Source organism: Balaenoptera physalus (assembly GCF_965194825.1).
Source record: "Balaenoptera physalus genome assembly, chromosome: 4".
Lineage (NCBI taxonomy): Eukaryota > Metazoa > Chordata > Mammalia > Artiodactyla > Balaenopteridae > Balaenoptera > Balaenoptera physalus.
In genome coordinates, this window is record NC_138891.1 from 63,524,056 (window position 1) to 63,594,187 (window position 70,132).

Consider the following 70,132-nt stretch of genomic DNA (forward strand, 5'->3'; position numbering starts at 1 on the left):
CGGACCAGGGCTTGAACCCGTGTTCCCTGCATTGGCAGGCGGATTCTTAACCACTGCGCCACCAGGGAAGCCCCAGAATGTTCTTTTAAAATCATAAACCAGATCACGTTGCCATGCCCCTGTTTAAGAATACTTCATTTGTCCCTCATTTCCCTTGAAATAAAATCCAAACTCTTTCCTGTGGCCTACGAGATGCATTGTGTAGAAAGATGTCACCCCAGAGGGTGGGCCCAGGACCAAATGATAGGAGTTGCAGAGCTTGAACTTTGACCCAAGGAAGGGAGGCATTTTCTAATAATCAAAGCTGTTCAGGTTGTTTTCCCAATAAGGGGTAAGGTCCTGCTGTGGAGTGCAGAGCTGCTCCTGAGAAGATCTCTGTGCGAGGTTGCCTGGGGGCTGGAGCGGGTAATCTCCTGCTGCCTTCACGCACCAGAATTCTTTATCTCTAGGAATAAGAAATGTGAGAAGGAAATTCCCTCTTTATTGGTGGTAGCAAGATAAATAGAATCTGAACATAGGCAGTAGCTGTTTAGGAAGTGTTAGCCTCTGGTTCGTCTGGAACACTTCCTCCAGGGAAGAGTGCAGTAGTTGACGGGCAGCCCATTCTGTTGGTCAACACTTGAGATGTTGGGCAGGCCAAGTCTGTCTGCCTCCCCGAAACGTCCTCTTCTCGGCCCCAGTTCTTCCTCCTTGCAGAGTTCTCAGCACTCCTCCAAAAGTATGCTGGAGATGGTGCTGCGTGTTCGGGGCATAAAGATGCAAAGTGCAAACTGTGCTGTCAGGAAGCTCACAGACCAGGGGGATCTGGGCTGGCTAGCAGTTACAGGCCCTTAAGGATGATACTTGGACTGGGGAAGGGGGGTGGGTAAGTGAGGGGCAGAGCACACAGGAACTGGAGTGTGTCAGACCTCAGCCCTGCATCACCCAGGGAGCCATGTGGTTGTGGTATCTGGAGATTCCAAGGGTGGGGCCCAGGCTTGGGAGGTTTTTAAAGATCCTTGGGAGGTTCTAAGGTGAATGAGGTTGTGGACCCCTGGTTTAATTGGGAAGAGTTTCATCTTTGAGACACTTGGATTAGAATCCTGGTGTTGCGTCTTGACAGCTGTGCCTGTGGCATCTACCTCTGTGGTCCTGGGAATGATCAGGAGGAGGAACAGGAAGGAGGGAGGGAGAGAGAAGGAGACAAGGAGAGATTTCTTGAGCAGTATACCTGGCCAGAGAACACCAGGCTGGGGACAGGTGTCTTTGCAAACGGCCACATCACACAGGCCCGGCTGCACCCCAGGCCACGCAATCCTGTTGTCATTTCTGGAGCACCTGCTGCCAGGTTTATTGCAGAAGGAGCCAAGATGGTGCCTTCATGTAGGAAACACAGTAAATCCTTCCAAAACATTGTGGAAGGATTTTCACCGCCACCCTATTAGGTGGGTACCAGGAGTACCTCCATTACAGAGAAAGAAATGGGTGCACTGGGTTAAGTAGCGTGTCTAAGGCACCTGAAGTTAAATACTGGACTGAATTAGAATGCAGACCTGTCTCAGGCAAAACCCGGAATGAGTCTGCCTTACTCACCATCCAGCTTAAGAAATAAAATATTACAGACACAGTCGAAGCCTCTGTATTCCCCTCCTGAACCCCTTACCTCTGTCCCCTACACCCACTCTCCTGAATTTGGTGTTTATCATTTTCATGCATCTTTATATACCTTTACCATACATGTCAGTGTATGGTAAAGGTATATAAAGACAGTGTCATAGCAATGAAATCCTCTTGCAGTTGGGTGTTTTTCTCTCAAAATTGTTCTTGACATTTATCCATGTTGATACATATATCTCTAATTAATGTTTTATCATCACTTAAAATTTTTTATTTATGTATTTTTGAAAATTGAGATATAATTGACATATAACATTGTATGTTTCAGGTGTACAACATAATGATTTGATATATGTACATATTGTGAAATGATCACCACAATTAAGTCTAAGTAACATCTGTCACCACACATAATTACAAATTTTTTTCTTGTGATGAAAACTTTTAATACCTACTCTTTTAGCAACTTTCAAATATATAATTCAGTGTTGTTAGCTATAGTCATCAGGCTGTACATTACCTCCCCAGGACTTACCTGATAACTGGAAGTTTGTGCCTTTTGACCGCCTTCACCCATTTGCCCACCCCTCACCTCCCGCCTCTGGCAACCACCAGTCTGCTTTCTGTATCTAAGAATTCATTTTTTTTTAAAAAAGAGTTCCCATATAAGTGAGATCACACGGTATTTGTCTTTCTCTGTCTGACTTATTTCGCTTAGCATAACGTCTTCATGGTCCATCCATGTTGTCGCAAATGGCAGGATTTCCTTCTTTGTGGCTGAGTAATATTCCACTGTATATATTTATCACATTGTCTTTATCCGTTCATCTGTCAGTGGACACTTAGGTTGCTTCCATGTCTTGGGTATTGTAAATAGTGCTGCCCTGAACGTGGGGGGTGCAGGTGTCTTTTTGAGATTTGTGATTTCGTTTCCTTTGGATAAGTACCCAGAATGACATGATTTGCTGGGTCATATGATAGCTCTAATTTTAGTTTTTTGAGGACTCTCCATACCGTTTTCCATAGTGGCTGCACTAATTTACGTTCCCACCAGCAGTGCCCGAGGGTTCCCTTTTTCTCTACACCCTCACCTGCATTTTTGTTATCTCTTTTTGATAATAGCCATTCTAACAGATGTGAAGTAATAATTTCATTATGATGTTGATTTGCATTTCCCTGATGATTAGTGATGCTGAACACCTTTTTAAAAAAATTAATTAATTAATTTATATTTTGGTTGCATTGGGTCTTTGTTGCTGTGCCCGGGCTTTCTCTAGTTGCAGCGAGAGGGACTTACACTTCGTTGTGGTGCGCGGGCTTCTCATTGCGGTGGCTTCTCTTATTGCGGAGCACGGGCTCTAGGCACGCAGGCTTCAGTAGTTGTGGCATGCAGGCTCAGTAGTCGTGGAACACGGGCTTAGTTACTCCACGGCATGTGGGATCTTCCCAGACCAGGGCTTGAACCCATGTCCCCTGCATTGGTAGGCGGATTCTTAACCACTGCACCACCAGGGAAGTCCCGAACACCTTCTCTTTTTCTTTTTTTTAAAGGTACAGGCATACCTCGTTTTATTGAGCTTCACTTTATTGCACCTTGTACATAGTGCATTAATAGTTTTTTTTTATCGAGGGCTTCCCTGGTGGTGCTGTGGTTAAGAATCCGCCTGCCAGTGCAGGGGACACGGGTTCGAGCCCTGGTCCGGGAAGATACCACATGCCATGGAGCAACTAAGCCCGTGCGCCACAACTACTGAGCCTGCACTCTAGAGCCTGTGAGCCACAACTACTGAGCCTGAGTGCCACAACTACTGAAGCCCGTGCGCCTAGAGCCTGTGCTCTGCAACAAGAGAAGCCACTGCAATAAGAAGCCCGTGCACTACAACTAAGAGCAGTCCCCGCTCGCTGCAACTAGAGAAAGCCCGCGCGCAGCAGTGAAGACCCAACACAGCCAAAAATAAAATTAAAAAAAAATTGTTTTTATTGAGGTATATTTGATATACAATGTTATATATGTTTCAGGTGTACAACATAGTAATTCACAATTTTTAAAGGTTATACTCCATTTATCATTATTATAAAATATTGACTATATTCCCTGTGCTGTACAATATATCTTTGTAGCTTATTTATTTTATACATAGTAGTTTATACTTCTTAATCCCCTACTCCTAATGTGATCCTCCCCCTTTCCCTCTCCCCAGTGGTAACCACTGGTTTGTTCTCTTTATCTGTAAGTCTGTTTCTTTTTTGTTATCTTCACTAGTTTATTTTTTAGATTCCACATATAGGTGAGATCATACAGCATTTGTCTTTCTCTGTCTGACTTACTTCAATTAGCATATTACCCTCCAAGTCTATCCACGTTGTTGCAAATGGCTGTACACTTTTTCATATGCCTGTTGGCCATCTGTATGTCTGCTTTGGAAAAATGTCTGTTCAGATCCTCTGCCCATTTTTCAATTGTTTTTATCATCACTTTTTTTTTAAACGTCTTTATTGGAATATAATTGCTTTACAATGTTGTGTTAGTTTCTGCTGTATAACAAAGTGAATCAGCTATACATATACATATATCCCCATATCCCCTCCCTCTTGTGTCTCCCTCCCACCCTCCCTATCCCACCCCTCTAGGTGGTCACAAAGCACCGAGCTGATCTCCCTGTGCTGTGCAGCTGCTTCCCACTAGCTATCTGTTTTACATTTGGTAGTGTATATATGTCAATGCTACTCTTTCAATTCGTCCCAGCTTACCCTTCCCCCTCCCTGTGTCCTCAAGTCTATTCTCTACCTCTGCGTCTTTATTCCTGTCCTGCCCCTAGGTTCATTAGAACCTTTTTTTTTTAGATTCCATATATATGTGTTAGCATATGGTATTTGTTTTCCTCTTTCTGACTTACTTCACTCTGTATGACAGACTCTAGGTCTATCCACCTCACTACAAATAACTCAATTTCGTTTCCTTTTATGGCTGAGTAATGTTCCATTGTATATATGTGCCACATCTTCTTTATCCATTCATCTGTCAATGGACACTTAGGTTGCTTCCATGTCCTGGCTATTGTAAATAGTGCTGCAATGAACATTGGGGTGCATGTGTCTTTTTGAATTATGGTTTTCTCTGGGTATATGCCCAGTAGTGGGATGGCTGGGTCATATGGTAATTCTATTTTTAGTTTTTTAAGGAACTTCCATACTGTTCTCCAAAGTGGCTGTATCAATTTACATTCCCACCAACAGAGCAAGAGGGTTCCCTTTTCTCCACACCCTCTCCAGCATTTGTTGTTTGTAGATTTCCTGATGATGCCCATTCTAACTGGTGTGAGGTGATACCTCATTGTAGTTTTGATTTGCATTTCTCTAATAATTAGTGATGTTGAGTATCCTTTCATGTGTTTGTTGGCAATCTGTATATCTTCTTTGGAGAAATGTCTGTTTAGGTCTTCTGCCCATTTTTGGATTGGGTTGTTTGTTTTTTTGATATTGAGCCGCATGAGCTGCTTGTATATTTTGGAGTATCATCACTTTTTAAAAGCCATGATTCTGTTGAGGGACCCTTAGGTTGCTGTCAATTTTCTGCTATTATAGACAGTGCTGCCACAGACATTTTTGTGTGGGTGTCCTTGTACACACACATGAGAGTTTCCAAGGGTGGGTGTACATCCAGGAGTGGAGTTACTGGGCTCAGGGCATTGTGCTCTTCAAATTCCTGTGTAGTCTACATGCCAGCTGTGTGCCCTTTGCCCTATGCCCTCACCCACACTTGGTGGAGCCAGATTTCACATGTACAAGCCTACCTTCCTATTCTGTGCTGAATAGCTTTTTGTGATGAAAACAACAGAAGAATAGTTACACAGGGAATGCATCTAGACCATGTTCTTGGCTGTTAAGTCCTCAGCAAAGTCTGGATGGAGATCGCTAAGGCAAGCTGTGCCGTTATTAATTCAGAAAGAACATCTTGCTAAGAAACATGGAGTGAGAGATGTGGAGCGTGCTGGGAACTTGGACGGGCCTGTCGGCCATCTCCGCCAGCAATCTGCTTCAAGGCACCATCCTTTTGTCTTGACCTTGGTTTGAGGGAATAAATAGGGAGCCCAGAGTTCTGGGTTTGCCTGGGGTGATCGCAGTTCATGCCAGTTGTCCCAGAGAAATTATTAATAGCACCTCCTTTGACTCTTCAAAGTGATTAGGTTGGAAAGATAAATTATATGGTCACTGTAGCTATAAGAGTGACAATTCAGATCAGCTTCCTATCCAAAGTATTCGGATTTCTGATACTCTGCTGCGGTCAATGTAGAGATGATTGAGGGCCCAAGAGCCCAGGTGTTGAGAATCCACTGTTGCTGCAAAAGCAAGATTTAAGATGGAGGTAGGAGCCCTCGGAAACTTTCAGAGAGGGAGCTGACCACAGCCCAGAAGCCCTTCCCCTGAGAAGGTCTGGTGCTCTCAATGAGGAGGCCTGGCCGTGCTTCTTGGTCCCTGCCCATGGCCAGCTCCAGGGGCAGGTGGTGCCGGGCAGCCTGGCGGGTGCCCCCCCACCCCAGTCTCCTCAAGATCAGAATCCGTTCCAAGCCACGAGACAGTGCTCCCTGCCAGCCTTTTCACAAAAACAGTTCCTGGATGTGCTGCGTGAGTTGTGGCCAAGCTCTTGTGACAACACCTCCTGGAATTACAAAGAGATCTTTTGTGAACAGCCGGCTCCAGCTAACAGCTTGTGGATGGCTGGACTCCCTCTGGCGCTTTCTTTTCTAGACAGCCCCCTCACTCCCGTCCATTCAGTTCAAGACAATCTGGGATCCTAGATGGATAATTGGGCCATTTGATCAACCTGAAGAGGTAGGTCAGGGCAGCCTTCCAGCATTAAAACTTCCGGAGGAAATGACAGGTCACAATGGGAGATCTGTGGTGGGAGACAGCTCAGGGCACCGGCATTCAGGGCTTCCCTTCCAGCACTGGGCCACCTCCCAGGTAAAGGCCACCAGCTCAGCAGTGTGCTCATAGGACAAAGGCTTATCCTTAGAAATAAATCCACATGGGATTTCCAACTGAGCAGCCTCAGCGGCCGAGCCTCTTACTTTAAAGAGTAGACCCACTGAGGATGACGCCTACCAGTGGCGGTCCAAGATGCCTCTGGGGGTCCCCACCTCCGCAAAGTCTTTACTGAGCTGCCCTCACCCCGACCTAGGCCCAGATAATAGTGAACCCTCTTGCTTTTGTGCCTCCCCCGTGATCCATGATGAGTGTCTGTGTGTGTGTACACACACGTGCACATTCCTGTCACAGTACACTTATCCCCCCAAGGACAGTGACAGTATCTCATTTATTTCTGTATTCCCCTTTGTGCACTAGGTGCTGAATACAAGTTTGTTAGATGAAGAAATGAGTCAATCCTTCACCGAAAGGGGGTTAATCCTGGAAGCTGATTGGATAGAGGAACTCAAAGGATATTGTCAAATCTCTTTTTGCTTTCTTCATTTCTTGTCTCTCTCATTTTCTGTTATGCAAACAGAATGTTTCCATGTTTGGGGAGGATGGTCACCAGCAAGCCCTAAATCACAGCATTTCAGCTTTGGGAAAGGAAGGCAGCTCCATGGTCTTCCCCTAGTTCCTTGACCACCCCTGAGGCCATGGGGCAGGGTCGTCTGACTGGAGAGCCCACTAGAATCATGTGATTGCAGTGGGGAAGAAGCAGTTCCCCAAAGTGGGGGTAGGTGAGGTGATCCCGAAGAGACAGAGATAACGGACATCTAGAGCAACAGCATTGAGGCTTGAGGAATTCCTAGGAAGAGAGATTCAGAGTTGGAGGACCGTTCTTGTAGGAGGAATGACTCTTGCACCTCTAATAACCAGAGCCAAGGAGCGTAGGCCCAGCCACGTTTTACAAGGACCATCCGCTCTGCAAGAACAGCGAGTTGTTATATGTGCAGGCTCTGGACATCAGTCAACAGTAAGCAGGTGTTTATTGAGGGCCTGCTTCATACCACCCACCGTGCAGGCCTGGTGGGGGTGGGAGTGGTCAGTGGTCAGCAAACAGGACACATCCCTGCCCTCCCGTGGCTCGCCCTCTACTGGACGCCCATGTCCACTGAATGGCCTCCACTGAGCCTCCCCTCCCAGCAGGCTTTGGCTCCAGGACGACGGGGGTGGGGTCATCCTCCCAACCGCTAACATTCTTGGAAATGGACTTGACAGGCACAGCTCCATTTCACTCTGGCAACAGTGCTATGATGCAGATTTTAGGATTTAGAGTCAGGAACAGGCCCTAAGGTAAGCAAAGAAAGAGAGAGGGAGAGAGGAGGTAGGGGTGTGGGGAGAGGGGTGGGGGGAGAGAGAGAGAGAGAGGGAGTTCACAGAACTGAGGGAAACCATGAACAGCCAGGTTTGGGGCGGGCTGGGACGGGGCCAGGGCTGGCCGTGGCTCTGTGTGCACTCCGTCTAGCGGGCACTGCCCTACTGGCTCAGCATCATCTACCTTCAGTCCCTGCGGCTTCTCTCAAGAGCCCAGTTCCCAGGGCAAGGCTCTGACTGGCCTGACCTGGGCCAGTGCCCAGCTCTGGGATCAGATTCTGTGATTGGCAACCCTGTCATGGGGAGTTGAGGAAAGGTTTGTCATCCAAAGGAAGGGTGAGAAGGAGAGAAGTGTATTGGGGGCGGACAAAAACAGCAGCTGTGTACCACCTAGATGCTGTTATTATCTCCATTTTCCAGATGAGGAAACTGAGGCTTAGAGAGGTTAAATGGCTTGATCAAGGTCACACTGACAGTGAGTGACAGGACTTAAACCTAACCTGCTTGACTGCAGAGCCCATAGTCTTATCCTCTATACCAGGGAAGGGGGACTGCGGGGGTACCTCACTTGACCACAAATAGTAATTTAACAGAATAACATAGTGGTTAAGAGTTTGCAGACCAGTTAGAAGGTAATTGCAATCAAACAGGCAGGAGAGGAAGAACTAACTTATACCAAGGCAGGAGCTAAGACGGACAGGAGGACATGAATGACTGCAGAGCAGGAAAAGGAATGTAAAGTAGCTAAAACCTGTCATGGGTGATAACAAATGGGATGTAGGACAGAAAGAAGGAGTCGGTGCAGACACTCAGGTTTCCCATGAGGGCACCTGGTGGATGGGACTGTCTTTCCTGGAGGAGCAGAACCCAGAGGAGGAGGTGGTGGGATTGGGGGTAGAAGGGAGATGAGGATAATTTGGGACGTGTTGGATTTGAGGAGCCTGAAGGACACCCAGATGGAGATGTCCAGGAGCCAGTGGAGAGGTGGGGTCTGGAGCATGGGGAAGAGCCGCAGGCATAGCTGGTGGCCCCGAGGGCACTGTGTAGCACGAGACTCACAAAGGCCTGAGGAGCAGAAAAGCAAGCCCGGGGATCACAGCATCTAAGGCGTTGTTCAGAATACTTTCCAGGGCCTGGATTTCGTGAGAAAACATCAGGGAAGCGATCTCATTCATTACTGCGCAGCACTGTGGTTCTTTCTGCCTCTTCCTGCCCTGCCCCCTCTCCCCACCTTGCCTCACCCGGCCTGTAAGTCAGTCTTAACGTTTCAGTGTCTGCAGCGTTTCCTGAGCATAGCCTGGCCTGGCCTCTGGAGCGAGCTTTATGACACCTCAGCACTTACTACGTTGTAATAACTTAATCAGGTCAGTAAATATTTTCCCTGCTAGACCTGAGGTTCCATGAAGGCAGGAACCATGCCTGTCTTACTTATTGTTGTATCCCTGTAGGAGGTGGAGAAACTCCCCTCCCTTTTCCAGGGATGCTGATTTACTTGGTCAGTTTCCAAGGCACAGATAGGGACAGGGCCACAGGGTACTAAAACTCACCCACATTCCTGTGACTCTTCTTCCCCTTCCTTTACCTGTGCTCCTGAATCTGCGACAGCCTGGGCTCTCTTGGGAGCTGGCCTCTTCTCCTCTTCTGTCTCTCCACACGAGTACAGGGCACTTGGGAGGGCTCCTCTTCTAGGCCAGTGCCCCTGGTAAGGCCCTGGTCTGGGCTGTGAGGCTGAGAAGGTGCCCCACCGGCTCAAAGAGACACCCGCTTTGGGGCCGTCATGCACTCACCCAGCTAATAATAAAGAGGCACGTTGGTGTCTCACTTATTTTTATCCTCACTGCCTTGGGAACTTTGTGGAAAGGGGGGTGATGGGAGGGCAAGACTTGGCCATCTACTAGACCACTTACCTCATTTAATCAGTTGAAAGAAGGAAAGAAGGAAGGCAGACATGCACAGACCAGTGCTGGCTTCTGCCCTCCAGTCACAGCTGTTTTATGACGATCTGTCCCTGGGAGGACCTGTCTTAGAGCTTCGAATACAATGCAAACCCTGGGCTGTGCTCTCGTGGGCACAATCCACACACGTTGTGCCAGACGATGGTGACGTTACCACAGTCCCGGGCTTCATCCTGATGCATTTTGAAAGGCTCCTGCCCGTCTGCCAGCAAGTAGCAGTGTAAACCTCCAGAACGGAGCAGGAGTCCAAAGGTCTGAAGGGCCTATTAGGTAGTCAGCATTTTCTTGGCCCACGAGTAGCCTCCAGATCTGATAAAAGTCTCTCAAACTGCCTGCATGCTACATGTCACAGCAACTCTACAAGCTGGTATCATGTCTTCCCCTTATTCTACAACGTTTGTTCAAAGAAACTCTGTCATTTAGCAGAGCGCCCAGCGCTAGCAATAATAATAATTAACATTAACTAATAATAGTAAATGGCGCTACCATTTATATTGATGACCTACTGTGTGCTGGGTACTCCATTCAGGCTTTTACATGTTTCTCCCATTTAATGTTCCCAACTGTCCTATGAGGTTGGTGTCATTATTTTAGAAATATGGAAATGGAGATTCGGAGAGATGAAGCGACTTGCGCAGGTCACAAAGCTGATGAGAGGTGTGGTCAGGTTTGTAACCCAGGTCTGATGGACTCCAAAGCCCTTGTTCTTTCGCCGTGCTCTTCTCCCTTCAGCTGGGAGCAGGAGGTGTGGTGGGGATTCTGAGAGTAGCAGCAGGGACCCAGACAGGCCTGACAAAATGCATTCCCAGAAGGAAAAAGCTGTTAGGTCTGACCCCAGAATGGTAGCTTCGGCAAACAGGGAGAAGAAAATGCCTCACCTGTTCCTCTGCTTGTGGAACTCTGGGGCAGATCAAGTACCATTTCCGGCTGGGCTGGGAAAGAAGCCTGGGGTGAAATTGGTTAGAGCCAGTATCAGGGAAGATGCTGGAGAGCAGGGATAAGCGGGGAGAAAGGACTGGACATTCCAATGACCCCTCCCCACCTGGGGCAGGTACAAAGGACCTGCACTGCTCAGGAACCCGAGGCAGGGCCTGGCAAAGGTCTGAGCTCTGCAGAGGAAAGGAGAGCCCCCAGGGGGTCCCATTGAGAGAGGTCCTGAGTGGGCCTCTCTAGGGATCCTTCCACATCAGGTGGAGGTTTGGGAGGAGGAAGGGAAATGCAAGACTGAAAGGCATTATTTTAAAAAACAAATGTGACTGATTGACTTCTCTGCTTGAAACCTTAAAACCTATCAGGGGCTTCCTATCTCCCTTGGGCTGAACTCCAAACTCCTTCACATGGCTGGTGAAGTCCTCTGCAATGTGGCCACTGACCCCACCCCCAAAACATACTTTATGATCTGGTGTTTCTCCCTACCTTCCCCCAACATTAGACCCATCTGGGGGGCTTTTAAAACACATCAGTGCCAGACCCTGCCCCCAGCCGGGGATCCCTGGGAGTGGGTAGCCTTCATTTCTAAAAACTGCCCAGGTGACTCCAATGTGTCTAAGTTGAGAACCCCTGCTGCTCAGACTTTTCCCTGTGTCACCCTCTCCTGGCCAACTCCTCTTATGCTCCGGGCCTCAGCCCTGTCTCAGCTCCATGTCTGCCTCCTTGGGAAGCCTTCCCGGACCCCGTCACGGTACTCTCCTTGACAAGGTGGACTGAGTGCCCATCTGTGCCTGGGCCCCATGCCGTCCTGGGCTTGTCCTGTGAATTCTTGACACACGCCCTCCTCCTCTGACCATGACCTCCCTGATCACCGTTGTTCCCCCGCACCTGGCACACAGTAACTGTTCAATAAATGGCTGAAATGATAAATATCAAGTTAAAATCTGTCTCCCTAAAAGTCACCCTTAGTCCCTGATATTTCTTCCTTCCTAATTAAACATGAAAGGCCCAGTCTTTTCTGTGTTTGAAACTTTCCCCAAATGTCTATGGGTATTGGTCTTTAATTAGCGCTTCTGGATCCCTCTGGGTCCTTGCTATCCTCCTGAGCGGGGAGCTGGCTCTCTGTTCCTGCAAACATTTCCCTAAATAGCTCCTAGAAAAGGAAGTGCAGCTTCTCCACCAGAAAAGACAGTTTGCAAACAAGAGCTCTGCACAGGCAGGTTCAGAGGCAGCTGAGGTGTCCCCCTCTCTGGGAGACATTTAGAGCACCTCCACTTAAGGTCACAGAGAGGTGTAGTCAACACGTCTATTTCCTCCTCCGCCCTTTCTCAAGGGAAGCCAGAACTGAGCTCTTGTCAGGGAGGTTACCGGCTGCAGAATAGTTTCAAGAGAGTGGAGGGGATGATCCAGGTTGGATCAGAAGAAGATGAGGGCCAGAAGCTGCCAACAGGGCATCAATTGGCTTTGGAACAGCTGAGAACCTCGCCCTGGTCCAAACACCCCGAGGCAATTTTCCAATTTCCGAAAGCAACTGCGGAGGAAGAGGCCGGCACGTTTCTCACCTCCTTGAATGGGCAGCTCAGAAGTGGAGGAAGGAGCCAGGAATCCACGGGGCATCCTTCTCCGGCCAACTGTCCAGGGCCTGGAGGGAAGCCAGGCCGCCCTCCTCCTGGAGTTTGGGAATGTGCCCAAGAATAAGGAAGCTGCGGCCCCGGCTCCCATCCGGGAGAGGAGGTGCTGACGGCAGCGAGTGCCCGGCCTGGTGGGGATCAGGGGAGAGGGATGGCCGCTGCCAAAGCACTGGGTGTGGACAACTAGGCTTTGTTAGATTTCTGGCTCCGTTGACTTTTCTTCTCTGAGCTCAGTTTCCTCATCTGAAAATGAGGGTTTTGTTGGGCCAGGTGTCAAAGGTCCTTTCTAGGCTTGCCTTCTGGGGCTGATGAGAAAACGGAGGAAGCAGAGAGAGAGAAAAGTGCAGGAGTGATTGTGACTCAACTGAGCATCCTGTCTGAGGGGATTTGGCATGTCTACACGTGATGTCAGTTCTTGACAGGAGGCCCCGCCCATAGGGGTGGAAAGTCTCCCCTACCTCTTGCATGAGACATCAGATGAGGAAACTGAAGCCCAAGGAACTTTAAAAGACTCACGCAAGGTCACACGGTAGCCAGCAGAGGGCCTTTGTCCACTACAGTGGTGGCAGGTAGGTGGAACTTCTATGCCAACTCGGAGATTGACAAGGGCTGTCTGCAGCATCACGTTGAGGAAAGAGCCCATAATTGATGAACAACGTCTGCCATAGGCTTGGGAAGAGGACGTGGCAGCAGGAATCACACATATTTGCTGTACTTACTGATTCATTTAGTAAATTGCTTCTTCATGCAGGGCAGTGGTCCTTACACTGCAGATTTAGTGGGAAATAAGACAAGCCCTCGTTCTCAGGAAGCTAACGTTTTAGAAGGGGAGACAGACGATGCACGTGTAAACAAATGGCTAACTAATATAATCTCAACTAGTGCTAAGTAGTATAAGGAAAATAAAATAGTGCAATGGGATAGACAGTGATGGTGTGGGGGAGGAGGGAGGAGATCAAAGTGCTCAGGGAGGTGACATTTCAGCGGAGACCTAAATTCTGAGAGGCAGCTCTGTAAGAGCTGGAAGAAGAGATCCAGACAGAGGGAACAGCCAGTGCCAAGGTCCTGAGGTGGTGCCTCCAAGGGACAGAGAAAGACCAGAACTGAGGCTGCTTAGACGGCAATGGAGAGGGTCAGTGGAGGAGGTGGGAGTGGTGAAGCCAGCCGTCTGCTCCATGAGCCCATCTGGATGCTGACAGGCCTCCCGATCCTAGCCAGTCCAAAATGACACCCTCAGTCCCTATTTCCCCTCTCCCCCAACCAAATTGCCCCTCCCCAAGTTTTTACTTCTCTTCCCATAAATGACCAGCCACCCCATTGTTCATACTACTGTGCTATGACCCCAGACCTGTCACCATCACATCTTGCCTGTGCCCTCCTCACTGGTCTCCCTGCCTCCACCCTAGTTCTTAACTGAAGCCCAAAGAGCACTCATCCCTCCATCACTTACTGCCTCAAAGCCCTCTTCTCCCAGTTTTGCCTGTCTTGCCACTGTCCCCAAACCACAAACCCAGGGACACATATTTATTATCTTTTTCAAAGAGAATCTGGAGTTGGTCACAGCCACAGGAGTATTAAGCCCCAATTCAATTCACACACATTCTTCTAATTATCCCTAAACTGATCGTGTTTCAAGATTGGTTCTGGGGTCTGAGTGTTAATTGTTGTAAGGCACCTGCATTTATTAGGCACCTGCAGTGCTCCTGGCCCTTTGGCCAGAGCATCATAATAGCTCTGCAAGGGAGGTATGATTATTGTCCCACCTTCATTCCTGTGGATACTTGGACTCAGAAAGGTTCAGCTTCTTATCATAAGTTCCCCAGCTGGTAAATGACTGAGCTAGGATTTGGACTCAGGTCCCTCTGATGCCAAAGCCCAAGGTCTTGCTTCTATATTCAGGTTCCTCCTAGAAACAAATGGACAAAGAATGATGGGCACAGAGAGAGGCATCTTGACCTCAGTCTGGATGTTTTTCCTTCATTCCAAATCAAAGGTTGAAGCCCACTCCCTGGGTTCCTTGGTACCTTGTCAGTCTGGAAAGACAAGAGGGTTAGGACCTTCTGCCCACGTAGCCCTGGAGGGATGGAGGTGCCCCACCTCTCCTTATCTGGCCTGGTTTTCAGTTCCTATCCCTCCACCTGCCCTCCTTTCACGTCTGTTCTGTTGCCAGGTGGTCAACTTCCTGCCCCAGGCTGCTGTAGCCAGTACTCAGGTGCCCTCCAGCCTGTCGGCCTCTTGATCAGGAACCATTCCCGTGGGAACCATGGTGCCAACATCCGGTGAGGACGGGCCCTCTGTTACCTGCTGGCCCGGCTGCCTCTGCTATCAGGCCTAAGAACAAAGGAGACTGTGCCTGCTGCCAGACAGGCTGTGTTTGTCCAGGGCGAGGCCTACCCTGGCACAGATGCTGGGCAAACAGGAGTGTCGGCCTCACGGATCTGCCTTACAACAAGCAGGGCTTCAGCTGGGAGGTGTTGCTGCTGCCAGGCCACCTGCCGAAATATTACCCTGCCTTACTGCAACCAGCGCCCCAGGGCAGAGGGGGCTCTAGGGCAAGCTGTCTTATCTCTTGAGCCTCAGGCTTTCTAGCTCTACAATGGGGAGTTGCACAAGATGATCTCCAAGATCCCTTTTGTGGTCTAGAACCTTGAATGATGTTGCTGGGAGTCTCTAGGGCTTAAGAAGAGATCGAAGGCAGAAGTTCCCAGGGTGGGGTGGGGTGTGTGGAATCTGGGAATCTCATGGCATCCTCCTCCCCCCACCCTCACCCCAGCCCCAGGTACCCATGCATACCTCTGGCCAGGAGGATTGAGCTCTCTAGAGCAATGTCTTTGAGCAAGGGACCCATGACCTCATTTACACTAATGGAGCTTTTAGCACCATATCTAGGGTACTTCATGGTCAGAGGATTAAGAGTGACCATCTTGCTTCCAAGGCCACCTAGAATCTGATCTCTCACACTCTCTGTCCTCAGAAATTTTAGGGTAGCTGGGGAAGGTTCAGAGGGACCATGGAGGGCTGTTTCTCCAGTTAGGACAGTAAGAGGCTGCATGGTGATAGTGTCTCTTGGACTTCAGTGTGCATCAGAATCACCTGGAATGCTTATTTGAAATGCAGAATCCTGGGCCCCATACCCCAGAGATTCTGAGTCCCAACATCCAAGATGGGTGGGTGGCTCAGAATTCTGAGTTTTTAACAAGCACCTAGGTGATCCTCAGGTCTCTGATGAAGTAGAATGAGTGAGTCTAAAAGCTATACAATCCTTGATTCAAATCCCACCCTGCCACTTATGAGCACTGTGACTTGGAGCAAGTCACTAAGCCTTTCTAGGTGTCAGTTTTGTTTGTAAAATGAGGCTATAATAACTTCTACTTCTTAATAAACAAGACTTTTTTTCAGAGTGTTTATTGCACTTTGCAGATGTTTGTTGAGCAAATGGGATACAAGTCCATTTGCCCAATCCAGAAACCTGGGAGTTCTTCTTGATGTCTCTATCTACCCCATACCTCTCAACCACCCAATCACAAATCCCGTGAACTCTACCTCCTAAAATATCTTTTTTTAACAAATAAATTTATTTATTTTTGGCTGCATAGGGTCTTTGTTACTGCACACAGGCTTCCTCTAGTTGCAGTGAGTGGGGGCTACTGTTTGTTGCAGTGCACGGGCTTCTCATTGGGGTGGCTTCTCTTGTTGCAAAGCACGGGCTCTAGGCACGCGGGCTTCAGTAGTTGTGGCTCATGGGCTCAGTAGTTGTGGCTCACGGGCTCTAGAGCGCAGGCTCAGTAGTTGTGGCGCACAGGCTTAGTTGCTCCGCAGCATGTAGGATCTTCCTGAACCAGGGCTCGAACCTGTGTCCCCTGCATTGGTAGGCGGATTCTTAACAACTGCGCCACCAGGGAAGCCCTCCTAAAATATCTTAGACCTGCCCACTTCTCTCCATCCCCACAGCCACCACCCTAGTCTAAGCCGCCATCTTCCTCTGCCTGACCACTGCACAGCTTCCTCTCTGATCTCCCTGTTTCCACCCTTTCCTCCTCCCATTCTTCTTTCCCAGAGAAGCCATGTTAATCTGATAAAGTAATGGCTCTGCTTCAAACCCTAGCTCTCAGGGAGGCCTTTTTTTTTTATTAAATTTTTATTGGAGTATAGTTGATTTAGATTGATGTGTTAGTTTCTGCTGTACAGCAAAGTGAATCTGTTATACATATACACATATCCACTCTTTTTAAGATTCTTTTCCTATGTAGGCAATTACAGAGTATTGAGTAGAGTTCCCTATGCTATACAGTAGTAGGTCCTTATTATCTATTTCATATATAGTAGTGTGCATATGTCAATCCCAACCTTTCACCCCCGCCCAGGAAGGCCTTATGAATCTAAAAAAAAATTCCTCTGGTCCCCCACACCGATTTCCAAGCTTCCTTTTGGCCTCCCTCAGTCTCCAACTCTACACTTAAGTTATTCTGAACTTCTTTCGGCTTCCTCCAATAAATATGTTTCTCTTGCCCCTGGGACTTCACACAAAGAGTGTTTGCTCTGCCTGAAACTGCCCCCGCCAAACACACCTCCTTCACCTACTACTCATCTTTCACATTTCAGCTTGAATGTCATTTCCTCAGGGCCAGACATAGCCGTCCCTCTCACATGTGCTCCAGCAGCTCTGTCCTTCCTCCATAATAATAAGTTACACTCTGCTGTGATAACTTCATACCTGCTTCCATCGCTGAACTAGCTCCTAGAGAACACAAACCTCTGTCTTATCCATTGCTGTATCGCCAGAAGTTGCTAGAGTCTTTGGCTCAAAGAATGATGAAATACACAGCTGAATGAATGAATGAATAAATAAACAAGCGAGAAGGCCCTCGTTGCAGGATGTGTCGCGGAGGACGCCCACCTGGTATTGCCTAAGGCGAGTTTAGTGTCAGGACGTGCCTGGAAACACAGCCACATGGCGGCGGCCCCGGGCACGTACAGACCACACGGGGGCGCCCCCGGCTCGTTGTACGTGGATGGCACCTCGCCGGACTCAGGTTCGGTTACTAATCGCCAATGGGCGACAGGAGGCGGGCTTCTCCCTCAGACGGACAGTATCGCTCCGCCCAATCTGATTCATCTTTTCTTTGGCCCTGCCCACCCCAGGCCTCAGAGAATGAGGGTGGGCGTGATGGAGCCGCCGCCAACTGAACTCCGGCAGAGTGCTCTCGAGGCCGAACCAGCGCGCCTGGCGGTCTGTGAGTGGGCGGAGGGTGGCTAGGGGCGGGGCCTCAGAGATGACAGGCAGGAGGCCGGCCCCACCCCTCTCGCCCAGAGCGGCCGCGCCAGCGCTGGGGACAGCAGAAGTGAGTACGTGAGCGGCGCAGCAAGAACCCAGCTCGGACCCCGGACGGCGCGCGCACCCGGAGTCCCCGATCCGAGTCGGGCCCGCAGCAGACCTCTGGATTACTGTGCACACCGAACTACCACCACTTGCGCACTCCCTCCCCGGCCCGCCTCCCCGAGTCCACTGGTTCCGAGCTCTCCAAGCGCCCCGGATCCTCCAGGACCGGTCCGTCCAGATTCCCCTGGGACCGACCTGCCCACATCCCTCAGCATCGCCCGGCTCAGGGCGCCGCCTCGGTCCCGGAGCCGCCTGCCTGGATTGCACCCTCTCCTTGCCTGGATCTCCTGGGACCACCGTGCGCGAGCCTTCTTCGGAGCCCGCCGAGCGGACCCTCCCGCGGGTGCCCGCAGCCCCGCCGGCGCGGCCCGGCGCGGCTCGGCTCGGCTCCCGGAGCCCGCCCCGGCCATGGCCCGAGCCCGCCCGCCGCCGCCGCCGCCGCCGCCGCCGGGGCTCCTGCCGCTGCTCTCTCCGCTGCTGCTGCTGCCCCTGCTGCTGCCGTCCGGCTGCCGGGCGCTGGAAGGTGAGCGGCGTCGGGGGGCGCGTCCAAGGGTTAAGGTGTCCGGGGTTGCCCGAGCGTGGGCCAGGAAGGGTCCGCGGTGTTGGTCCGATGCGGGCTGGGCGCACTTCGGAGGAGGCTCGGTCACCCGCGCCCTTTCCGGGGGCCGGAGGATGGGGTGGGGAGGACGCCCTCGGCGCTGCCTCGGAGGCTCCAGCTACCTCTGTGGCAGGCAGTCCGCCGGTTGCGGGATCGCGGGCAGCTCGACTCGGGAGAGCGTTCCCCGAAAGTCATGGCCCGGCCGTGAGCTTCTGAGGGAGTACCCCGCACTCAGGGCAGAGGAGCGGGGCCCTGGGCACCTCCTGGAGACAAGGAAGTGTGGGCGACCCACCAGGCAAGGCGGGGGCTCTGAGGCTGATGCGGGGCTGTGGCGGGTGGAGGCGAAGCGGGACTCCCCAGGTTGAGGGTCGGCGTTGGTTCGGAACCCCTTGGAGTGATCTGTGAGAGTGTGAGTGCGTGCACCCCGCTTTGTCAGGGAATGGCTGCGGGGATGGAGAGGCGGGGGCCTGTTATTGTTTACGGTTTACGAGCGCCAACTACCCACGAGGTGCTGTGTGCACCGGCGTTGCACGCGGCTCTGCGGCACCCCCTCTGCCTTCTAGCAGGACACCCCGAGTGCTGGGGTCTCCACCGAACCCCTGAGGTTCCGGGGCTTGTCCCGGGTAGTGCCGGAGCCGGTGCCTTACGCATTAGCCGGTGGGAAGAGGCCGGGCTTCTCTCGATGGGTTCTGTGAAACCTGCGGAGACTGCTGCTCAGGAGGTTGCTCCAACTTCCAAACGACTGTGCTTGGATGGACAGCCCAAGTGTTTTTGGCCCCCGTGGGAGAGTTCACACACATCCACTTGACACAAGCCTGAGGGGACAGAGGCACTGACACTGGTTAAACAATAGACAGACAGATGCAGACGCCAACGCACAGTTCCCAAAATTTTTGAGCCATTAAATGAGGTAAGAAAAACCTTCCTTAGGTGGAGGGAAGGACACCACAGAAATTTGGGGGAAATTGGGATTATAGGCAGTACTTATATTTGGTATCTTTAACAAATCCAGTCACTTTCTTAGTTTAAGAACAAACACATGAATTCCGTGTGACTTGGTTTGTTCATATGTTCACAATCGGTAAACTTAAAGGTTGGAAGGAAAAAAGAACAGAGTTCTGAGAGAAAGGCATCCTCTAGTGCTTTCTCATTTCCTCCAGGAGAAAAAAAACATTCTTCTGAACGTCTTTTATCTCTGAGCCCATTGGTGCTGACAGACTGATTCACACGGGTGGACGCATGCAAATCCAGACAGACACACCGAGGTCGCACCCACGCTTGTGCACGCTCACCCACATGTGTGTGATAGGATCACAGGCGTGAGAAACCGGTGTGGGGATTTGTTGTTGATTGCCTCAAGGGTGTGAGCCAGGGAGCCTGCTGGAGTTCCCAGGTCTGTGTCTTAGCCCAGGAGAGGCGACACAGGCACATGCACTTACAGGACTGTGTGTGCCAGGCCCCAGAGCCCTTGTTGTGGGGTGTGGTGGGTGCTGATGCTGAGAGTGGAGTGGGGGGCGTGGTTTGGGTCAGGTGAGCAAGGGGTACCTGAAAAGGTTCACCCCTTCCTTCCTCCCTCCCTTCTTCCTCTTTCCCTTCCTTTCTTCCTCCTTTTCACCCCTCACAATCTGCTGGTCCCTCTAGACCCTAGCTGGCAGGCCCTAGCTGGGAGCTGACATCCAGGCCTCCAGGCCCAGGACCCGAGGGGCTGACCAGGAGGCAAAGGCCTGATGAGCTATAGCAGCCCAGGAAAGAGAGGACAATGGGGCCACTGCCCCTACTCTGTCCCCTCCTCCCTCAGGCTGTGAAGTGGGATCTGGGGCTATTCCCTGGCTGGGTGGGTGGTGGCTGGGAGGCCAGGCCAGTGTGGGGTGCCCCTAGGAAGGTAGCAGTGTCTCCCAAGTGTGACTTTCACGAGTTCCTTCACTTTTGCCATATATGAGAACTTAGGGTCTTCCGTTGGCGTGAGAATGAAAGGAAAAAGAGAGATGACGCCTCAGGGCGCTGACCCCAGCCCAGTGGTCTACCTAACCACACTCCTGCTTTCCCTCACTGTGAGATGGGATAGTAGTTGAACCCACCTCTCCGAGATGGGATAGTAGTTGAACCCACCTCCTAGGGCTGTTATGAAGATTGAATCCTTAATGTGTGTCAAGTGCTTAGCACAGCCATTGCTATTCAAGGATTAACTGTTATTATTATTACCCTAGGGTCTGCTCCTTGGGGAGCACCAGAAAGTGAAACTGGTGTGTACCCTTGCCCTGCTGGAGGGAGCTTAGAGGACGCAATAATGGGAGGAGGAAAAGTTGGTCTGGGGAGGAAGTTGTCCCCCCAACTCCTCCATCTCTCTCCAGCTTTGGGAGGGAGAGGATGGGATAGGAAGAGAGCTGGGTCAGGAGACAACTGTCCTTGACTCCTGCTTGTACCCCATCCCTATTCTGGAGCTCGAATGGCGGGATGGGTGGACCTGGGTGTCCTGGGCTGTGGCCAGAGGACAGGGCTGGGTGGGACACCCAGCCCTGAAGCTCCCTTCAGCCCCCCAAGCTTTATGGGTGGAGGATTTCACCCCCTTGCTCCATCCAGCCTTCCCTTTGGTTTTGCCAGGATTTGGTTTGCCCTTGGCCTTAGGGAGCCTTTAGGCTCTTGGCCTCTGAGGTCGTTATATTTAGGCCCAGGGTCCTTGAGCTGTGGGTGCTGTCCCTCATGGTCTCATTGATTAGATGCTGTCTAGCACCTGGTTGTTCTTCCTCCCTATACACTTGGGGTTCATGAAGATTCTGCATCCAAATATCTCATCAGTTTTCCATGAGGATGGAGCTAGGGTCCTTGCTTGTCCTCCTTGGTTGAAGAAACACCTCTCTTCTTGCCCTCTGATTGATTCCCACCTGCATACACACACAAACACACACACACCCACCAGAGACACACACAAATTGCCCTCGAATTTACCCTCACTCACAGGGAAACAGGGCCCACTTTGTTGCTCACTCTCCTTTCAGGTAATGTTCTCCAGTCCCCCAAGCCAAGACCATTCTCCCCTTCAGGACCATGAACGAGGGAGTGGGGTCCAGTAGGTGAGCGGACCAGGAACAGGGCGTGGGATAGGAGGGATGTCTGGACCATAGGGTCCTTATACCTCAGATAGGACGAGGAGGTCCCTGCTGGGAAGAGACCCTTTTGAGGAAAAAGAAACAGTTACCAGATGTAAGAGGGGGGGCTGGACAGCCTTCTCCCAGGCAAGCCCTGTAGCTGAGTTGCTGCTGTAGTGGAAGCAGGCCCTGGGGGGGGAGAGGCAGTGTGTGACCCATCTCTTTCTCAGAGGCAGCAGCAGTGACCACTGAGTAGGTGGCAGCTGAGAGGGGACAGCGGGCTGGGGTTTCTGTGGCTTCCTCACTTGTTCAGTGGCCTCTGGCTCACCAGCCCCCCCGCCCCGCCCGTGTTTGTCTTGAGCTGGCACCTCAGAGCTGCGACAAGGGACAGCAGCAGGGATTTGGGGGAACCAGTTTGCCCGTCACTGTCTTCCCTTTAACCAGAACTGCTGCCACCGCCACCACTGTGGCCTCAGCGGCAGCGAGCTAACCCAAAGCTACCGTGGGCAAGGCCTCTGCCACCCGCCTTACACTAATTAAACAGCATGAAGAGGCTGAATCACCAGGCCTGCATAGTTTGAAAATTGTAGCCCTGCCTGTTGTGCTGAGTCAAACTGGTTTGTCGGGATTGGGCAGCTGGGAGTGGGGGGAGGGAGACTGGATACATCTGGGCACCTGATGGGGTGGGAGAGGCCCCCTGTCCCAAAGGCTGGCCCTGGCATCGGGTCTCCTGTTGCCTCTCTGCCCCCAGACTCCTGGTCAGACCCGCTGTGGCTGGGATAGCAGGGAAGGGCTCAAAGGCTAGCTGTTCATCCGTCCTTCTGGCTGCTGGCAGGGCCACAACTGGGGTTGGGGGTATGGATGAGCTCTGAGGCATTTGGGCTCCTGTCCTGTGCTTCTTTCTCCCTTCTCCTCCCTCTCAGGTTTATTTAATTATATATCTCCATGATCTGAGGGGAAGAATGAAAAACAAAATGTGTTCTGTTCTGGGATGCTCCCCTCTCCTCCATCCCAGACTGGAGGCCCTCGGGACCATGGCAGGGGGAGGGAGAGGTGGCCCTCCAGGTCCCATGGCAGTGTCTGCTTAAGACCCCTTTCTCCCCGGGCTGACCACCCTGAGTGTGCAGGTTGGTACAAGCGTGTACACACACTGACACGCAGGGGAGGAGCAGGATGGGAGAAGACGGGACAGATCCCTTGGATTGGTTGGCAGAGGTAGGGACCCCAGGCGGAAGAGGGGGACCAACTCCGAGGTGACTAGGAGTTTTCTCCCTCTCTTTGCAGGCAGGGTTCCAGGGTGTGCCTTCTTGCCCGGACCCTGCCCCTCTGTCCTCCTGCCCCTGCACGCGCTGCTGGCCCAGCCCAGGAGCGTGACCTTTCCCACCACCTCAACGTCCTTGGTCTGGAGTTTGGGCCGGTGGGTTTCTTGCTCCTGTCTCTAGATTTTTTTGATTCTCTGGTCTCACTGGCATGCCTGTTCCCAGGGTGGGGTGCTCTGTGTGACTTGGGGCTTGGGGTTGCTGTGGGGTCTGGCAGTTCCATAAGGTTGTGTGTCCCTGGCCCTTCACTAGGGCAGGTGGCAGGCTCCCAGCACCAGGGCGGCCCGGTGAGGCCCTCAGATACAGGCTGGGTGCCCACGATGTTCTCCTCCTGCTGGGCCCCCAACTTATGTGTTGCCCAAAGCTCCTGAGGCTAAATGCCTTCATAGTGCCACCCCCTCCCCAAGGGCTTAGTGCTGGGGATGGTGCCATTGTGCTGGCAGGGAAGTGGCCTGCTGCTTGGGCAAGGGCTGTACCTGGGGAAGCTGCACCCAGCCACACCCAGAATCATCTTCACGCCCCTGCCCCACCCCTAGCCTCGTGACCTGTGACAGCTCCTGCCTGGGTCAGGGCCACAGGAAGCCGGTCTGGGGCTCGTTGCTTCCCTGAGCCTCCGGCCGAGGCTTCCCCAGTACCTTTGCTTTCTTAGCGGACAGTGCCCTCTCCCAACTCTCCCTCCACCCCACTTGAAAACTCACCTCATAGAAAGAACGTGCTTGCAGTGTGTGTGTGTGTGTGTGTGTGTGTGTGTGTGTGATGTGCATGGAGGATGCACCGCTGAGGCTTTACACAACCTCTAGATGTTGATACTTATACTGTGTCTGCATGCTCCTATGGAATGTTTTGGTGCAAATGGGCATCTGTGTGTGTGCAGCTGATGCTAGTTGTGTGTGACTGTGTAAGAACATGTCACCGTGTCTGTACAGGGAAACTGGTGTTTGTGTTTGCACTTGACTACACTCAAGACTGACTTGTGGTTGGCAATAGTGTGCAGTTGGGTGTGTAGGGAGAACGCACTGTTGAATGCACGTGCCCTCACGTATGCATATGTCTCAGGAAATCTGCACATCTGAGGGCTGTGAGAGTGAGTCTTTGCCTAAGGCAAGCCCAATCTGTGTGTAGGAAAGACTCATTGTATATGAATGTCTCAGGAAGACTGATCTGCTTGTACCATATGCATCCGTGTGTCCGTGAAAGACAGACTGTGGCTGTGTGTGAAGCCGTGTGTGTGTTTGCGGGTGGCTGTGGCTTTGTGTGTTTTTGTCCACCATACGTGTGACTTGTCGCTGTTTGGCCCCAGTGGCGGGAACGAGCCCAGCCGCTGAGAACTGGGTGATGTGTGTGCGTCTGTGTGTGCACAGGCGGGGGCCACACAGCTGCTGCCACGTGGCTGTTCCCCGCGGCCCTGTGAAACCTGAAAGGGGTGCTGCTTTCCTTCTGATCATTGAAGCCCCGGTGCCAGAACATCCCAGAAAGGCCTGGTGGCCACTTTCCTGCTTGCTTCGTGGGTTGGTGGGGTTCCCTGCGGGGCTGTATCGGGGAGCAGCCACATGGTGGGACAGAGGAGGGTGCGGGTGCAGTTGGCAGCTGGAGAGTGTGGAGATTGCTCCCTCATTCCTCTTTTGTCCTTGTCCCCTGTACCTGTGTCCTTTACCCCCGCGTGTGTGTACCTACACACACCCCCACACCCACACATGCCACACACATAGAAAAGGTGGGCTCTGTTGGGCTGGGTCTCTCCCTGCCCCACCCCCCAGACAGATGGATTCTGGGACCCCCCCCAAGTTCTTCCTGAGGCTGGGACCCAGGCACCTCAGGGTCTCCCTCTTGCTGAAGCAAAGGCCCCTCTCCTCCCCCAGAGAGCAAGCCCCTCCCCACCAGGGTGACCGAGCCCTTCCTCAGGCACACATGACTCGAAATCTAAGTCCTCTCCTCATTAATGGGAAAAATGTGCCGAGATTGAGCGATGGCCAAGGCTGAGCGATGGCCGAGGGCCGATCCCCGCCCCCTCCCTCTCTCGAGCCCCAGAAATTAAACAGAAACGAAGAGCCTACCCCACCAACCTCCCCCCGCCCCCTCCCCCCACTCCTCCTCTCCGAGCCGGCGCAGGGCTTGTTTTAAACAGCGGAGGAATCTGGCTGGAGGGGGGAGGGGCTGAATATTTGGGTTTAAACAGTTCCAGATGGGTTTGGCACTGGCTGAGCAGAAGGAAGTGAGGGAGATGGAGGAGGGAGGCAGCGCGAGGGAGCGGTGGGAGCCCTGGCCTGCTCGGCGGCGGGCGGCGGGCAGACAAGCAGGCGGACTGGCTGGGGGGAGGGGGTGCGCTTGGCTCGCCGGCTCCCAGGGACAGCGGTACTCCGGGCCGCTGGCTAGCGAAGAGGCTACTTGGCAGCCTCCCTCTCTGTCTCTGTGTCTGTCTCCTGGGGCCTCCTTGTCTCTCCATCTCGCTGTCTTTCGTAGTCCACCGCCGGCCATCCCGGCTGTCTGGTCCTAGCCAGCCGGCTCGGCACATCCCTCCAGTTCGGTGCCGCCCACCATCCGCCTGCTCCGCCCGCCTGTCTCCCTCCCTGCCTGTCTCTGGGCCCCTGCTTCTGCCCATCCCCTCTTCCCTCCCGTACCCCTCTACCCCCCTGCTAAATGTCTGTGTCTGTCTGTCTGCCAGAGGGGCCTGTCAGGCCACCGACGATGAAGCTGGGATAGCTCATCCTGCAGCCGGGCCCTCCAGGGACCAGCTGCTGCTGCAGGAAGACGAGGGAGCCTCACTCCCCAAAGTGAATTGCTGCTGCTCGCTGCTCCCTTTGCCTCACAGGAGGGCCTGGGGCCACAGCTGCCTCATCCACCATCCTAGGCTCAGACCCAGACTGCAGGAGACTGCCGAAGGCCGCATGCCTGGAGCCTGTGGGGTTTGGGTCTTTCCCTTCCTGGATACCTCCAGCCTGCCGCATTGTTGATGTAGAGGCCTTCAGAAGTTCTGGGGCGGCCCTGCCCCATTCCAGCTTGGAGTTGAGGGGAGAACTGCTGGCTGTCTTCCAGGCTATGGGAAAGGACTTGGGGCCTCTTTCCTGCTCCTAGGTCTAATGTTGGGGTCACACTGTCAGAGAGGAGAGTTTTCAAGCCAGAACCCAGATCCAGGTTCCTAGGGGAGCAAGTTTACGTCAGAAACATTAATAGGCCCCTCCTGTGGCCAAGCAAAAGGAAACAGATAAAAAAATCCAAAGCTCAGAACAGGATCAATGCTGTGACAAAGCACCTGGCCCTGGATGCATAGAGGAAGGCATCCAACCCTGACTTGGTGGTTCCGGGAAGGCTTCCTGGAGGAGGTGACATCTGACTTAAAGTATACACAGGAGTTTTCCAGGCTTTCTCTGTTCCCCCTTTACAGAGGGGCATATTGCAGTCAGAGTGCCCTGGTTAAGGGGTTAGTTGTGGAATCAGATAGACCTGAATTTGAGTCACCTTTCAACTTTTCACCTCAAGTCCTAACAGTTTTACCTTACACCCTATATATACTGTATCTGGGCGTCAGTTTTCTCATATGTAAAAGAGGTACGCCAACAGTACTTTTATCCAAGGATTGCAGGAAGAACTGAACTAGCTCTAGAGGAACTAGTCTGGGCCTTGGTGGCCCTCACCCCATCCTCAAAGAGCATTCCTGTCCTGTCCTCCAGAGGTGGTCTGTGGGAGGCTGGGTGAGAGTGGGCTCTGGCCTGTGACTGCTCTTCCCTTCCCCTGGGCCTGTGTGGAGCTGGGCCTTTTTGCTGGGAGTGGAGTCAGGGGAGGCCTGAGCAGCAGGGTCTGAAGCACACGGCCCTTTGTTCCAGGATAAAGGCCCAGCCAGCCCCTTTGTGTGGAGATTAGCAGAGCCTGTAGGTGTGTGAACTGGCCCTGGCTTCTGCCTCATTAACCCAGACCTGGGGTCAGCAGCTGACACCCACTCCCAACTGGCCCGACAAGACATCTTTGGGGCTAGACATCTCTGGGGGTGGCTGCAGGGTCTCCTCTGGGCCAGGGGAGCTGAGGGTTTGGGGAACTTGGGGGTGGGGTGGGAGTACCTGGTGGGAATCAATGTCTGGCGTCCAGGCCTTTCCTGGGCAACCTCCTCTTTCTCTTCGTCCTAAACTTGGCCCCTGACCTTTTTTCTCCTTTTGCTCCCCCAGAGACCCTCATGGATACAAAATGGGTGACGTCTGAGTTGGCATGGACATCTCATCCAGAAAGTGGGGTAAGACTTCCCCACCATTTCTCCCGAGTGTTGGTTGCCAATTAACCCCTGCAGCAGGGCTCAAGAAGGGCTGCCTCTGCCCACTGCTTGTCAGTTCCCCCTCTTGCGGCATCCCCATCCTCTTCATCTGTCACCTTCCTCCTTTGCCTGATGGTCCATTTCTGTGAGTGTTTTCATCTCTGACTCTTCAGCCTGCCTCTGTCCCCCCTCCCCCATACACACCATCTTTGTCTCATTCTCCCTCTGCCCACCACCCAGCCTGTCTTCAGCCTATTTCCCTCTCCTGCCTGACAGCCCTTTGCATGTCTGTCCTGACCATCTCCCTCCTTCCTGGGTGCTTGGGAACAAGGAAACCTTGGTTCCAGATCTCTGACTTGCTGTGTGACCCTGAGCAAGACAGTTTGCCTTTCTGGGCCTCCATTTCTTGACTGTTACATTCCTGTAGTCCTGACATCTCTAAAGTGTTCTAATTAACCTCCCTAGATGTCCTTCACAACTACACTGAGTTCTGGAACACTGGATTTGGGTGACATTACAGGCCCTTAGTCACCAGACCTGACTCTGTGACCTTGGGCAAGTCCCTGCCTTTGTGAGTCTTGACTTTCTCTCCTCTGGAGTGGGGACAACAGATGTACTGGATAGGCCAAGAAGTTCGTTTGGGTTTTTCTGTGAGATGTTATGGAAAAAGCTGAATGAACTTTTTGGCCAACCCAATACCTTATTAAGGAGCTGTGAAGGTTAAATGTGATGGTAATAGTGATAACCAATGTTTATTGAGTGCTTGCTCTATCTATATCAGGCATTGGTGCAAGCCCATTACATATATTAAACTGATTTAATTCCTCACAGCCTCATTTACTTGCAATCAGTCCCACTTTATAGACAATGAAATTGAGGCATAAAGATAATAAACATTATAGCTAATTCTCACATAGTACTTACCAAGTGCCCCATTCTAAGTGCTGTAGTCATTTAAAGTCATTTATTCCTTATACATCTTTCTTCTTACCATGTTACAGATGTGGGGGCACAGGGAGGTTAAGTGACTTACCTGTAGTCACAACACAAGCAGAGAACTGGGATTTGAACCCACGTAGTCTGTGTGTTCAACCACTACACCATGGAAGCATCTCTGTGAAGTAAATATAGCAGATCTGTGCATGTGGTAGGCACCTGGCAAATGCCGGTGCTTACTCTCTGTCTTTTTCACTTGCACAGTGGGAAGAGGTGAGCGGCTATGACGAGGCCATGAACCCCATCCGCACGTACCAGGTGTGTAATGTGCGTGAGTCAAGCCAGAACAACTGGCTTCGCACAGGGTTCATCTGGCGGCAGGACGTGCAGCGGGTCTACGTGGAGCTCAAGTTCACTGTGCGTGACTGCAACAGCATCCCCAACATCCCTGGCTCCTGCAAGGAGACCTTCAACCTCTTCTACTATGAGGCTGACAGCGACGTGGCCTCGGCCTCCTCCCCCTTCTGGATGGAGAACCCCTACGTGAAGGTGGACACCATCGCGCCCGATGAGAGCTTCTCGCGGCTCGATGCCGGCCGTGTCAACACCAAGGTGCGCAGCTTCGGGCCGCTCTCCAAGGCCGGCTTCTACTTGGCCTTCCAGGACCAGGGCGCCTGCATGTCGCTCATCTCCGTGCGTGCCTTCTACAAGAAGTGCGCATCCACCACCGCAGGCTTCGCGCTCTTCCCCGAGACCCTCACTGGGGCTGAGCCCACCTCACTGGTCATTGCCCCTGGCACCTGCATCGCCAATGCCGTGGAGGTGTCGGTACCCCTCAAGCTCTACTGCAACGGTGACGGGGAGTGGATGGTGCCTGTGGGTGCCTGCACCTGTGCCACCGGCCACGAGCCAGCTGCCAAGGAGTCCCAGTGCCGCCGTGAGTGGGGACTGGCCTGGGGAGGGTCTGGGCCACAGCTGCCCGCTGCCCCCTACCCACTGCTTCCTACCTGCCAGACAGGGAGGTTTGGCCTCAGGTCTGGGGCAGAGGGAGGAAAGGGAGGAGGGGTATCAGGTGCAGAAAACATGGTGCAAGGAGGGAGATGAGAGAAAATGAGGAGAGACACCAGGATACTAGGAGAAAAAAATGAAGCTAAAGAGAGAGGAAGGAAGACATGGAGAATCCTTGACAAGGAGGCACCTGAAGAACGTGCTCAGAGTCTCGGGAGGCCAGCAGAGACGCCTGTTTGTCCAGCACCATGTTTACGTTTCACTCTGCAAGTATTAGGTGGGGCCCAGAGCTGCAGGCACCTCGTACTTGGCCGTTTTACCTGGGGGGTCTCATCTGCATCTTGAGAAGCAGTATTTGTAGCACAGAGGTTAGGGACCCAGTCTCTGAAGTCCTGAGTCCTGACTCTGCCGCTTACCATCTGTGAGACCTTGGGCAAGTTATTTAACTCTTTGAACCCCAGTTTCCTCATGTGCAAAATGGGGGCATTAATGGTGATTCCTTCATGGAGTTGTAGTGGGGCTTAACTGAGTCAATGGATGGCAGCCCTTGGAACAGTGCCTGGGACGTGGGGAAGCACAGCACCATGTAAGTGTTAGCTGTGACTCTCAGGAGCCCTGGGATGCATGGGGGACAAGGATTGTTTTGTCCTGGTTTCATACACGAAGAGGTTAGGAGGCCTGTCTTGGGTGGCTTGCCGAGACTCATAAGACCTCACAGTGTGCTAGATTTTCCAGCTATAATACCCGTTCATGAGAGGTTCTCTCATCTGAGCCTTACCACAACTTTGTAAGGTAGATTCCAGCTATGTCTCCTGGTTAGCCAATAAGAAGGCTCAGAGAGGTTTTCCACTCTAGGCCTAATAGCTGGGAATGTGGGAGCTGGGACTGCAGCCTCATCCAGTGCTGTACCATGCAGGCCAAGGTGCTGAGGGCCTTGTCTTCTGTCCCCTCTGCCCTGTTCTCCCTCCTGTCACTTGCAACCTGAAGCTGCAAGGGGTGGGAGCTGGCTGTTAGCACAGCCCTCAGTGTAAGGGGGCTGGAGGCCCGACCTGGCTGTGAGGCCCAGTGTCGGGTGCTGTCGTGGGAAGGTGAACAGTGCCTTGCCCTGCCCCTCTCCACTTCTCTATGGGAACCTGCCCCCAGACTTCCTCCTCCTAAGTGGAGAAAGGGGTGGGGGTGATGAGCCTGACAACCTGAAGAGCGGCTAACACTTTGCAGGTCCCTAGCAGGAAATGCACGCTGGTTCCCATAGCAACCAGGCTGGCCTGGCCCCTGCCCCCTCTCCCACTGGCTCAAAAGAGCTGGGATGGAATATCACCTTAGTCGAGGGAGATTAAACCCCAGAGAAGGGCACAGACCCAACTCTGGGCATACCACACTCCGGACGACCTCCCCAAAGGCAGTTGTATATGGTCAGGATGACCATATGCTTTAGTGTGTCCAGGGTAGTCCTGGTTTATGCCTGTCATGCTAACATGATTATTACTAGTGCCCGCTTTCACTCTCAAAATAGTGCAGTTTGAATAATAAATTATATGGCCGTCGTAGATATGGGGACTCTCCAGAGCTCAGGCCCAAATAGAGGCTCTGAAGGGGTGTTCAGGCACCGAGGTCTGGGCTCCCTTTGGGGATTGGGGTTCCACTCGTGGATGCTTTGAGGCCTCTGAACTCCAGGTGACCCCAACCTTCCTGCCTGCTTTCTTTCTCTCCTTTTCTCACCCCTCCTCAGCGCCCACCCCTGCCCCAGGGCAGAAAGGAGCTGCTGCCCTGCTCCTGGTTGGGTGGGGAGAGAGGTTGGCTGTGAAACTCAGAGGCCCCACCTCCTGGCTGTTCTGGGTTGTTCTTGAGGATCTTCAGGAATAACTATCCTTGAGCTTCAGGGAGGGGTGGGGGCGTCCCAGCAGAGTAGAGGCTGCTGCCAGCCCACTAGCAGTCTCTTCCCATCCCCTTCCCTCCCCTTCCTCCTCCTCCCTCTCGTCCCTGCCTCAACAAGTCCAGGCTGTCCAGGTGATGGAGCTGACGTCTTCGTCCGTGAGGCCCCAGAGTTGGGGGTCGGGGGCGGGGCAGGGGCGGGGAGGAGTCCGCTGACGTGGGGTTTCTACGGGGCAAAAGGGCCTTTTGTAGCTGCAGCTGGACTTAGGCAGTACCAGCACGGCCCCCTCAATCTGGGAGGTGGGGGGCCGAGCCCTGTGCTTGGGAAGGGCCAGATTCCCACGGAGGTGTGGAGGGTTGGTGTCTGCAGGGTTGGAGGTGAGACGTCCATCCTCTTCTCCCCCCCAGCCTGTCCCCCTGGGAGCTATAAGGCGAAGCAGGGAGAGGGGCCCTGCCTGCCCTGCCCACCCAACAGCCGCACCACCTCGCCAGCCTCCAGCATCTGCACTTGCCACAGTAACTTCTACCGCGCAGACTCCGACTCTGCAGACAGTGCCTGTACCAGTGAGTGAACGCGCGTCCTCACACTCTCCTACTCGAGGCCTTCCCTCTGCGGGCCGGCCTGCGGGTGCCTAAACAGTCTCTATGAATAACTCCACTTTCCAGATAGGATAACTGAGGCTCAGGGGGGTTAGATGTTGTGTTCAACATGGCACAGGTAGGAAGTGACCAGCCCTGAGCCAGAATCCAGGTGAGCTGAAAGGCTTAGCACTTCCACCAACATTTAATAAGCATTTGTTAGCTCCTCGCTGGGTATCAGAAACTGGCTAGGACCCTCTAGTCCATTACTCCTTCCTCTGTCTACAACTGCTATTCTTTTGGCCCAACTCTAACCAGAGAGGGGACCTCACACCCCTGGGGCAGCCTGGTGTCCTGCTTTTTCCCTGCTTTGGCCTTTGGTGCCAGGCATTGCCAGGCGCCAGGGATGTGGAGGAAAAGATACAGTCACTGTTCTAGGAGCTTGCAACCTGGTGGGAGAAACAGATGTGAAAACAGATAATGACCATATAACGTGCTAAGTGCTGGGCTGGAGGGATGCCCAGAATTGTTACAGGAATGCAGAGGACGGGAAGAGAATGAATCAAGGAAGGTTTCCAAGAGGAGGTGACCTCTCAAGTTGAGCCTTAAAGGCCAAATAAATAGGAGTCTGCCCAGTGAAGAAGTGTAGGAAAGGTATTCCACTTATTAAAGCAGAGGCAAAGGCAAGGAGGTAGGAAGCAGCTTGGAGTGTGCAGGAACTCTGGACAAATGGTGGTCCTAGGGCCCTAGCTCACTGTCTTCTCCTTCCACCTTCCCCACAGCGGTGCCGTCTCCGCCCCGGGGTGTGATCTCCAATGTGAATGAGACCTCGCTGATCCTCGAGTGGAGTGAGCCCCGGGACCTGGGTGGCCGGGACGACCTCCTATACAATGTCATCTGCAAGAAGTGCCATGGGGGCCTTGGGACCGGGGGCACCATGACCTGCTCACGCTGTGATGACAATGTGGAGTTTGTGCCTCGGCAGTTGGGCCTGACAGAACGCCGGGTCCACATCAGCCATTTGTTGGCCCACACGCGCTACACCTTTGAGGTGCAGGCAGTCAACGGTGTCTCGGGCAAGAGCCCTTTGCCCCCCCGCTACGCGGCTGTGAATATCACCACCAACCAGGCTGGTGAGGAGGGCACACAGGAGGGTAGGGCCTGGGTCATCTTCCCCCACATAGAGCTGAGGTTGCCTGGGGCACAGACCATCGGGGGTCCCATGGGAACTGGGTCCTTGGGAAGGATGCCAGGGCCCGTGATGAGCCCCCCGCTCTTCCCCTAGCCCCGTCTGAAGTGCCAACACTACACCTGCACAGCAGCTCCGGAAGCAGTCTGACTTTGTCCTGGGCGCCCCCAGAGCGGCCCAACGGAGTCATCCTGGACTACGAGATGAAGTACTTTGAGAAGGTCAGAGCCTCAGGGGGCAGGAGGAAGCCTTGGGACAAGAAGATTACCCCAGATAGTGTCAGGGGCCCTTGGGAGCAAAGCCTTGGGCACTGAGGGGGGGTGGGCAGGGGCCGATGAGCGTCAGGACCCACTGAGACACAGCCTTCCTCCTGGTATTGCAGAGTGAGGGCATCGCCTCCACAGTGACCAGCCAGAAGAACTCCGTGCAGCTGGACGGGCTGCGGCCTGACGCCCGCTACGTGGTCCAGGTCCGCGCCCGCACTGTAGCTGGCTATGGGCAGTACAGCCACCCGGCTGAGTTTGAGACCACAAGTGAGAGAGGTACACACCCCCACGCACCTGTCCCTGCACCTGTCCCTGCCCCTGTCCACACTTTCCACCCCACCACTAACCTGTTCCTCCCGGTCTCTAGGCTCTGGTGCCCAGCAGCTCCAGGAGCAGCTCCCCCTCATTGTGGGCTCTGCCACGGCCGGGCTTGTCTTCGTGGTAGCTGTTGTGGTCATTGCTGTCGTCTGCCTCAGGTACTCCCAGGCCCAGGGGCCGACTAGAGCTTCCCTTTAGTGCCCTAGAGCCCTCTCGCCACATAGGTGAACCATCACCCACATCAAACCTAGAACCACAGCCTTCCTAGGCCCAGGCTATCCTTGTTGGAGAGGCTCTCTCCAGTCCATGCCTATGTCCTTGTCCTGCCCCCTCCCTGTCCCCTGAATCTACTGGCAGATTCCCTCAGGGACCAAGTCCACTGAGCCTCTTGCCCGGAGACCCAGTGGCAGCTATAGCCACTGACCATAGCACCAGGCAATGGGCCGTCCCCTATGGTCTCTGCCCCTCCTGTGAGCCCAAGGGTCCCCTGAAGGGAAGGAGCTGCGGACTTGTCTCATGCCTCCCCTCCACCCTGCCCCTCCAGGAAGCAGCGGCACAGCTCTGATTCGGAGTACACAGAGAAGCTGCAGCAATACGGTGAGTTTGCCTCCTCATCCCAGCCTCCCAAAGCTCCCTTGGTCCCTGCAGGGCTTGGAGACACCCCTTTCCCTGTCTGGGACTTTATTCCTTTAACTCTTACCCTGGCCGGCCCCTCCTGCTTCCAATTAAGTGCCATTTCCTGAGCCCCTACCTCACTCCCGCTAGCCCCAGAGATGAGTGAGATGTGACCCCTGTCCTCAGGGGTAGTCAGTCTTGTGAGAAAGACAACATAGGTATACACAGGAAACAATGAGAGAACAATTAAGTGTTAAGCCGGGTGTTCCTGTGACAGAGGGCAGTGAGAGTTCAGAAAAGAGGAAGGCTTCCTGGAGGATGTAGCCTTGGGCTGAGCTGAGCCAGGTGGGATAAGCAGGGTTTAGAGAGGTGGGGGAGAGCATTCCTGGCTAGAGGAGCCTCTGGAAGGTAGTGGGTGGGGTGGGGAGAGTGCCCGACGGTGGGGGCAGTGAGAAGACTGGTTTGACAGCTGCTGGGAAGCCAGGCTGGGTAGTTGCGGCCAGTCCTTGGAGGGTCGTGAAAGGCAGGCAGAGGAGTTTGGACTTGACTGCACCACCGGTAATCTGAAAGGCTCTCAAGCTGGGGAGCAATACAATGAAAGTATTGTTGTAGGAAGACAGTTATGTGGGCTAGATTGGTGAGCAAAGTCTAGAGGCAGAGAGCCCAGCTGGGAGGCTATTGCAGTAGTCTGGGTGTTGATGGCCTGGACAAGGTCGGGGGCAGTGGGAATGAGGGGAGGGACGGATCTGAAATGGGTTTTGACACGATGAGAGATGAGGGAGAAAGAAGAAGAAGAATCCTAGGTGTCTAGCCTTTATGGTTACTAGTTCTCACCAAGGGGACAGTGGTGGGGTGGGGAGGGGCAAGTTCTGGCTTCAACAGAGGAATACGGAGCAGGTTTAGCAGAGAGGCTGGGAATGTGTTCCTGTCTGGGGCAGTATCCCGGGTCTCAGAGTTCCCTCACTGTCCCCAGCCCGAGGATCTCGCCCCCTCTCACGCCCACCTTTTCTTCCTTAGTTGCTCCTGGAATGAAGGTTTATATCGACCCTTTTACCTACGAAGACCCTAATGAGGCTGTGCGGGAGTTTGCCAAGGAGATCGATGTGTCCTGCGTCAAGATCGAGGAGGTGATTGGAGCTGGTGAGTCCCCTGGGGCACGGTGGGGAGGAGAGGCTGGTGGTGACCCCGAGGGAGGGCAGAGGTGGTTGGGTACAGAAATAGCTTACTATCTGTGCTCTGTGCCCTGCAGGGGAGTTCGGGGAAGTGTGCCGGGGTCGGCTAAAACAGCCTGGGCGCCGGGAAGTGTTTGTGGCCATCAAGACGCTCAAGGTGGGCTACACAGAGAGGCAGCGGCGGGACTTCCTCAGCGAGGCCTCCATCATGGGTCAGTTTGACCATCCCAACATAATCCGGTTGGAGGGCGTGGTCACCAAAAGTCGGCCAGTCATGATCCTCACTGAGTTCATGGAGAACTGTGCCCTGGACTCCTTCCTCCGGGTAAGAGCCAGCCCCCGGCCCCTCCCCCTCTTCTTCCCCCCACCCCCCAGAGAGCTAGGTTGGGCAAACCACCCCCTCCCACAAGTCAGGCAGACCCTATTCAAGTCCAAATATTTACCGAGGTGGCATGGTGCAGGGAAAGAGCTGGGCCTTCAGAGCCAGAAAGACCAGAGTTCTCATCCTGACTCTGCCCGCCCCCTACTGCCTGTGTGACCTCAGGCTTTACTTAACCTCTCTGAGTCTCCGCTGCCTTGGTTGTAAAATGAGAATGGTAAGAGCTATGTGGGTCCTCACAGGGGTTAATTGGGTTGATATATACAGATGCCGGCCACACAGGAGGGCAGCTTCCTTACTCTCAGTGCACAGTGGACATGGTCAGAGGGGTAGATGAGGCATGGTCTTGGAGGACTTCGAGAGGGTGGGCAGGCGGGCAGGCAGGAAGGTCTTGGGTGGGCCCGGGGCCAGGCAGGAGGCAATGGGCACCCCCTTGAGCCTGCTCGTTGCCTCCAGCTCAACGACGGACAGTTCACGGTCATCCAGCTGGTGGGCATGTTGCGGGGCATTGCTGCCGGCATGAAGTACCTGTCTGAGATGAACTACGTGCACCGAGACCTGGCTGCCCGCAACATCCTTGTCAACAGCAACCTGGTCTGCAAAGTCTCAGACTTTGGCCTCTCCCGCTTCCTGGAGGATGATCCCTCTGATCCGACCTACACCAGCTCCCTGGTACACGAAGCCGCTGGGAGGGAGACTGGGGGCGGGGCCGGCCAGGCAGGGGCTCGGGGCTGGGGACGAGCCTCGAGACATAGGGTGAAGGGCGTGTGCCCCCCCAACCAGGGCGGGAAGATCCCCATTCGCTGGACCGCCCCAGAGGCCATAGCCTATCGGAAGTTCACCTCTGCTAGTGACGTCTGGAGCTATGGAATCGTCATGTGGGAGGTCATGAGCTATGGCGAGCGACCCTACTGGGACATGAGCAACCAGGATGTGAGTGGGGCCAGCCAGAGCGCTCGGGTGGGTGGGAGCTGGCTGGGGAGCAGAGTGGTGGCTCACTCCAGGGTTCCCTGCTCTTGGCTCAGGTCATCAATGCCGTGGAGCAGGATTACCGGCTGCCCCCACCCATGGACTGCCCCACAGCACTGCACCAGCTCATGCTGGACTGCTGGGTGCGGGACCGGAACCTCAGGCCCAAATTCTCCCAGATCGTCAACACCCTGGACAAGCTCATCCGCAACGCCGCCAGCCTTAAGGTCATCGCCAGTGCCCAGTCTGGGTCAGTTCCTCTGCCTCTGCCCTTGCCCTGCTCCCGAGCCAGCAGCACCACCCCTGCTTCCCCTGACATCAGGACTCATCAGGTCGCTCTCTTCTCCCCACAGCATGTCACAGCCCCTCCTGGACCGCACGGTCCCAGACTACACGACCTTCACGACAGTTGGTGACTGGCTAGATGCCATCAAGATGGGGCGGTACAAGGAGAGCTTTGTCAGTGCGGGGTTTGCATCCTTTGACCTGGTGGCCCAGATGACCGCAGAGTGAGTGTGCCTCACATTTGGAGGGGCAGGGCTGGGGGCTCTGAGCTGGGCCCAGAGTGGTGGGTAGTGGGGGAGGGACTGACTGTGCCCTTGGCCCGTCTGCAGAGACCTGCTCCGGATCGGGGTCACCTTGGCGGGCCACCAGAAGAAGATCCTCAGCAGTATCCAGGACATGCGGCTGCAGATGAACCAGACGCTGCCTGTGCAGGTCTGACACCCAACTCCCACTGGATGGGTGCCTTCCAAGGACTGTGCAGGGACTCTGACCAGCTGGCTGGACTTTTGGACTTTTGGATGCCTGGCCTTCGGCTGTGGCCCAGAAGGTGGAAGTCTGGGGAAGGCCCAAGCTGGGACTTCTCCTCCAGGCCTGTGCTCCCTCCCCAGGAAGTTTGCCCCAAACCTCTTCATATTGAAGATGGATTAGGAGAGGGGGTGATGACGCCTCCCAAGCCCCTCGGGGCCCAGGCCTTCCTGTTCTCCAGTGGGGGATCCCCACCACCTCAGACTTGGCTGTTCTTCAGTGCTGGAGGTCCTGGCACGGTCAGGTGGGGAATAAACCTGGGTTCCATAGGGCCCAGCCCTGGCAGGGGTCTGGCCCCCCAGGTAGGCAGAGAGCAGTCCCTCCCTCAGGAACTGGAGGAGGGAACTCCGGGAATGGGGTAATGTGATACCCCCATCCCGAAGCCAGCTGGCCCCTCCAGTTTGCACAGGGACTTGTTCTGGGGGCTGAGGGCCCTGCCCCACCCCCGCCCTTGGTGCTGTCATAAAAGGGCAGGCAGGGGCAGGCTGAGGAGCAGCCCCTTGCCCCCCAGAGACTGACTCTCAGAGCCAGAGGTCGGATGTGAGTGAGTGTGTGTGTGTGTGTGTGTGTGTGTGTGTGTGTGTGTGTGTGTGTGTGTGTACGCACTGGCCTGCACAGAGAGTATGGGTGAGAGCTTGGCCCTCTGCCCTGCCGTGGGGCCAGCTGGGCTGTCAGCGAAATAAAGGCAATAAGATGATTCTTTTGCCCCTTCTCATTCGACCTCCCAAGGCAGGATTCCCTGATGCCCTCAAGTTCACAGTCCCTCAGCACCAGCCCTTCAGAATTCCCAGGAGTCATTGGGAGGCCAGATCCAAGCCTCTCCAAGTACAACTTCCCTTTTATGCTTCAGCCTTGCTGCATCTAACTTCTTGGAAGTGGGGCAGTAACAGAAGAGAGCAAACTACCCCAGAGCTCCTTCCTTCTAAGGCCCAGGCCTTCCCAGGGGCTGTCGGCGCAGACACTTGAGTCTGGACGGTGTTTCACAGAGTCCTTTCACACCCATTGTCTCTGAGGGGGCTGGGGGTAGAGGCAGTTGGTCAGCTCCCAGGGTCACATGGCCCCAGACAAAGGGGATGAGAACCCACTGGGGTTCGGATCCCGAGGCCAGCTCCTTTCAGCAAGTGTCAGTGGAGAAGTGTGGCTCCTCTTTACTGAACGATTACTATGCTCCTGGCACTGGGCTAAAACGCTCCATTTATACACGGATCTTATTTAATCTCACAACAACCCAGCCAGGGAAGGAAGTATTTTTATCTCTTTTTTACAGAGGAGGAAAGGGAGAGGTTAAGTAACTTGCTCAAAGTCGCTGAGCCAGTAAGTGAGGCCCGAGGCTGGGATTCCCACCCAGAGACTGCCTGCACACTTGAAAGGTTCAGAGGATAAATAACCAGAACCAGGGAGAGGGTTAGGAAAACAGCTTCTGGAAATAAATGTCAAAGGAGAAAGGGGGTGGAGTGGGCGTGGGGCTCAGAGGCCCCTTAGATGCAGAAACACACGGGGAGGTGGGGTGGGAGGTGTGTGCAGTCACCCTCCCAGTGTCAGAAGGAGGGAACCTTGGGCAGTAAACCTTGGTGGGGCATGGAACAGGTTTCCAAAGAACCTGCCCATCCGGGTCCGGCTGGACCCGGGAGGGAGTGTGGACAAAGCCTCACAGATCTCGCACATCTTTCCAGGCAGGTCAGAGCTCTGTAGGGGACTTCTAAGAGGGGGCGGTAGCTAGCGGGAGGCGATGCTGCAGGTGTGGAGGCCGAGGCAGCTATTGAATTCAGGTGCAGGGGACCGGGCCCCGGGAGGCAGGCCAGGGCGGTGGGAATGGAGTTGGTCTAAGGCGGAGGTTGAGGGTTTCGGCCCGCCGGCTCAAAGCCTGGCGGGGAGAGGGGCAGGGGCGCGGCTGTCGCGCGGTGCCGGCTCCGGGGCCCGCTCTGGGGCTTCTCCCGCCGCGCCGCTCCTTAGTATTCCCCCCACGGAGCCCAGCAGCGCTGCAGAGGCTGCCCGGGGGAGGGGCGGCCCCGAGGGGGTGGGGTGGGGGAGAGGGGAGGCGGGAGGCGCGGGGAGGACCCGGGGATCGGGGTCGGGTGGGACGGAGCTCCTCCACCAAGCCCTCCTTTCTTCCCTGGTTGGGGACTCTGCCGAGGGCGGGGGCTCGAGGGGACGATGCGGAGCCCCGAGGCCGCCTTGGGCCCAGGCGCCGCCGCTGTCAACGGCGCGAGGTGTGGCGGGCGGCCAGGGGAGGGGACGCGGTGCTGAGTGGCGTCCTGCACACCCTGCGCCGCATTCCCGGGCTGAGGGCTCAGATAAAGGGGAGGGGGTGTTCCAAGCTCCTGCTCAAGTGTCCACTTCCTACTCCCGAAGCTGCGGGATGGGGGAGGGCCTGTGGCCCGCGTCTCCTGGAGTGACCCCCTAACCTATTCCTTCACTCTAATCGTTTTAGCGGGAGTCTGGGCTGGGGGCTCCGCACGAAGAGGTAAGGCATCGCCGCCTACTGGGTAGGCAGAGGGAGCGGGACAGTTGGGCGCTGAGCGCCGGGGAGCTAGGGGTGGGGGGTTGGGAGCCGCACAATGAAGGGACACTTGGTGTGTGCACTCCAGGCTGAAGATTTCAAGGGGCGTCTGGAACTCAGCAATCCGGGGTGCATAAGGTATTCTGCTGGATGTGCCCTGTGCAGCACAGGACACATACCTCCCTTCACGTGTGATCAGATCTGTACTCCCCTGCATGCACACTATGTCCCCAAGTCACCTCCCTTACCCAGGTTCTCACGTCCTGTTACAAGATCCTCCCTGGCCCCATCTCCCAACCCACACACCATAAGAGCTTCCCACGACTGAAAAGAGGTGGGGGAAGGGATGCTGAGAAGGAAGGACAAAAGCCATCCCCCTTCCTGGAAGGCTCCTCCCCCCCAGTGCATTCCCACCTGGGCCGCCTAACCCTGCTAACCTGTGTCTGTCTTACTGGGGGCTGGGATGAGTCTTCAGACCCAGGAGCAGTGGGGGTAAAGAGGGATGGGGCGTGGTTAGGGCATAGGAAGAATGAGGGTACTCAGGAGGGGTCTGGCTTTCCGGTGGGCAGGTGAGGAACGAGAGGTAGTGAGGTCTTCATCTGGTTAGTCTTCGTTAATTAATTACACATTCCTGGGGGCAGAAAATTAGATCTCCCAAGTTAGTGCTTAAAAAGGGAAGCCAGGGGCTTCCCTGGTGGCGCAGTGGTTGAGAATCTGCCTGCTAATGCAGGGGACACGGGTTCAAGCCCTGGTCTGGGAGGATCCCACATGCCGCGGAGCAACTAGGCCCGTGAGCCACAACTACTGAGCCTGCGTGTCTGGAGCCTGTGCTCTGCAACAAGAGAGGCCACGATAGTGAGAGGCCCGCGTACCGCCATGAAGAGTGGCCCCCGCTTGCCACAACTAGAGAAAGCCCTCGCACAGAAACGAAGACCCAACACAGCCAGAAATAAATAAATAATTTAATTAATTAATTAAAAAAAAATTATGTCCACAAAATACCAGCAAAAAAGTAAAAATTCAAGCCATGGAGAAACACATTAAAAAATTAAAAAAAATTTAAAAAAAGGGAAGCCAGTGGGATGGGGGGTGGGGGGAAGTGCTAGGCCTGGGGTTCCGGCAGCTTCCCCTCACCTCCCTGATCCCATCTGCCACAGAGAGGGAGTTGCAGCCCCAAATGACACATTTCGTGCCTCTCTCTGTGCCTGAACACAGAGAGTAGGGATAGGTAGAGAGAGTAAGCTGCTCTAGACTGTGCTCAGCCCCTGATGGTATCCCCCTCCTCCAGGATGGCCCCAGGGAGAGGTCCCTGGACAGCAGCTCTTAGATCTAAGTCTGGGTGGCCAGACCCTGGATTAGAACCTGGAGATGTGTGGTGACTGGGGTAGTGCAGTGGGAATGGCTGCAGATTTAGAGTATAGGCAGACCTGGGGTCAAAGCCCAGCTTCCTAGTCTTTGACCTTGGGCAGGTTGACCTCTCTGTGCCTGGATGTCCCCATCTATAAAAAGGTGTAGTAATCATTTCTACCTCACGAGATTGTTGCAAACATTAAATCAGTTAATACATGTAAAGTGTGTGCTAGGATCATAGTAAGTACTCAGAAATGTCAGCTACTATATTTATTAGTATGATGTTTGAATAAAATATAAGAACAGGGGCTTCCCTGGTGGCGCAGTGGTTGAGAATCTGCCTGCCAATGCAGGGGACACGGGTTCGAGCCCTGGTCTGGGAAGATCCCACATGCCGTGGAGCAACTAAGCCCGTGCGCCACAATTACTGAGCCTGCGCGTCTGAAGCCTATGCTCTGCAACGGGAGAGGCCGCGATAGTGAGAGGCCCGCGCACCGCGATGAAGAGTGGCCCCCACTTGCCACAACTAGAGAAAGCCCTCGCACAGAAACGAAGACCCAACACAGCCATAAATAAATAAATAAATGATTAATTAAAAAAAAAAATATATATATATAAGGACAGATAGGAAAATGCTGAATAGTGCTTGGTGCGTAGCAGGGGGGAAACCAAGGCACGGGGGGAAATCCACCAACCCCGTTTCAGCCACGGGGATGCTGGACATTATGCTGCAGGCTTAGCCCAGGCGCTGGCCCACTTCCTGGGATAGGGGTGCTGGGGCCTGGGTTGTTTGACGGCAGTGAGGGTGACGAAGCTCATTAAGGGTTAGAGAATGCAGCAAGTTGCCAAAGAACCGAGGGACCGTGGTTTCTGCATTTCTCCCCTTAGTGCACTGATCCTGGGTCTGTTTGGGGGTGGGGGAGGGGATTCCTTCCCTCCAATATTCATTCATTTTTCAAATATTTACTGGATATTTACTATGTGTCGGGCATTGTGCTGGGCACTAGGATATTGTGATGAACAAGAGCAAAGACAGATGCTGCTTCAAAGAGCTTAGTCTAATAGGGACATAGATGCTCTTCAAATAATCATGCAAAGAAATGTATATAATTACAAGGCAAAGTAAATGTTATGGGTGCAGGATCAAATCACAGCTTTAGTGACCTGAGCCAGTCTAGGACAAGGCCAGGGGTCCTCTAACCAGTTATCTGATGCCCAGCAGAGGAAGCTGGAACCCCCATTACTATCCAGGTCCCTTTATTTAGCCTTTTGGTATCTGACCCTGAGTATATCTTCCCTCCCTCTCTTTTTCCCTCCCTCCCTCCCTCCATTTATTCAACATACCTTCATTGAGCTCTTCCATATGCCAGTCCGAGTGTATGGAGCTGAGGGTGTGGGGATGAACCGGTTACAGCTCCCACTTCCTCAAGGTACACACAGCTCAGAGGGGGACACTGATAGATAAATCAACTAATACAATGTGGTGAGGTAAGTGCTACAGCTAGGTAAGCACCAGGGGCTGGAAGGAAGGGACCTGGGCTGGGAATTCCATCAAAGAAGGTTGCCACAGAAGGTGACTTGAATTAAGCCTTGGAGGCTGTTTGTAGTTAGCAAGAGGGGAGAAGGGAGAAGTATATGCAAAGGTCCTGTGCCAGGTAAGAGCAGGGCAGTCCAGGGGCACACAGGACATTCCAGCTCAGGATGAGGAAGGAACAGGATCATGGACAAATGACATTGACCAAGACTTCCCCTTTCCCATAATTCATCCCCAGCTGGGCCTTCCACTTCTCACAGCCCAGAAGACTAGTCTTGGGTACCTGGTCCCGGCAGTTCTACAACTCTACTTGGGCACCCTCTCCATTGCTACTTCTGTAGCCCTCTGCTCTACCTGTTCCCTGCTGCAAGGCACATTTGTCTACAAGCGTTTCTGAGAACCTGATGCCTTCTATCCCCATTCTACAGAAGAGCTCAGAGAGATGACATGGCTTGGCTGAGGTCACAGAGCCAGTCAATGGCAAAGCCAAGATCTGAATCAGACCTAACCTATCCACGATTCTGTGTTCTTCCCACTACAGGATAGCTTGGAAAGGAGCCTAAGGGAACCTAGAAGTGTTTCACCTGGGCCGCTTCAGAGTGACACTCTCCCCCCCAGGAGGGGGCTCTGCACACATGGGCAAGGGCTGCCTCAGCTTTCCTTCTTCAGAGAAGGGAGGGGAGAGAGAGGAGGAGAGCTGGGCCCCCAGGTGCTGAAGGCCCTCATCAGGAGTACAGTCCAGGAATGGTACAGGGTTCCACCTTGGGGGAGGGGGCTGTCTGACAGGCAAGCAGCTCTGTCCCTCCACTTTGCCTCTCTGCCCCTCTCTGTTTCTCATTAATTATTCCTGTCTCATGGAGCAGGAATGAAAACAGACTTGGGCTCTGGCTGGAGGCCTGCTGTGACATCAGCCCAGAGGTGGCTGCCCTGACCCTGACTATTGGGGGCTGGGGAAGACCCCCTTCCCCGCTTTGTCATGGCCTGATAGGGAGAAGGAGAAAGGCAGGAGACAACTCTCCCTGAACCCAGCTTCCTTCCCTGGGCGTTGAACTTGGGGCACGAGTGAGAGGTGGCATTTGCCTGAGGGGACCAGGAAGGGAGTATCTGCAGGAATGTGGGGGACACTGGAGCCTGCTTTCTCCAGACACCCTGCCACTCCTTCCCCTCAGCCACCCCCAGCACTGCTCCCAGGCATTGTTCTTCCCCCATCCTCTCCACTTACTTTTGAAGCCACCTTTGAACTCTTCCCTTGTACTACCTTCCTCCCATCCTCACCTCCCTTGACCTCTCTGAGCCTCAGATTCACAGTTAAGCTTCTTCTGGGACTTGGTACCTGGCCAGCCAGACTCTTCCTGACTCCAACCTCTTGGCTTTCACACCCAGATGCTGACCTCTCACCTCCAGTGACCTCCTCTTTCATTTCTAATTGGTCTCCATTTAGTGCAGCACATTGGGCTACACTGCAATCCTGGTTATCACTTAGCCATCTCCTCCAGATTGCAAGTCTGATACGCCAGGCTCCCACCACTTCCTCCTGTTTGCATAGTTTCAAAACCTCTTGTCCCCAAACCCCTTTTTCTCCTCCCCTGGGGGCCTTCTGAGGTGCACTACTCTCCCTGCCCAACCTGGACTATTCCCACTCCCAAACATTCCCACCATGATCTCTCCGAGCAATCCTTTTCTTGTTTTGCTAATTTTCAATAAAATTCCCTCTGCAGCAGCTGTGCAGACTTTTCTACACTACTCAGAGCCCCCCGCTTGCACCTTCTTCCATTCTCACCTCCTATTTTACTAAAAGAATGCATCCTCTCAACAAACACTTACTGAGACTTCCTCTTTGCCAGGCATGGAGCCTCAGGCAATGTAGATTAGTGAGCTGCTCTCAAGAAGCCTCCAGTCCAGTGGAGGAGAAAGACAAGTGACAGGGTGACATAGGAATATTCCAGGTGTCACTGATGGATTTTGAAGAGGAGAGTGACATCATGAGCACACTGTTTTGGGAAGTGGAGCGAGGCAGGTGTGGGATGGATTGGAGGACACTGAGATAGAGGTAGGTAGGCAGGGGAGGAGGCCACAGTCTAGGTGAAGGGTAATAAGGTCCTGGATGGAGATGGGGTGAGGAAGAGGTGCTGTAGAGATGGTGAGGAGAAGACAGGGTGTGAGGGATCTTGCAAAGGTAAGTAGCAACATGCTTAATGACTGATTGGATGTGGGAGGGGAAATGTAGTAGATGTCTGGGCCTGGGTGATTCTGAGGACTGGGCAATTGGGTGTCCTTTGGCACCATTTATGGATTCAGGAGGGCAGGAAGAACAGGATGTGTGAAGGAGAACGGTGGGCTCAGTTTGAAGCTTTCAAGAAGAGATGCCCTGTAAGCCATTGAACATACCGATCTGGAGCTCAGGAGTGAGGTCTGAGCTGGAGTATCAGGCACAGCATGGAGTCCAGGGATGAAGTTCAGATAGTGGGTAGGATTGCCCAAGAGAGTTTATAGAGAAGAGAAGAGGCTGAGGTGGGTATGTGGGGAATGCCCCCCTCATGACTCCTAGGCATCCTTCATGCCTCTCTGAGAGCTCTTATCACATGCATTATAAGTGTTCCTGTTTGTCTTCTCTGCCTGGATGTGTGCTCCTTGAAGGAGGCACCACGTCCTTATGAAGCATGTTTCCCAGGAAGATGTACGTGGGTCTGGCACAAGATAGAAGCGCGTTAATGCCTGAGGGATGGATGGATGATAATAGTAGTGTGTTGAGGGCTTACTATGTGCCAGGCACCACTCTAAGTGCTTTACATTTAGTAATTCATTTAATCTTCAGGACAACTCTACATTTCCAACTCTCAGTGGAAATGTACTCTTGCCATTTCCATTTACACATGGGAAAACTTGGTTAAGAAAAGTTAAATAACTTGTCCAAGGTCACAGAACTAGTAAGTGGAAGAGCCAAGATTTGAATCCAGGTAGGCTAGCTCCAGAGTTGATTCTTTTTACTCCCACACTATTTTGCTTCTCAAATAAAATCTTAGAATAAGAACAACTACTCTGATTACCATTATTGAATGCTTACTGTGCCAGGCACTGTGCTAAGAACTTGATTAGGTTATTTAATTTATTTCTATATAAATGAGTTAACAGATAAATGTATTGATGGATGGAGTAAAATATGTATGTATGTATGTATGTATGTATGTATGTATGTATGTATGTATATATGAACAAGTGGATGAATGATGGATTAATGAATGAATGAGTAGATGAAAAAGTAAATCACAGGATGGATAGAGGGATAGATGGATAAATAAGTGAATGTCTGTATGAATAAATAGTTGAATAAATGGATGATGGGTAGGTGAATGGATAGATGAATGGATATATGGATGGATGAATAGTAGATGAATGAAAGAATAGGCAAGTTGGTGTATGGATGAGAGAATGCATGGATGGATGGATAGATGGATGAATATGAGAAGAGATGGAAGAATAGGTGAATAGATGGTTGGATAGAAGGATAGATGGAGGGATGGAAAGATGAATGGATACACAAGCATAGATGAGAAGATTGTCAGGCAGATGAACGGGTGAATGGATGGATGAGTAGATAAATGAATGGGTGGATGGAAAGATGGATGAATGGTAGGATGAATGGATAAGACAATGGGTATATGGATGAAAGGATACATGAATGGACAGATAATTAGATGATTAGATGACTGGATGATTGGATGAATGGATGGTTGGATGGATGAGTGGATGTTTAGATGGTTGGCTGGATAAAGGAATGAATTCCTGTATTTAGGGCTATAAAAGAGAATAAGAAAACCCACAAATTATAGCCTCTATCCTTTTCCCTAGATATATCTGTGACTTCTCTTGGCCATTTCTTCCACATTGGTGTATGGAATCTGTCCTGTCCTACCCACCCCACACAAACCCACAATCAGACACCAAGGCTTGGTCCTAAACACCTCCCCACCCCCTAGTACAGAGACATCCTGGAACGGATTCCAGCAATCCTGATTCCTTTCCTGGTCTTCTGCCTTGATGGCCAGGGAAAGCTCCTTCCAAATAACCAGCCTTGGAAGAAGGTGAGTAGTAGAGGAGGGGCTCCTCCCTCTGTCCCCTGTGTGGTCTCTTTAATAGGCCTAACCCCAGAGCCCCAGGACACAAGCAGATGCTAGGGTTGGAAGGTTGTGATTAAAGTAGGAAACTAACAGGCGTCACAGAAGGTGTTAGGGGCACAGTGTTAAGGGGAGAGGGGTGTTCTCTGGGGCTGGCAGGACAGCCATATCTCTTCTCAGGTAGAGGAGGGGTTTTAGGAAGTAGCGGTCAGGCAGACTGGAAGGAATGAGGCCTTGCTGAGTTAGAAGGCAGGATCCATCTCTGAAGGCATCCAATTATAAGTCCTTAGCTCTGCCACAGGGGAACTAATAGCATCCACCTCACATGGTCACTGAGAAAATGAAAAAATGAAGCAAGATGATGAAAAGAAAGTGTGTGGCACATAGTAGACCATTAACAAATGCTTTCAAGAAGTAATAAAGTGTGAAGGTTTCATTTTTTTCTTGAGGGTGGGGGTAGATAGCTAAGGCTCTCTGCTCTGCGTCCATTTAGGAAGAAGTGTAGGTTTGGGGGGACAATGATGTCATGGGTCTAGGGTCCCCATGGCCTCTGGGGACCAGCACAGCCTCATGGGAACCTCCTGGAGAAGCCCTTCCCCTGCCTTCTGCCCCTTGGCAATCTCTAAGGCCTGGGCAGAAAGAAGTGGCATCGGGGTGCAGGTGGGACCGGGATCTAGCCGTGAAACCCCTGCGGAGGCCAGATGCACCCCACAGCCCCTGCTCCTGCCTCTCTGGGCCAGGAACCAGCAGGCAGGGTACCCCGCTCAGTGCTGAACAAAAAAGAGTGGCTTGTTGTGGAGGATGAGTCATGGAGACACTAGAATGGCCCTGGGAGGAAAGAGGGGCAGAGGGTTCCTCCTCTGAACCAGGAATGGGCCTTCTCCCACAGTGTGTGAGCAGGTGGGGAGCATGTGGATTAAAAGAAGCCAGAAACTGGGATTTGTACCTCTTCCCTTTCCCACTGCTCTTACTTTCACCTCTCTTGTCTCATTTTATCTCTACCATGTTGATATGTTTTCAGGTGGAGGAACAGAGGCTGGGCATATTGCCTTGGGTTTCACGGAGATATCTAATATTGAATAGCTGGACTTTTGACTCTGCTGGGGGCACTTTCTCCTCCTAAACTGGGCTTGTACTGGGCTTGAACACAGAATGTACGAAGGGAGGAGAAGGGAATGACTATGTCTTGTACTAGACTTTTTTTTTTGTTTTTAATGTATTTTCATCCCCACAGCAACCCTATGAGGTTATAAGGAACTCGTTATTGCCCCATTTTACAGATAAGGAAACTGAGGCTCAGGGAAGTAACTTACCCAAGGTCACATGCCTACTGAAGGTTAGAGCCTGTATTTGAACCCAGGGTATCTGACACTTGGCAAGAGTGGTACCTTAGAGAGGGGGCCTTGAAGACAGGGACCCCACAAGGGTTGGGAGAGGAGGCAAGAAGCTCCAGAAGCACAGGGAGGACTGGGGTGCTTTTCTGTTTGACTCAGCGCCAGAGCTCTGGCTTCACATGCCGCTCTGTGCGGGAAGCCTAGTTCTGTGTGTGCAAAACGAAGTTGCTGGGGCTTCCCTGGTGGCGCAGTGGTTAAGAATCCGCCTGCCAATGCAGGGGACATGGGTTCGAGCCCTGGTCTGGGAAGATCCCACATGCCGTGGAGCAACTAGGCCCGTGAGCCACAACTACTGAGCCTGCGCTCTAGAGCTGGCAAGCCATAACTACTGAAGCCCGTGCGCCTAGAGCCTGTGCTCCGCAACAAGAGAAGCCACTGCAGTGAGACGCCCACACACCGCAATGAAGAGTAGCCCCTGCTCGCTGCAACTAGAGAAAGCCCGCGCGCAGCAACAAAGACCCAACGCAGCCAAAAATAAATAAATAAATAAATAAAATGAAGTCGCTGTATCTGTGCCAACCCAGCCCCCACCCGAGGGCTCAGGAAATGACACACCTGAACTGCAGAACAGATTGTTGGACCCATCTCTAGGATCACCTCCCAGGAGAGGAGTTTGCAGATGGTGGCTCAGCAGTCCCTAAGAGGGAGGAGGGCCAGGTGTCCTGGGCTGAAGAGTGCCCTCCAGGCTGACCCAGACCCAGCAGTGTGGGGTGGTGGACACCTCAGCCTGTGGGGCAGGTGGCCAGGGCTCAAGTCCTGCTGTGTGTTCTTAGACAAGTTACTAAATATCTCTGGGCTTCATACTCCTTTTTTGTAACCAAAGGTAGAAATTTTCTTCTGCCTACCTTCTGGGCATAGGGCCTGGAGGGAGAGACCTTCTACCCCGTGTGGGTCTGACTTTGGGTCAGAACACAGTCTTAGGAAAGAGGTGGGGGAATGGATCTCTGCCTGATCTTTCTGTTGGTAAGGAGTGTTAGGAAGCATGAGACAGCACCCCGGGGGCTGCCTGTAATTTTTTCACAAGTCTGGCTGTGCGCAGGGACAGCTTCCTCTTGATACCCTTGCTGTGATACCTGAACACAGAGCTTTCCCTGCTCCAGGGGACTACAGAATGTGTTGGAGGCAGGCGGGGGTGGCTAGTAGGAAGGGGATTTGCTCTAGTCTGGCAGCTAAACTCTACTGAGGGCAGGGCTGGGCTCTGGGCTCAGCTCTAGAACACCATCTGCTCCCGGCGCCGGTAGGGTGACTGAGGCCCCAGAAAGGACAGCCGCAGAGCCCAAGCTCCCACATTCTCAGACCTGAGACAGAGCTCTGAGTGGCCAGCCTGCAGGGCCTCTCTTTCGGGGTCGCAAGTTGCGTGGAGGCTGGGAGTGCCCGGGGGGGGGGTGCGGGGGGCGATGGCCGGTGTCACTTTGAGTGTCGGGGGTGGAGGTCATCCCTTCTCCTTCCACACCAGCCTTGGCTGAGGCAGCAGCTCAGGCAGGAGACAGGCTGTGGGAGGGGAGGGCAGAGCTTTGCAAAGGAGGAGGGAATTCTGGTTGGAAATCATTCAAATGAGGCTATGAAACCAGAACCCTGTCTCAGAACAAATTGGCCAGATTTGGCCTGAGGGGAAGGGGGGTTACTAGGGGAGTGGAGGAGGTTGGGCCCTGGCTGAGGGGGGAGGGGCTGGACAGGACTCCCACGTGTGTTCCCAGGAGGAGCCCGGGCCTGGGCTGTCACGGGTAGAAGGGGGCGGCCATCCCCTGGGCTGCCTGCTGTGTTACAGGAGGGAGAAGCCAGGTGCCCAGCCACCCATGTGCCCTTCCTGAAGGGGACGGGGCGAGGCCATCGTTGAGTCCCTAGGACTGCCCAGCTGTGACCCTGCCACATCCCTCCCCCTGTCTCTGTTCCTGTTCTACTTCTGAAGCAGAGGAGCCCCTGTGACTCCCCATCTTACCAAGTATTCATTCAAAATTTCCGCTTCCCTTTTAAGTCTCCGGCTCTGTACTAAGCCTGAGGGTACAAGGATGAACTTGGCCGAGGGCCCTCAGCGGACGGGGGGGAGGAGTCGATGGCTAAGGCTTTGAGGTGTGACTTGAAGATGGCTCCTCATTCCCTGTTCTAACTGCGGCGGTGCCTTGGGGCCACCGCACGGGGCCTCACGGGGCAGAGCTGCCCTGGGCAGCCTGGGGAGGGCCTCTCCTCCCCAGTCAGAGCCAGGACTAGGCCTTGCTCTGAAATAAGGGGAGGGGTGAGCAATGGGGGGTTCACTGCGGGGCCAGGCAGGGGCACACACAGCAGAGGAAAACCAAGGCCTTCAGAGACTCATCAAAGGAGCTGCTGTGTGAAAGAGGCAACCTTGAAGGGGTCGCCGGGTTCACACCGCCTGGAGAGGCATTAAGGCCTCGTCTGATGGGGGTGGGGTGGGGGAGCGGCTAGGGGACGGGCTAAGGGAGGGAGTGGCCAGCGGGACAGCAGGTCGCTCGCTCCTCCAGCGCCAGCTTCCTGTCCTGCTGGCTGGCCAGCTGTGGGCGGAGCTCCAGGGAGCACTTTCCCTTTTTTTTTTTTTTTTTTTTAACATATTTATTTTTGGCTGTGTCGGGTCTTCATTGCTGCGCGTGGGCTTTCTCTAGTTGTGGCGAGCGGGGGCTACTCTTCGTTGCGGTGCGCGGGCTTCTCATTGCGGCGGCTTCTCTTGTTGCAGAGCACGGGCTCTAGGCGCGTGGGCTTCAGTAGTTGTGGTGCGCGGGCTTAGTTGCTCTGCAGCATGTGGGATCTTCCCGGACCAGGGTTCGAACCCGTGTCCCCTGCATTGACAGGCGGATTCTTAACCACTGCGCCACCAGGGAAGCCCGAGGAAGTACTTTTCTAGGGAGAAGTTCTGTCAGTCTGCCTGTCGTGGTCTGGGTGTCTGGACCCCTTCTCCAGCAGGAAACAATGTTCCTCAGCCACCCCACTCCCATACCTCCTGGTCTAGAATCAAGGGCCAAAATCAAGTCTGGGATCGGGATGGAAGGAGGACGCAGACCCAGGCCACGACTCCAGCCCCCTTTCTGCCCTGACCCTTCCCTACCCTGATCCGCGCCCTGGGCTCTGCCTGCTGGCTCTTCCTCTGACACTATCCCCATCATGCAGGCTTCTGCCTTTGTCATACCTTTTGTCCTATATCTCCTTCCTCCCTGTGACTCAAGTCCCACCCTGTGGAGAGGAAACCAGAGACTGATCGGGACCCCCCTTCCCACTCCTACCTGAGCCCACTAACCTTCTGGAGACCTTGCTCGCCACCCACCTCCAGTGTGGGTGTGTCGGACGCCTCTCTGCCCTGCCTGCCCCCTCCCAGAGCCAACAGAGGCTCCCAGACTCCTTTCTGCTTTGCCCTCAGTGTAGCTTCCCAGGGTCTTCACAGGCCTGCCCCGTCAGAGGGTAGGACGTGTTCACCACTCTCGACACGCGCCAGCCGACCTCAGGGCGCTCTCAGAATTCTGTTTCCCCCCAGCCCAGGGTGGGCTTCCAGAGTCCTCCTCTGTGTACTCCCCAGTGGGAGCCCTTGAAGAAAGGCACTTCTGAGGGAATGAAGTGGGGCGGGGGGCAGCCGCGGCTCGGGATGGGAGGGGCCTCGGCTTCTGGCCCCTCCTTGGGGATCCGGCTGGGCCCAGACCTCTCTTCTCAACTCCCCCTCTCAACTGAGGGGGCCCGTGCAGCGGCAGTGTGCGAGCTAGAGGGGGATGGGAGGGGCAGGGGAGGTAGGGGAACCGGTCTTGTGTTGCTCTTGGCCTGGAGCCCCCAGCCCCAGGGAAATCCTGACTCTGTGGAAAACTGAGCAGGCAGTCAGGCAGGGGAGGAGGAGTTGGAAGAGGAAGAGGAGGAGAAGGGGGAGGAGGACCAAGGGCTCCGGGTTGGGGGGGGGGGTAGGGGCTTGTCTCATAAATCAATCCCACCAGCTCTCAGGCCTGACAAAAACCAGAGACCCAGGGTCCCTTGGGGGCTGGGGCCAGGGAGGGGGGAGCAAGCCGTCCGCCGGGGTGGATGGTGGGGGAGGAAAGGCTGAAATGAGGGGCAGTATCCTGCTCAGAGGGCCCTGCCTCAAGACCCCCCAAACAACAGGTGTGTGTGCGGGGGATGGTCTAAGAAAACAACTTACAACCACAGAAGCTGAACCAGGGTGGATGTGACAGATTGATGGGGGCGGGAGTTTCCCTCTGGTCAGCAATTCAGAACATTTTTATTGCCCTGAAGGCTGGCCTGGTTCAACTCCTGAGGAACTGTGTGATCTCAGGCAAGTGTTTCACTTCTCCAGGCCCCTCAGTCTCCGCAATGTGAGAGGGTGTGTGATGGGCATGGCAAGGGGTCTGGCAACCCCTGATACTACGCTGTGGCCCCCCCTGATACTACGCTCTGGCCCTTCTCAGTGCTGTAGAGCAGAGGAAAGAATACTGCTCTGGAGCTGGCAGGACAACAGTTAAGAGTCAAGGTTCTGCTGTTTAATAACTGGCCTTGGGCTGGACACAAACTCTCAGATCCTCAGTCTCTGTATCTATCAAATGGGCATAATAATGCTCCCTGGCAGGGCTGTTATGCCAGTGAGTGAGACAACGTATGTTAAGTGCTTGGCATGGCAGATTCTTAGTTAAAGGCTGTTGTTTATTTTGTGTCCACCTCTTGGGTGTCTGCAAGTCTCAGCCTTCCAACGATCGCCTCTTCCCTTTAATGCTCAAGTATTTGTAATAATCGAGTAGCCCCAGCTCCCAAACCAGCAACACGGGAAACCCTCACAACCCACCCCCTCGGTATTTCCAAGGACTCCTGAGATGTCTGTGCTTCTCCTCCCCCCTGCTGCGGTGGCTGGTGTCTTCCTGAACCGTTGCCCCACTCCGGACACAGGAACCCTGGGCTGTGCCTCGTGGGCCATCAACCAAGGTCTAGGCTGCGGCAGGAGGATGCCGCCAGCACAGTGCAGCCAAGCACGTGCACTTGAATATCAGCCGCTGCTGTCCTAACCCCTAGTCTTGCTGGCCCCTGGCCTCTTCCTGCAAAGGTCCAACATCGCCATTTTCTCAGCCCTTCCCCTCCAGGCAGTCCTCCCAACGTCCCGTTCCTGCCCCTTACTCCATCCCCCTTCAGGTTCCTGTGGCTATTGACAGAGCCCCTCAGGACCTCTTTTGGGCTGCCCTCCAGTCCCTGCTGGACCTGGGCCTCACCCGGTTCAACCAGATCCCCATTACGATACATGGAGACATTTCAACCAGCAAAAGGGGCTGACTTTTGAGGTATCATATGTGCCTCTGTGAGAATGCTGAGGGGCAGCAGTGTGTTTATTTCCTAGAAAATAAGATTTTCTTTGCAACTGCATTATATGATTATTTCCCAGGAAAATAACTTTGACCAACCCACCTTCTGCCCTCAGCTCCCCTCCCCACTCCCAGGCTTACCTTCCTCTCCAGGCGGCAGGGCCCTTTCTTCGAGGGAACCCGTAGAGTGTGTATGTGGGTGGTTAGGGAGTGGGGAAGCAATGGCCCAGGCCACTCCAGGTCCCTACTCTGGAGTCTGAACAGACCCGCTGGGATGGGCCAAGCCCAGGGCTCAGCTTGGGGAGGATTGGGACGGGCAGGGGTTCCCCTTTCCCAGGAGGCCCTGCTTTTCTCTGGGATTTCATACCCGGCTTCAGCCCCAAGGGTCTGTTCCCCAAGATGAGGAGGACAATGAAATCAGAGGCCTAAGAAGGCCTAGACTTTGGGTGGCTCTTGTGGGGACCAAACCTCTGTTGTCTGAAGGTGTGGGCTCCCCATGGCGAAGGAAGCGTGAGAAGCCTGGAGGCGAGGGGATGGCTTACAGGCTCTCAGAGAGAACCTTTACAAATCTGTCTTCTCCACCGGAGGACGGGGCCAGTACACGCACACTGTGGGAGCACTTTGGCCCTCTGGGCCCAGTGCTCTTGCGAGGCCTCATCTTCACTTGGGTCACCCCAGGGCTGTGAGGAGTCCAGCCAGGTCCGCTGGGAATGTCTAGAGAGACCACTTCTCAGACAGCAGGGTCCGCACTCCACAACCTCCATGACCAGCGGGCAACCAGCCTCTGCTTGACCGCTCCCAAGGACTGGGCAATCACTGCCTCACAAGACAACCCCTTCTAAGTTGTGTAGTTGAGATGATTGAAAAGTTAGAAATGCAGAATCCAACAAGCCTGCATTGCTGGTCTCTCTGTGGAAGTGAAGAGGGGTCGGGGAGCGCAGCTGTGGATTCTCCATGAGGGAGGGAGGTAAGGCAGGCTGCCTGTTTAGGGTGAGGCCCAGATCCTGGGGAAAAGGCTTAGGCCTGGGAAGTAAGGGACAGACAGGGTTTGAGTCTTTGCTCTGCCAGTAACTAACTATGGCCTTGAGGGAGTCCCTCTGTTTCCTGGGCCTCAGTTTCCATAGCTGTAAACCCTATGGGCTGGGCCTGGGGACTAATAAGGGCTCTGCCCCTGGCGACGGATGCCCTTCCATGAGTCTATGAATAGCTGGCAAAGAGGGATCAGGTCTTGGTCCATGGGGGCTGGGCTGGCACAAGATGCTCAGAGAATGGGCCCTGTGTGGGACGGGACAAGGTTCCCTTTCATTTCGTGAGGCCTCTGGCAGCAGCCCAGGGCCCACAGACTCTCCCTCCCGCCAAGGTCAACCTGACCCTGACCTGGGGGGCATAACTGCCTGGGGCAATTGAGGTCAGGAGCTGGTGACTTGGGAGAAGGAGCCCAGTGCAGAGGTTCAAACTCCTGTCTTCTGGCTGAGGTGAGGGTCTGAGCAACTGTAGTTTTGTGTGTCTAGAGTTCCTGACAGTGACCCAGGGCTCCACTCCACCCCCACTGCAGTCTTGGTGGTCCCTGGAAAGACCTCTACTGGCCTTGGCATCAGACAAGCTTGGTGTGGAATCCAGATCTGCCCTTACTAGCTCAGTGACCTTAGGCAAGTCACTGCCCCTCCTCATCTAGAAGTTTGGGCCTCAAATTCTACCTTGCACAGTTGCTGGGGAGATAAGGCACAAGGGCAAGCATCACGCCCATCCATGGCGCGTGGCTGTGATTATCATTACCAGAGGCCTAGCTAAGCAGGGAAGGTGACAAGGAACCAGGAACAGACTGGACTCTCATCCTGCTACCTCAGCCCTCTGTCTCATGGTCTGTTTGTCCATCAGAGCATTGGGGGCTTCCAATTCTCAGGCCCTACAATCTGCACAATTTAAAGGAGTCAAAACAGACCCTTCACTCTATTTATGCCGAGAGGGAACCAGCTCCTGGCCGGGCCTAATGGATTCCAGGTGTGCCCTGTGCCCTGCAGCCGCTGAAGCAGCTGCAGTGGCTTTGGCTGTGACTCTGTCCCACTGACTGGGAGCGCTCAACTGGGCCAGACCTTTCCAGCCTGGCCCTCCAGCCTGTGAAGAGTATAGAGCTGGGCCAGGCCCTACCCAGTACGGCGGGACTGTCCGCCTTGTGCTCAGAGAGCCTGGGGTTCAGAGCCAGGAGGTGCCGTGCTCTGCAGCATACATGGGCCTCTTCCAGACTCTGCCTCCCCACCCCTCCCCAGCGACCCCAGTCAATGCTGAGCACCCACTGTGTGTCCTGCCTTGACCTCAGGAGGTTCTGGGGTTGCTGAGATGATTTTCACAGACCTCTAAAGCTCCTTCTCACAGGAGGTCAACCGTGGGAGTGACCTCCCAGAGAGGCTCAGGGAACCAGGTGGGAGCCCAGGGGACATGAGCAAGGTTTCTTTCATTACCATTATATATTAATTATCATGTTATACAGTCAGAGTGACAGCCGCCATCTATTAATGGCGAACCATGGGGTCAGGCACTATATTCGGTGCTCTTCATGCATGAGCTCATCAAATCCTCACAGCCATACATGGCTAGGCTCTTATTCTCTCCAAGAACAGAGAGGGGACAGGAGGCTCAAGGGTCCCAAGAGCCTTGCCTGAGGTCACAAGGTCAGGAACCGGCTGAAGTGGGGTTTGAGCCCAAGGCTGTCTGACCTCAACGCAGGGCTTGTCCAGCTCTACTGCACTTTACACAGACCCTTCCCTAAAGAGTCAGGGAGAGTGCCAGAGTGCACACTGTGCGCTGTGTAAGTGAGTGTGTACGGGAGGACCTGGTTAGAAGGCAGAGCAGGGAGGGATTTCTCCCTGGAGTGATGCCAGAGGCTCATACTCCCATCAGCTGCGCACACTGTCCCCTCCTCCAGACCCAGCCCACCCCTGCCCCCAGCTTCCTCACCACCTCTGGACTGGGCACCCCCTCACTTCTGAGGAGGGTGGCAGAGGGGGCTGTCGGCACCGGGGCCACCATCTAATCATTCCACTACCGCCCATATCAGCTGGGCCCTCAGGGACAGACTGGGTGGTCACTGCTGGGGGAGGACTGGAGACCCACCCTAGAATTGCAGGTGGTATGTGGGCATGATTGCCTCAGCCCTCCTGTTTGGGTAATTATTAGTAATAATCATTTTTAGTCTCTTGTCTCAATAATCATCCCATACATACAGACCTCTTATTGTTAAAACTTCTCAAAACACCCCGTACTTTCCTTCCTAACACCAATTTGTAATTATAAGTTGATTTACATATCTGTTTGGTTAATTCTGCCTTTCCGCTAGACTGCAAGCTCCAAAAAGGCAGTCTGCTTTCTGCTGTATCCCCAGTGCCCGGCACAGTGTTGACACATAGTCCTTACTTAACAAATTTTTGTTGAATGTATTTATGGATGAATGAGTGAAATGGAGTCAGTGGGAAGCAAAGAAGAGGTGGGGTAGGGCCACGGAAGGAGGCTGGGAAGGGGGAGAGGTATGAGGATGAAGCTTTTGGAGTCTATGCAGCTGAGTGGGACTGATGGTGCCCCCTGAGAAGCCACGTGTGGCTCTGGGATGGGGCAGCTAAGCTCTAGGGCCTCTTCACCTGCCTGGACCGGAACTGTGGCCTGCCGCCCCTCCCCCTCCCCCCTCTACCCCCACCCCTGTCCCCAGCAGGAAATTAGAGAGAACTTGTGGATTAAAGCCTCTCTTGCCTCTCCAGAGCCTCACAACCCAGAAGGGCCACCAGCCAATTTTTTTCTCCCTCCCACTGACACTCAAAAGGGAATTCTCAAAGGACCTCAGTATTTGGGCCACTCAGGGAGGCCGTGGAGAGCCGATCTAGACTTATATTGCAGGAAGGGACTTTTCCCAGCCTGTGTCCCCTTCCTTTTGTGTCTCTAGAGCTGTTGAGCTCAAGACACCCTCTCCATCCCTCAATCCCCACTCCTTCGCCCCAATATTCTGGGTGTGTGGAAAGGGAAGTTGTTAGGAAGATCTGGGTTCAAAATCAGCTCTAGCAAGTTCTAGATGGGAGACCTTGGGCACCCTTAGCTTCTACAAGCCTCAGTTTCCTCATCCCTAGAATGGAGATGATAATCTCCACCTTGCAGTGTTGCTGAAGAGCTAAACAAGATCGTGTGTGCAGGGCGATTCCAGTGTGGGACACCAAGTAGGCACTCAGCAAAGGGCAATTCTGGGACTCGCATTCCTGCTCTGCCACCAACTAGCCGTGTGATCTTGGGGAGGACACATCACCTCTCTGGGGCTCAGCTTCATCTGTCAAAGAAGAGCATTGGATCAGATCATCCGAAGGCCCCTTCCGGCTCTGACTTGCTTGGTTCTCTTCTGAGCAGGGAGCCCCACCTCTGGGGCAGGGGCAACAGGAGCATTCTTTCAGCTCAGATTCAACCCAGGCACACGCTTGCCCGGCCCCATCCTGCACATTTAGCCTGTAGCTGTTGCCACACTGGCCGCACCTCCGACACCGACACCAGGCTGTTCCCCCACCCTACCCCACCTGCCAGGGCCACAGGTGGGTGGCTCTGTTCTTGCGGGACTGCAGGAGCCTGGGAGGACAGAGGAAGAGGATGGGAGAGAAGAGGGAAGGGTAGAGGGGCTGGAGGAGAGTAGTGAGGGCTAAGGGCAGGGCAGGGCCTTGAACCCTGTGTAATTATTTCCAGGCCTGCCGCTTTCTAGCGGTGTGTGTCCTTGGGCAAGTGGCTTTAACGTCTCAGAAGCTTCTTTCCTTATTTATGAACTAATAATAATAACAATTTTTGGATTGCTGTGAAGATTAAATGAAGAATATATGTCAAGTGTCTGGCATTCTGGAGTTTTGTTCTCCGGAGGCGGGAGGAACACGCATCCTTCCCTCAGTCCCCGAGGAGGGGGAAGTTCCACGAAGGCACCGTGGGGACGCTGGGGCGACTCCCCCGCGGGCCTGCGCACCTCACGCAGCAGCCGGAGCGCCCTCCCCCGGGGCTGGCAGCCTGGCTTCCTAGGCCGGGGAGCCCCGCCCACGGCGCAGGGGGGAGGCTGCGGCCCGAGCCAGCCGCCCGCCCCCACCCGCACCGCCTCTGCCTCCGCGCTGGCGTCTTTGATCTGCAACCTTCAGGGGGATTAAGAGCCTGAGAGACCCTCTCCCCGGGGTCCCCCGCTCCCCGCCGCCCTCCCTCCGGGCTGACCTCCCAGTCGGCGGCCCGGGCTGGGGGCTGGCTCCTCCGCCGGTGGTCCCCGCTCCTGCCCGCCGCGCCTCCGGGCAGGCCACTGGGATTACAGGGGCAGCGGCCGCGGCAGGCAGCTTCCGGGAGTCCCGGGGGCTGGGGCCCTGGGGGGGGGGCGGGACGAGGGGAGTGGGCTGGGGGCGGGTTGGGTGCGGGCCCGGGCGTCTCCCGGCCATTTTGGCCGGGGAATCTGTGTAAAGTGTTTAAAAAGAAAAACTCTCCGGAGGAGGACGTAACCTTTTCTTAACATCTGGGGCTCAATTAGCTAATGACAGCAAAGCCTTCTCCGGTGTCGCTGACCCTTGGGCAGCAGCCCCGCTCCCCCACCCCCGATATTTATACAGCTGCGGCCCCTCGCTGGGACGCGGGGCAGGGGGCTTGGCTGGGTTATCTCGGCGGAGATCCGCCGCCCACTCCAAAAAAGAGAGAAAAGGCTTAGCACAGGGTCCCAGCCACCGGCCCTGCAGCCCTCCTCGTCGTCGCTCTCTCCCCTCCCTCTCCCCGCTCTTGGCGCTGCCTCCGCCTTCCTCCCCGTGGCCTTCTCGGCTCTCCCTCTCGTCCCCTCACACCTTCTTCTCTCTTTCCCTTCTCCTCCTGCCCTCTTCTCTTTTCTTGTTGCCCCTCCCTTTCTCCTCTTTCTCTGCTTTCTCCCCTTTGTCTCCACTCTCTGCTTTGCCTTTTCTGCCCATCTTTCTCACTCCTCCACTCTCTCCCCCTCTGTTCTGTCTCTTCCCTTTCGTGTCCACCATTCCCTTGCCTGGTTGTCTGTCTCTCTTTTCTCCCCTTTCTCTGTCTTTTCTCTCTCTCCCCAGCGGCTTCCCCTCTATTTATAACTCTGAATAGCTCCCTTGTTCCCCTCTGGGTTCCTGTCTCTCCCTCTTATTCTAGTGCTTCCTCCCCACCTTTGTCTGTCCCTGTCTCAATCTCTGAATGCCTCTCTGTCTTTCCTCCCAGAGGTGCGTCCTGCCCTGGCTGCCAGGCAGATACCCGCAAGGGAGGCAGGCCTAGTGCTGGGCAACCTCTGGGCCAAGCATCCTTCCCACTGCAGAGCTGGGCAGGCCTGGGGCTGAGGACTTGAAGACCTACCCGGATCCCCAGTGTGGGAAGCGTGGGAGGACTGTGTTTAAGGCACCACCTCTTCGTGCTTAGAGCCAGAGGGGATCCCTAGTGGCTTCCCAAGACGCCCTGCCACTCCAGCTCCTGCAATCTCACCTTCCCTGACACTTGCTCACTGCCACCCCACCCCAGACCCCTGCTTGGTATTTTGAATCCAGATGCAAGTGCAGACACACACTTTCCTCTTCGTCTTCCTTCAGCGCAGTTAAAACAGGCAGGGATCTTTTTTAAAAAATTCACCAATACTAAGAAAAAAAGTGCAGAAACTATAAATAGCACAAAATAGTCCCGTCCAGAGGCAGTGTAGGGTAGCGAAGAAGAGAACAGAATTTGGAATTAGAGAAGCTGGGTTCAACTTGGAACTCCATTATTTAAACAATTCTGTAATCCTGGGGGCATCACTTGAGCCTCAGTTCCCTCACCTGTAAAATGGGGATAATAATAGTTATTAAACAATAATGAAATTCATTGCCTATAAGCCTGCCTATAGTAAGTGCAAGGCGAAGTTCTTTCCGTTAGGACATTTGCTTTTTATTTTCCTGGAGAAAATCTTTCAGTCTGTTTTTCCAGGAGAGCGCCATTATCCAGAATTCTGCCTCTACCTCTTCCTCTTCCAAATATACTTGGAACTCTCGCACCCCTTGGAGACTCCTCTATATGAGTGAAGACTTAAGATTCAATTCACCGAAAAGCTCAGGTGGATAACGTTTGCAAACAATGGGGGTGGGCGGAGTTCCCAGAGTTCCTGAAGCCCTTGGGTTGATGCCGCGTAGGACCCTTGGCTTACTGCGTCCTGGGCGCTGCGGCGGGTGCTTCGCATACAGGATCATGAATCCCCACGAGAACCAACCGAGAAGGGTACTGTTACCCCTTTTTACATCCGGGGAAACGGAGAAGCAGTTGTCCAAGTGCCACTGCTATCTCGGAGCAAAAACTAGATTGGACCCCAGGGGTCTCGCCTCTAGAGCCCGGGGAGGGGAGGTCTCCCCACCGGTAAGAGGTATAAGAGGGAGAGGTGCGGGGACACTTTGGGCAGCCCGAGCGGGGCAGAGAAGGGGCACAGCTGGCACTCGTTCTGGGAGGCATTGGTAGGTGGGCTCCACCCTCCGACCCGGAGCCGGCCGACCCTGTGTGCAGGCGGTGGGGTGGGGGGACGCAGGGAGGGGTGCTGAGCCCTGGCCGCCGCCGCTGCGCCCGCGCCGCCCCCAGGACTGGCTCCCAGCGCGCCGGGCTCGCTGCCGGCACCGGATGGAGAGTCCTGAGAAGGCTTAATTTGCAGGAAGACATTCTCATCAGATCTCGTCTCCGGCAGCGGACCGCTGCTGCCGGGGGTCGGACTGGGCTCCTCCCACCACCCCTCCCCCGGGCCCTGGCCGGGCGCGAAACAGAGGTGGTGGCAGCAGTAACCGGAGCCCCGGCGCCGGGGCGGCCGCGAGGGGCCGAGGTCTTTGAGAGCTTGGCTGCCTCTTGCCAAGGTCAATCAAACCCTCCCACGCTCGGGAGGCGCGCGCTGGGTGCGCTCGGCGGCGAGGGGCGAAGGGCTAGAGGTGGGGGGCCCGAGCGGGCCGGCCAGGGTAGGGCAGGGGCCCGGCCTCTGCGGATGCTTCCCGCCCCCTTTCCGGGCAGGTGCTCGGGGTTCCCGGGCCCGGGGGAGGATGGCGTGAGGGGTGCCCGGGCCAGAGGCTGGGACCCACGCAGCTGGGTCTGACCCACCCTGGCGGAAATGGAGACTAATTAGGGACGTTTTAATTCGAATATGCACCTGGCTGAGCTTTTTTTTTTTTTAGGGCGGAGAAAGAGTGTAGAGTAGAAGGGAAGAAGTTCCGGAGAGAGGAAAGTTCCGGAAGCGCTTGATTCCTTGATAAAGGCTACAGGGCTCTACTCACCCGCTGTGTGGCCTTGGGGAAGTTACTTGACGATGTTGTTGGGCTTCAGTTTTCTACTCTGAAAAAGGGGAACACGGGTCAAATTTCTTCCCAAGCTGGATCACTCTGTCAGCAACAGTTTGGAAGTCCAGCCCTCAGGTTGCTGTCGGAGGATAGAGAGGGGACGGGTTGCAGGAGGTGTGAGGTGTGTGTCAGAGGGCAGAATCCTGGGCGTTGCAGAGCATCTGGAGTCGCAGAAACCACGAGCACGTTTCCAAGAGCCTAACTGTCCCCACTGTTGACCAGAAGTCAAAGTGAGGGACCCGGGGAAGGAGACTGAGCGAAGGTCCCCGGATTGACGGCAGGAGGGTCAGAAGGAGGCGGCTCCGTGGTAAAAGAAGATGGGAGATGGGGTGGGAAGCAGGGAGGAGAAGTGGGTGTTTTATGGTGGGACCCGCTTGAGCTTAACTGTAAGGTTGGAGTGGAGGGGAGGGATGGGTTGAAGATGGCAAGGAGAGAAAGGGGAGTTGACTGATGGGGTCATGTCCTGAAGCAGGCCAAAGGGTGGGAGCTAGGGCACAGGTGGGAAGGAACAGAAGGAGACACATCCGGGTGGTAGGTGGGGGGAGGAGGAGAGGATGTCTTGACCTGGAGGGAGCACTCTTCATCGCCTTATTCAACTCAGCTCAGTGGTGGAGGAGGCCTCAGGGTGGTCCTCGAGTGAGGAGTTAAGAGTGGACCTGGGAAGAATTCAGCGTGGAGGCCAAATCAGGAGGAGGGTGGGGAGGACGGAAGCGCTGATGAGCAGGGATGCTGCTGAGGTTGGATTACAGGAATTTGAAAGCAAAGTAGAAGAAATCTTTGAGGAGACAGGAGAGGGCTGGCATTTACTGAGATTGTCTTGTACCCTTTTATTCATTGTCTCATTTAATTCCCCACCACGCAGTGCAGTAGGTGTTATTAATCCCCTTTGATAGATGGAGAAATGGAGGCTCAGAGTGGTGAGGAACTTTGCCCAAGGTCACTCAGCTGGTAAGAGATGAAGGCCTGATTTGAACCCAGGTCTGTCTGCCTCAGAATGGAGGCTGCTTCCATTTTGCTTCGCTGGGTAGGAGTTCTGACCCTGGGGCCTCAGCGGTCCTTCCTTCCCCAGGTGTGGCCATCCTGGGGCACTGACCCATTTGGCTGGAAGGAAGGGGCTGGGCTTTCGACCCAGTGCAGCTTGTCCTGAGCCAGCCTGAACTTGCAGGAAGCCTCCACCCAGCTGAGATGAGGGGGGAAAGAGTGGGCATTTTTTTATTTTCCTAAATGAGATCAAACCATATATATTTTTCTGCAAAATGCCATTTTTATCTTAATATTCCCATATATATATATGTGTGTGTGTGTGTGTATATATATATACACACACACACACACATATATATATATGTCGGTTTTAAAGTTGTGTAATCCTCCTTTGTATAGCTATTCCGTTTATTATTTATTTTTTTCCTGACCACTGGACATTTATATTGTCTCCAAGGTTTTGCAATCACAATGCTTTATACACATCCATCTTTGTAAGAATATCTTTGAGCAGATAGAGGTATTTCTACAGGATAGATTCCTAGAAGTGGCATCAATGGGTCAGGGATATGCTTGTTGTAAGTTCTTATGAATAGTACCAAATTTCCCTCCCAAGAGGCTGTATCAATTTACAGTCCTTCCAGCAAAGTATGAGCATCCCCATTCTTTCACATCTTTGCCACTGGGTATCATATAATATATACATATTTGCCTACCTAGTGAGCAGAAAAGAGTTTTTCACTTTTGTTTTCATTTGTTTCCCTGACTCTCTACAGATTGGTCAAAGGCTCATTAGCTGACTAAAGCATTGTTTGTAAAGACCTGAAGAAGATCTCAAGAATGAGTAGCAGAGGTGTAGGGCAGCTCTAAGGAAGAACTTAGGGTCAGTGAATGCTATCGGGACCTAGATAAGGGAGGCAGCACCATCCCTTTCTCTGAGCACATTCCTGTGCTCCTGGGGGATCACACGCCCCCTGAGCTCTGAGTGAGGGCTGGCTACCTAGGCACATACAGGCTGGGTGAAGCCTGGCTCCACGAACAAGCTAACAAGCTGCATGGGGCAGAGGAGGGCAGGTTTCAGGGAGGACCCAGCAATGAGGTCAGCTTCCTGAAAGAGCCAGGGAAGATGAGGGTCACCAGGCTCCGGGTGCTGAACGAAAACTGGGAGGTTCATAGGCCGAGGAGCTGAATGATGGAAAGAGAATAGGACTTTAAATTATTATTATTATTATTATTTTGGCCGTGCCACGCGGCTTGCGGGATCTTAGTTCCCCGACCAGGGATCAAACCCCGGCCCCCGGCAGTGGATGCACAGAGTCCTAACCACTGGACTACCAGGAATTCCCTCAAATTCTTAACTTAGCAAAAGTGGGGGTGGGAGGAGATGGAGAGCGGTGGGAGCATCCCCACCCTCACACACATACACCCATATACATAGCCATCCCCTGGCTATTCACAACATAGTTGTTATTGTTGAGTACTCACTACATGACATCGTCTTGTGTTTCAATTTACTGAATAATTTTGTTCTTGCAACAATTCTACGGGATAGTTCTAATTATTATGCTCATTTTAGAGATGAGGACTTGGAGGTGTAGAGTTAAGTTGGTTACCCAAGGTCGCAATGCTAGGTAGTGGCTGAACTGGAATTCAGGCACGGGGTACAGGGCTCCAGAGTCCATGCTTCCAGCTGCTACGCACATGGCTTTTCACAACCTTCCTCAGCCGGTATAATAATAATAAGTACCATTAATTGAGAGCAAACCAGGCACACTATGTTCTTCATCTCTAATGCTTACAACAAGTCTGTGTAATGGAAGGTGTTATCCTTAATCTAAAGATGAGAAAAGCGAAGTTCAGGGAAGCTGAGTACCTTGGCTAAGATCACCCAGCTAAAAAGAACTTGAGCCAGAATTTGCACTCAGATTCATATGAATCTGAAGCCCCTGCCCTTCTGTGTCACCACAGGACCTTTCATGACATAAGGAGAGGAGAATCGGTCAGGGCTGGAAGGGACCTCTGAAACCATCTAATCCAAATCTCTCATTATAGATGGAGAAAGAGAGGTGCAGAGAGGGTGCATGCCCAAGGTTACGCAGTGAGTCTCAGAACCAGACACCTCTCCGGGGCTCCTGCTGTTCTATGGGGACTGAATTTTTTGCCTCATCTCTGCAGAGATGAGAGAGCATGTGAGTGCAGCCTGGAGGGAGAAGCTATGTGTATGTGTGTATGTGGGGTGGAGGGGGAGGGCAGGAGGGCTGTCTGCAGTACTGCAGAGAGCCCTCCCTCATCAGCAGGGCTGATTGGGAAGCAGAGTGGCAGTTTGGAAGAGGAAGCCATCCTTTTTCTGGAACTGGAACCTGGAACCTCTTCCCCCCACCCCCCCTTACCTTCCCACGCCTGGGTATGTGCACACACACACATATCCATCCCCAGCTTAAGCACAGCATGAGCTGGTGTCCTGGACAGAGCTTCTTTTGAAGGGTTTCAAGAGCCTCTCACCATGCTGGTTGACCCAAGGACTGCCATTTCACCTTGTAAGGCCACCTGATAAGTTATGCATTGTCCTTTCCAAGCGTACGTTTAAAAATGCAAATTACCCTAGGACCTAGCAACACAGTGAAAAGGCTATATCAGTCATTCACACCTTCCTGTGAATGAGTTTGTGAGCTAGGATGGTACCTATTCTCAGAATTCCTAAGTTCTCTGAATATTTTTAAAATCTGGATTTAAATTTCAATGATATTAAAATAATTTAGCAGTTATAAAGATAGAACTCTTTGCAGTTAAACATTTTCATGGACTAGTTCCTTAAGTTTTTACCGCACAAACAGGGTCTATAAACTGCTGGGAGCTCACAGACAGGAGCTATGAGAAGGGAGACTCTAAGCAAGGATTAGACAGGTGGAACCTCTGTTACAATAGGCCTTTCCAGCCCTGGCACCATATCTGGCAATGCACTAGAGTCCCAGAGATCTGGGCTCTAAGTCTTGGCTACTTGACCACTTGGGGCCTCGGTTTCTCTAGGTATAAAATTCACTCACTCTTCACTTTTCCAGCATCTTCTGCCAGCCCTGCGTTGGTTGCCAAGAGGGATAGGATATGAATGAGGTTCAAGCCTATGAGGTCCAGACAAGCTGGTGAAGGCACTGAGTCTGGCACCCTCCTGTCTGACAGTTCAACACAGAGGGTAGACAAAGGCGACAGGGGTCTAGAGGAGGAAGAGGTTGCTTCTGCCTGCTCAACACAGGTGGGCTTTGTAGCTGACCTGGCTTTGAGCTGGGCCTTGAGCTAGGGCCACAGACTGTGAGGACTCTGGCCCTACAGGCAGAGAGGATGGGTGAGTGGGGTGGGTAGGGTGGGCTTGTGGACGTTGCTGGGGTGTGAAGTACGTCTAGGGGACTGGACCTATAGCTGCAGGACCTCAGAGATCATCTCGCCCAACTCTCTAGGGTAGAAGAGAACATCATGAGGCCCAAATTGTTTCAGAACCTCCCCCCAGTCACATACCCAGTTGGGACTGTGCAGACAGCAAGGAGCTGGGCAAGAATTTTTCAATCTGGAGCTGAGTTCCCAGCCTCAAGAATGTTTTCAGGGAGTCCAGCCCGAGCTGGCAACCCGCTCTTCCACCACACATTCCACGAATCCTGCTGTAATCTCCGACGACCCACCTCTTTCCCACCCCCAGGGCTCCTGAGACACACTGGCCCACACACCTGGGGGGTGTTTTAATTTTATTTCCAGTCAACAAAACAGCCACATCCTGGCAGAAACCAAGGTGGAGGGAAGCCTTTAGCCCACCCTTCCCAGCCCCTAGTCCATGGGCTGCAGTAATAGAAGTCAGGCTGGAAAGAGGTGTATAAATCAGAACCCGCAAAAGGCCTCCCCAGACCCCAGCTTGCATAACTTCCCGAGCTGGGAATAGCCTTCTGCTAACAAGGACTCTTGAGCACAGACAGCCCGTCTCCACTGGGCCCTGGGAGCCTTTCTCTCTCCTTGGCTGGGGGGACTCTCAGGCCATGCTCACACCTTTGGGCTGGAGGAAATCCTCCTCACACAGACTTCTTAAGGTCCACTGCCACCCAGCCCATCTGGGCAGACATGGGGTTTATTGCCTCAGGATTAACAGGTAGTGGTGAGGTGGTCAGAATGAGGATGGGCCCCAAATGGCCTACAGTGTGCCCACTTCTCTCAGGAAAGATGTGGAAAGAACAAGCTAGTGTGGATGTCCATTATAGATGTCCAAAAGGACAGCTGTGAAACCCAGATTTACTAGGTCTAGTCTGTGACCACCATGACCATCAGCACTGTCACTGTTTCCATTCTTACCACTATCACTGTTTGCATATCTACCACCACTGTTACCACCGTCTCCATCACCACCACTGCTTCCATCTCCATCATTACCACTGTCTCCATTTCCACCACTATCATCTTCTTCATCTCCACCACATCCACCACCTCTATCTTTACCACCAAAGCCACCACCATCTCCACACCCACCACTATCAACATCTCCATCAATCTCATCACCATCATTTCCACCTCAACCATGACCTCCATCACCACCTCCACTAGTATCACTACCTTTATCACCAGTATCATCTCCACCACCATCTATGCCCCACCACTTCTCTCTCCACCATTATCACCGTCCATCCCCACCACAACCACCACCTCCATCTTCATCACCATAACCATAACCACCTCCACACTCGCCCCTAGCAACATCTCCATCACTCCTCACCATCACCTCCACTATAACCACCAACTCCACCTCCACCACTCTTAGCATTTCCATCATTGTCTCAACCATGACCTCCACTTCCACCACCATCCCTACATTCACAGCCACCACATCTACCACAACCATCACTTCCATCTCCACTACCATCATCACCTCTAGTTCCTTCACCATTACCACCATCACCTCCACTAATATTGCTACCTTTCTCACTAGTACCATCTCCACTACCATCACCATCCCCACCACCACTACCACTACCCCTCTCATCTCCTTTAACCTTCTGTTACCTGCTACCACCAGCACAGTTACCCTGCCCACCCCTACCTCTGCCCATTTTAAACCATCCACACTACATAGAACATAAAGAACTGCTATTTGGGTTAACCCTTCAACCTCTTTTCATTTGCCCAACCCCAGAAAGGCCAACCAGAGACCCCATATCCCCAGTTTTTCTTTTGAGACTTCTCATGAAAGGTGAAATTAAATGCCATGCTCTTTAAGTTAAGGAAGATTATGTGTCTCTTGCCATTCCTGGTTTACCAGGCCCATCATTCTGTCCTGGAAGGAAATTGGATTACTCTGACAGAATGTGTTCTTTGGAAAGCAGTGCTGGTTATTACCTAATTCCTTATGACCTAGTGTTTGCAGATTGATTTTTTGACGACGTGTCCCAGTAGATATCTATTATAGCAGCTTGGTTGATGGTCCCAGAACTTCCAAAGGCATCTGCTTTCCTCCAGGTTTAAAGAGAGGCAGGGACAGGCTGCCTGGGTCTCCCTCTTGTCTCCAGGCCCCTCACCAGTTCCCCATAAATCCCCTGAGTGAGAGCTAGTGATCTGATTCCACCTTGGGCCAATTCCTTAAGTACCTAAGCATGTAAGTCATCAGGACCGCGGATGTGAATACACCAGTTCTTCCCTTTCCCCCTTGGCTTCCTGCCTTTTCATGATCCCATGCAGTGCCTCTTTCAGCTTTTACATCACAGCTGACCTTTTTAGGCTAAGAAAAAATTAAAAGCCTCTGCTTTTTTAGTGTCATTGCTTATAGGCTTTCTCTCCCCAACTCAGAATGAGCCAATAATCTCCTTATCCCCTTTTGTTGGCCTGTTAGAGTTAGAAAATATTTTTCTCATTCTTTTGCTACCTTATACAAGTTGTGTCTCATTTCTTTTTCTGAACAACTCTTCTGATTTTTCTCTCCACAGCCTTTTGTTATTTTCTTGTATGTACCCCTCCTTCATAACCTGGCCTGATTTCCACTTTCTTTGGCACGGTCATTATCATTTTAGTTCTCTGAGAAGCTTTCTGCCTAACTAACGAGTAATCTCTGGGTCCCTTTAAGCTGTTTCATGCATCAGGAGAGTTTCATTCTCTTCTTCTAATTTTGTGGCCTTACGTGGAAATGTCCCATTCTCCTTAGAGAGTGTCTTTGGTTCTTAAATTCAGTATTTGTGCTTTTCATCTTGGTTCTCAAAGCTCAGTGTGGAAAGCTTTCAGAAAGGGCCAATTTCTGAATCTTGTTTGAGTTCCTGCTTTTCTTCCTTTCTCTCAGGTGGTGGTCCCCTTTCTCAATACACCCTCCCTTCTCCAGTGCCTTTAGTGTGTGACTGTCACATCTAGTTGACATCTGGTCCCCAGGACACATATTGAGGTAACCACCTGGGGAGGGAACTAGCACCTGGGTCTGGTCACTGGTGCCCACACTGGGTGAGGGTGGGAACACTCACTAGGAGTGTTTGGTTACCAAGGGGGGCTCTCTCCATGCACAGACCCATTTGCTCGTTCTTGGACTCCTTCATTTCCTCTAGAACCTCTGTTTTTGTTTGGGGACCTGCCAGCTGTGGACTCACAGGATGGATGAGTCTTCCTGACAGTCAGGTTGATAATGGCCTGGAGGAGCACACTGGCTAGTAAGGTACACAGACCTGAAATCAGGTTAATTACATAGAAGGTGGCAATTGCAAGGCATGAAGACAGTGGTGTATGTGTGTGATGTCTTCTGCCTCTGTGCTGGGGGAGGCTTCTCCAAGAAAGCCATATTTGAGCAGGGTCTTAAAGTTAGGTGGGGACTTCCCTGGTGGTCCAATGGTTAGGACTTCTCGCTTTCACTGCAGGGGGCCCGGGTTTGATCCCTGGTCAGGGAACTAAGATCCCACAAGCCACATGGCGTGGCCATAAAAACAACAACAACAACAACAACAAGGTAGGTGTTTACCAGGAAGAGGAATGTAGAGGGCATTCCAGGCAGAACAGGATATGTGTTCCTGGCAGAGAGGGCCACATGAGGCAAGCTGAGCCTCCAGACTCCATGAAGGCCCATGGTCTCCCCAGCCCTCATCCACTGGTCTAGATGAGTCGTGTCAAGATGGCCCTGACAAGGCCTCTTTCAGGACCTCTCCAGGAGGCCCCGGTGCTCCCAGTCATCTGTTGTTATCTCCAAACTTGCCTTCTCAGTGAAGACTTTCTCCATCTAACCTGGCCACCCAGTGTCCCTGCACTGCTGGGAGGAGACTTGGGACCTCATCCCTTCCCTTTCCTAATGGCTGTGACAGTAGGAACTCCATGAACCCTTCTTGAACTCTTCAAAATCTTCTCTTCTCCCCCAGTATCCAGCTAAGCATCCTTTACACTCTAGATTACAATTTCTCTGTCTAGAAAAGCTAGAAAATACAGATTAGCAAAAATTTAAACATAGTTTCAAAAATCACACATAACCTGGCAGTTCAGAGTTAACCTTGTTGACATTTTGGTGTATATCCTCCCAGAAGTATAATTTCCTCTGACAAAA

The 70,132-nt window shown here is 53.4% G+C and overlaps 1 protein-coding gene across 2 annotated transcripts; it reads left to right on the plus strand.

The window, feature by feature from the left end:
* Positions 1 to 15,788: 15,788 nt before the first annotated feature.
* EPHB3 (EPH receptor B3) lies at positions 15,789 to 37,830 on the plus strand. Of its 2 annotated transcripts, XM_082461441.1 has the most exons (16): positions 15,792 to 18,300; positions 26,938 to 27,002; positions 28,221 to 28,893; positions 31,245 to 31,400; positions 32,198 to 32,548; positions 32,701 to 32,825; positions 32,987 to 33,146; positions 33,238 to 33,346; positions 33,733 to 33,785; positions 34,821 to 34,943; positions 35,053 to 35,300; positions 35,811 to 36,026; positions 36,138 to 36,287; positions 36,380 to 36,573; positions 36,677 to 36,832; positions 36,938 to 37,830. In XM_082461441.1, the coding sequence occupies exons 1-16, from the start codon at positions 18,186 to 18,188 to the stop codon at positions 37,044 to 37,046; spliced, it is 3,003 nt and encodes a 1,000-aa protein (XP_082317567.1). In that variant the 5' UTR covers positions 15,792 to 18,185; the 3' UTR covers positions 37,047 to 37,830. The 2 variants fall into 2 exon arrangements, with proteins under 2 accessions (XP_082317566.1, XP_082317567.1); XM_082461440.1 differs by having other exon boundaries at positions 15,789 to 18,300; positions 35,811 to 36,287.
* Positions 37,831 to 70,132: the final 32,302 nt, after the last annotated feature.

Excerpts from the sequence above, each read along its gene's own strand:
- EPHB3 (XM_082461440.1), top strand. The coding sequence starts at position 18,186 with ATGGCCCGAGCCCGCCCGCCGCCGCCGCCGCCGCCGCCGCCGGGGCTC. Across the intron at positions 33,786-34,820 it reads AGAGAAGCTGCAGCAATACG|TTGCTCCTGGAATGAAGGTT; the intron begins GTGAGTTTGCCT and ends TTTCTTCCTTAG. Across the intron at positions 36,574-36,676 it reads ATCGCCAGTGCCCAGTCTGG|CATGTCACAGCCCCTCCTGG; the intron begins GTCAGTTCCTCT and ends TTCTCCCCACAG.